This window comes from Crocuta crocuta, unplaced genomic scaffold, assembly GCF_008692635.1.
Source record: "Crocuta crocuta isolate KB4526 unplaced genomic scaffold, BGI_CrCroc_1.0 scaffold351, whole genome shotgun sequence".
Classification (NCBI taxonomy): domain Eukaryota; kingdom Metazoa; phylum Chordata; class Mammalia; order Carnivora; family Hyaenidae; genus Crocuta; species Crocuta crocuta.
In genome coordinates this window covers 1,325,216-1,396,829 of record NW_027530853.1, presented here as the reverse complement: position 1 = coordinate 1,396,829, position 71,614 = coordinate 1,325,216, and the positions used below count along the sequence as shown (strand labels likewise).

Below are 71,614 nucleotides of genomic sequence, written 5' to 3'. Positions count from 1 at the left end.
ACTTGTGTGTGGGTCGGTGTATAATCCCCAGAACTTAGTAGTAAGATCACTCTTTGTGAGTGGATCTATTGAAAGCGTCGATGAGAATGAGTTTAACATTAGCACAAGGTCCTAACTAAGTAAACCAGAGCAAACTCTCAGAGGTCTGTTGGAACCAACTCTCAAAGGTCAATTGTTAAATTTTCTGGAATTCTGTGAACTGGTTGTTAAGCACAGACAGTATTAAAAATTAAATTATCTTAACCTACAATTAAATAAATTTTATTACAAACAAAGGTAACAAACACTAAGAACTCATACTTCCTAATTATTTTACATTTTACTACTATCTATGCTCTTGGGGTTATTTACTTCTATTATATCCATAGAGTAGAAACTACTTAACAGTATCCTTACTGTCTCTTCCCCACTCAGGGTCTAGTGACATCATGTTGGTGGCTTGAATTTGGCCAACGTGGAAGTATTTTTACCATGGAAATCAGGAAATGTTACAAATCACCTCTTGATTTATTGTTTTGTTGATTGTCTAGACTTAAGACGGTGACAGAAGAAATGTTAATAATGAAGATTAAACTTGAAAGCCCGTTGCATCTACAAATGTCACATTGGGAACAGCACAAAAACTGAGGAAATATTCTTCCAGTATTTGACAACCATTATCTGGTTCAGCAAAGCAGTCACTCATATCACTGACGAACAAATGGAGTTCCAGTATGCTTTTCTTGTTTCACTTCCATCTTACTCGTTAATGTAAAAGAAAGTATCAGCCAACATCCATGTCACCATTCACCAATTCTTTCCTTAGGTTGGCTATGGGTACAAGCATTCAGCAAAAACCAATGAAAGCATTCTATGAGAATCAATTGGCTATATGGAATTTACAAGAAATAGTGTTACATATTACATTATTTGCAAATTGCATGCAATACATCATTTATGTCAGCAGAATTTTAACAAATTTATGTATATAGGTACACCATGTACATATCTTTTTGAGAGCTGGTACTGAACACTGACCAGCATATCACTTTGTACCTCCCAAACCAAAGCAGAGGAATGAGCATAAGAGGTCACTGGGTTCTAATCAGTGACATTGATAGTACTGGAGAAAGAAATGCCAGTGGAAGAACTTTACAAACCACAAGAGGATCTGCAAAGGGGAATTTCACTCTTTACCCAATCTTGCCCATGTGGGAGGACATGCGGAGACTGGGAGCAATAATATTTAGAGAAATGTTTTCTGCTGGAAGAACAATGGCTTCCTCAGATCTCACCATTGTCTACACCATGCTTTCTCAAACTTGGTGCTATTTTTGGACCAGATAATTCATAGTTGTGAAGGGCTGTCCTGTGCACTGCAAGATATTTAACAACCAACCCCTAACTCTACCCACTGGATGCCAGTAGCACCTCTCCAGCTGTAACAACCAAAAATGTCTGCAGGCCTTGGCCCTGGGGGTAAAATTGCCCATGGTTGAAAATCACTGGCTTTGATGAAGTACGCTTTAATTCCATTGAACTCAACAAATAGTTTTTATCACCTGCTATGTGAGAGGCTCTGTTCTGGGTGATTGGGATACATAAATGAGCAAAACCAACAAGGGGCACGCTCTTATAGAGCTGCCAGTCCACATGCCTTTGATGGCCCACTCAACTGGTTTTCTCCATCATACAGTGAGCTCCTTGAGAGCAGAAATTGTGTCTCAAGATCTTCTGCCTGTTTCAGCACAAAACCTGGCACCCAGGTTGTTGAATTGGAATGATCCCAATACCTCCTTTGGGTGACCACACTGCCTGCCTCTACAACACCACTCCTTGGTGCATTGAGGAGCTCCAGCCGCTCTGCGTTGTTGCAGCTCCCTAGCTTCCCTCTTTCTCTTCAAGATCTTTCTTAATGTGGTACCCTGGCTGTGTTAGTTTTCTGTTGGTATGTAACAACTTACTACAAACATGGCAACTTAAAACAACACCCATTTATTATCTCACGATTTCCACAGATCAGAAATCTAGGCATACCGCAACTGGATTATCTGCCCAGATTCTCATGAGTCTAAAATCAACATGTCAGTTGACTGCATTCTCATCCAGACCTCAGGGCTCTTCTTCCAAATTCATTCAGGATGATAGCAAAATTCAGTCTCTTGCTGGATGACTGGGAGTGTGGGGGGTCATGCTCAGCACCAAGAGCCTGAGCAAGAATCTCTCCTGTCCTTGTCACCTGGGCCACTCCATCTCTGAAACCAGCAGTGGAGAACTTATCACATGTCAGATCCCCCTCATACTTCGAATCTCTCTGACTTTGATCTCTTTCTTCAGTAAGGACCTCAGTTGTTTTGAGGACTTCTATGAGGAGGTCAAGCTCACTGAGGATAGTCTCCCTTCCTTTGCTACATGTGTCTACAACATAGCCTAATTATGGAAGCAATGTCCCATCCTATTCACAGGTACTTCCCACCTTGAGACAGAGGGGGTTACACAAGGTGGGGTCCTGGGGATTGTCTTAGAATTCTATCTGCCACATGTGGGCTCCCCACTCTGCCCAACCCCTCTTCAACTTCACTACCCCAGCCCTCTTGTGTTTTAGGTCTCAGCTTAGGTGACACTATTTGACGACAATAGTTCCCTTTTAATGCTATTTAAATAGCATTAGTTCCTTTTTAATGCCATTTTAATGTTATTTCTAAAAGCTGTGTGCCACACTTTACATTCAGTATTATATTTGCTTTTCACAACAGCCATATGAGATAGGTATTATTTTTATTCTTGGCACTTAGAGTTCCCTCTGCCTAATAATCTTCCAGATAATCTTCATGTTTATTCCTTCACTCCCTCCTGGTCTCCACTCAAATGTCACCTCCTCAGAGAAGCCTTCCCTGATGGCCCTGTCTAAAAACAGTTCATAGTAGAATACCAATTAATGAATGCAGAAGGGATGATGGGATGAGAAAATCACCACATGGCAACAATCATATAAGTAATTGATACAGGCAGGAATCATCTGTGTATGCTAAAACTAGTGAGTAACAGCTTAATGAGGATCAGGATAATTACATAGGCTCAAAATACTTATTAATTATAAAGGAAAATATAGTGATTTTATGATGGAGAAAGCTGGCAGCCCTTACCTTGACTAAAGGATTAGAGTTAATAACACTAGTAATGGCACAAAGCTACCTCATGTACCTCCTAACATGATGTGCTGAGGAGGACACATTACTTCTGTGGTTTTCCTATTTTACCAGATTTGCCAAAATTGAGGAATCACACTGCAAAATAACTAGGCTTTATTCTTCAAAGATGTCAAGGCAAAGAAAGCTGAGCAGGTATCCCTGATTAAAGGAGATTAAAGAGACATGGCAAGTAAGTGAGAGACATGAGATCTGGGATTGGGTCCTGGACCAGAAAAGAGAAGAGTTGTTTTGTTTTGTTTTGTTTTGTTTTGTGTTGCTTAGTATAAGGGACAATATTGGTATAAATGTTAAAATTTTAATAAAGTCTACAGAATAGATAACAGTATTAAGTTATTTTCCTGATTTTGGTAATTGTACTGTGGCTGTATAAAAAAAAATTCTTGCTCTTAGAAATTATACATTGAAGTATTTAGGGGTAAAAGGGCATCATAGAGGCAACCTACTGTTCTGATTAGTTCTGAAAGTAAATTACAAAATAATGATGAAGCAAATGTGGGTAAAATGTTAACCGCTAGGGGACCTGAGTGAAAGGTATACTGGAGCTCCCTATGCTCTTCTTGTAACTTTTCTGTATATTTTAAATTGTTTCTAAATAAAATTTACCAAAAGAAAAGAAAATATAGTAAGAATAGCTCACTGCCCCACCCTTCATGCCTTACTCTGCTTTACTCTTCTGTGTGGCCATTATCACCCTTGGTTAGAGCATGTACTATATCTAACTTTGACAACATCATGTAAAGTAGGTACTGTTGTTATTCTTTGACTTTATAACCTCCTCTGCCTGGAATGCCCTCTTTCCCAGGTCTCTGTAGGTCACTCCCACCTCCTTCTGCCCTCCATTCAGATGTTATTGGTGACATCAACAATGTTAATCTCTTCCTTCAATAGAGTATAAATCCCATGAGAGCAGGAACTTTGTTTTGTGGCTGATCCTCATTTCCTTCTACATAGTAGTTATTCAACAAATATGTGTTCAATGGAACACTCGATTTTAAAATATTTTTAAATGTTTATTTATTTTTGAGAGGAGGGGTGGAGAGAGAGTGCATGGGAAGGGCAGAGGATCTGAAGAAGGCTCTGCACTGACAGCAGTGAGCCTGATTCTAGGTTAGAATCTATGATGATCTGAGCTGAAGTGAGACACTCAACTGACTGAGTCACCCACGTGCCCTGAAATATTTCCATTTTAAAGAAGAGACTTAAAAATATTGTAAGTTGGATCCAGGCTTTGGATTCAGGCAAAATGGTTCTAGAGTTACTATTAACCACTCTGCCTTAGTGGCTCCATTGTTCCAGGAAGCACCTTAGCCTCTGTTACTCCCTTACTCTTGAGTGGGGGCTGGACCTTGTAACTCACTTCTAATGGATAAAATATGACTAAAGCAATGGTATACCTCTTCCATAATTAGGTCTGTTGCAAAAAGTCTGTGACTTCTATCTTTCTGGTACTTTCCTTGCTTTCTTGCTTATTTGCTGCCATAAATCATATTTGTTGTCAGATGATCTATAAAAAGGCCCATGTGGCTAGGAACCAAATAAAGACCTCTAACCAATAGGCAATCTTGCCAACAAACACATAAATATTCACTTTGGAAGTGGATCCTCCCCACTTGGGCCTTCTGATGCAGCAGTAGCCCCAGCAGATGCTTGAATTGCAGCCTGTGAGAGACCCTGAAGCAGAGGAACAGCTGAGCCAAGTTTCTGACCGACAGAAGCTGTGAGTCATTAAGTGTTTTTTTTTATTTTTTTAAATGTTTTATTTATTTCTAGGAGAGACAGCGTGAACAGGGGAGGGTCAGAGAGAGAGGGAGTCACAGACTGAAACAGGCTCCAGGCTCTGAGCTGGCAGTCAGCACAGAGCCCGACGCGGGGCTCGAACCCATGAACCATGAGATCATGACCTAAGCGAAAGTCAGACGCTTAACCGACTAAGCCACCCAGGCGCCCCACATTAAGTGTTGTTTTAAGCCACTATGTTTTGGAGTAATTTGTTATACAGCAATAGAAAACTAATACTACAACCCTCTGTATCTCCACAGCTATGTTCTACTATTACAGAAACATCTTATGTGATACTTATCTGTATTTTCCACCCTCCCATCACTCATCCTATAAGCTCTCTGTGTGCATGGAATGGGGCTAGTTTATCATTTTATTTGTGCTTCATAGCAGGTGACTGTTTCCTACTTGAAGCGCAATAAATGATTGTCAGCAATTATTGAGAAATCCCTCATTAGGAATAAATTGTAGTTGGGTTTATGCGTCAGCATATGAGTTTGGTCAGATCTAAGGACCCTCAAATGCTCTTGAATTTTCAAAACTCAGAAGTACAGCACACATTCACCAGGCTCCCCTTCCCCCAAGAGGCCCCACCTGTGTGGCCAGCTGGCTCCCTAGATGGTGTCTCTCTCAACTTCCTTAGCATCATAATTCTCAAAGCTGATGTTTGGAACACTAAACCACATGAGAGGACAAAGTGACCTGCCCATCCACCTATTCTGATTAATACACTTTTAAACCTCCAAAGAAAAACCATTTCTCCTCCTTCCTTTACACCAAACAAAGATTTAGCCATAAAATTCCAGCTTAGAGTAATCACATCCTGAATCAATGGCTTCTGTTCTGGGTTTTTGTTTTTTTTTTTTTTTTTAAAAGAGAGAGAGCCCTCTAACATGTTCATTTTAATTTTAAAAATGCTATTTTAAATGATAGGGAGCCTTTTAATTCTCTACTCTGGGTTATAAAAAAATAATAGATAGGCAGAAATGTGTTATTAAAGCTATTTTTCTTGGCGTTCTGGTAATTTAATAAACTGCTGAAGCTAAGCCTTGAGACTTTATGATGCAGCAAGAAGACGACTTGTCTGTTGATTAATAGTTTCTGATCATCCCCCACCCAACCCCCCTGCCTCCTGGGGTGATTCCTGAAGGACAACGGGTGATTTCTAAGGAGTGGAGATTTGGAGAAATGTTATGCAAAAATGTCTTGTTCAAGAAAATTTAATCTCCAGGAACATCCACACACCATTCTCTAGAATTTGGGGTGCTAGGGAGCTGGTTGAGGTAGGTCCCAGAAGGTAATGCTTAGGGTGGTCACTTCCATATCTGACAACTTCAGAGCATTTGACCAATGTCAAGGACACTACTGGGGAATGTCTGAGTGTGCTCAGGCTGCCATGACAAAATACCACAGACTGGGTGGCTTAAAGACAGATAATTATTTCTCACAGCTCTGGAAGCCTAGGGTCAAGGTGCTGACAAGGTGGGTTTCATTCTGAGGCCTCTTCTTTTGGGTGGTAGGCAGATGCCATCTTGCTATGGGCTCACATGACCCCTTTGTGTGCATGCGGAGAAACAGAGCAAGCTCTCTGGTGCCACTTCTAATATGGGCACTATTCCCATCATGAGAGCCTCACCCACATGACCTCATCTGACCCTAATTGCCTCCCAAAAGGCTTCCTTTCCAAATAGCATCATATTGGGAATCGGGCCTTCAACATATGAACTTGTGAGGGACACAAACATTCAGTCCATTACAAGACTATTATTAAGTTATTATTATTATTAGCTATTAATATTAACATTAACTGCTATTAATAATGGTTATTAAATATTGTTCAGTTATTAAGTCTTCATTACTTGGTTTCAAATGAACTCCCAATGATCCTGAACCTCTGCAAACCTCTCTTCTGTTTGGTCTGCTGTCTTTCTGTTAGGCTCTGTTGAGAAGGGGTACTAAAGGGAGTCCCAAGGCTGGAGGAGATAGATCAGGCTTGTTTGTTCTTATTTCACTCCGATACTGGTCAGCATAGCAATGCCAATATTTTCCAATAGCAACAGTTGTACCCAGGTTGCCATTTTTTCATCACTTGTCGAATCAGCCTCACTGTGCCTTCTTAGAACACCAACACCAGTAGACTGATATCTCCTCCTAAGAGGTCTGCATTCCTACCCCAAGGACCCCTTCTTCTGAATCTATACACCAACACCAGCTGAACAGTCCCTGGTTCCCAGGCCCAGATAGCTGAGTTTCAACTCCTCGTGCTCCTCCTCTGAGCTTTTAAGTTTTTTTTTAATTTATTAAAACATTTATTCAGTTTTGAGAGACAGAGAGAGACAGTGAATGAGCAGGGGAAGGGGAGATAGAAAGGGAGACAAAGAATCCAAAGCAGTCTCCAGGCTCTGAGCTGTTAGCACAGAGCCCAATGTGAAGCTTGAACTCACTGACTGCAAGATCATGACCTGAGTTGAAGCTGGACACTTAACCTGCTGAGCCACCCAGGCAATCCTGGGCTTCTAAGTTTTAATAATTCCATCCTCTTCTCTTTGGATGGTATCTGCTTTCTGCAGTTGCTACTTCTGTGTTATCCTTGAATTCCATTTCTTTTCTTTTCTTTTTTAGTTTTCCAATAGAGAATTAGTAATTATTTACTTACATTAAATTCTATTAAAATAACTGAAGTGGCTCTGTCTTCTGTCCGGGCCCTGACTAATAGTGGGGACTTGACCTCATTCATTTGACAGGAAGATGTAATCCTTTAAAATGTAGACTATTTTAGCATTTTCTAGGCCTGTTTCTCTCCTTGTAAAGGAAAGCAACTGGTAAATACATTTCCTGTATGAGACTAACCTCACTAAGTCAAGTTTCTCCTTCTCCTTTTGGGAACTGCTTAGTTGTATGACCGCGACAAGGGAATCTTCCTTGTTGGAAAGTTTTCTTTATTTATAGTCAGCTAACTCTGTGATGGCAGAGAATAGGATTGTCCAACTGTGTAACTCAGCACCTGGCCCAATGCCCAATGTACGAGGGAGGTAGTCAATAAAATCCTACTATGTGATGTATGAATGGATGGATGGATGGATGGATGGATGGATGGAAAGGGGACATTTATCTGATCTCAAAAACATTTAGTAGTGGGATGAAAAAATCCTTTTTGGAGAAATGGTGTTCCTTTTTAAGTATGTGAATTAGAATTAGGTTTGGCTATGTGGGAAAGAAATCTATCTAACAGTGGCTTTTTAAAAAAATTTCTTTATTTCTGAGAGAGAGAAAGAGAGAGAGAGAGAAAGAAAGAGAGTGAGAGAGAGAGAGAGAGTGTGAGCAGGGGAGGGTCAGAGCGAGAGGGAGACAAAGAATCTGAAACAGGCTCCAGGCTTTGAGCTGGCTGTCAGCACAGAGCCCGATGTGGGGCTCAAACCCATGAACTGTGAGATCATGACCTGAGCCGAAGTGAGATGCTTAATCGACTGAGCCACCCAGGCGCCCCTAACAGTGCTTTTAAAAGGAGTTCACTTTCTTCTCACAGAAGCAAAGTCTGGAGACAGACACTCCAGGGTTGGTCCAGCACTTCCACTATTATTACAGGCTCTCTTCCATCTTCTTGCTCTACCGACCAACTTCATACTGTAGCTTTGACCTCCAGAAATCACACAAAACACTTTGCCTACATCTCATTTGGTTAGAACTTGGTCACATATTTTGGATGGACGTGTGACAATCTGAAAAATGGAGTTCTATTACTAAGGAAGAAGGAGGAGATGCGTGGTAACTGGAAAGCCTGTTGTACAGAGGAACAAATAACACAAAACTGAGGATGCTTTCCTAAAGAAGGAAGGCTCGGAGAACCTGAAGTCCTGGAGGATGAGTTACAAGGCTGAGAGTTGATTGATCCCCTTGCTTCAGAGGACCCCTCCCTTCTGGGGCTGCTTCCCTCCCAAGTCTGCAGTTCACACCTCCCACTTCTTATGACAATGGCTTCACACTGGAAGATGACTTCGTTGTTGGAAAACTTAATAGTCATTAACCATATGATATAAGATCCAACAAAGGTCATTCACTCTGGGCTGTCTTCATATAAAAAGAGAAGTGAGAGGAAAGTGGGTAAGAACATTGAGTCACTTACTATGTGACCTTAAATAAAATACTTAATCATTTTGAACCTCAGTTTCTGCATATGTAAGACACATACTACAGTTACTATGAACATTACATCAGGTAATAAAGGTGATATATACAACAACGTGCCTGCTCCATTGCAAGTGCTCCATTGTTAATAGCTGTTATTATTTTATTAAGTATGTCTGAAACCCACAAAAACATGCTACTACTCAACTTTGTTGCTTAAACCCCACATGCACTATCATTAGTTTTGAGATTTGCAAATAAAGTATATTCTGGGATAGGAGACTGGGGGTTAGGACTTGAGAACATATCAGATGAGAATCAGATGCTAAAAGAGATCAGATGCTAAAAGAGGAACCAGAAATGCTAAAAGAGCAGACATCACTAACAGAGTGATCTAACACTCTGAACTGGGGTGGGCATCCTGCTATGTGCTCTCATATATCCCCATAATAACCTCATTACTTTTCACAGTAACTGTGATCTAATGTCTAAGCCTATGACACACAGGGGCAGGCACTGTGTCTGTCTTGCTCACTGCACGTCCATAAGAGTCTCAGTGACTATGTGCTAAATCAATGGAAAGGAGAGTTGGTTGGAAGGGACACAGAGAAGAGCAGTAGTTTCCAGCTCCTCCCCGGACCTCACTGTCCCAAACCAGGGCAAGCACTCAGGCTCCCTTTTCCCCATTCCCAACCATTTCTAGAATTCCCTGAAAGGTGAGCAGAGTCGGTGAGTGCAATGCATTGGAAAGGCATTGGGCATTGGCTGCAGCCTTCCATTAACTGTCTCTTTCTAATTAATTTTTTAGGGAAAAAATGAATTTCTTAGGGAAAATCTGATTCTCGGGCATCCTGGGATGGAAGCTTAGATAGTGGGCTCTGTGTCAGAATGCAGCTCAATATAATTCAACGAGCATTTTTGACACCCACTATGTGCCAGTCACCATGCTAGAGGATATTCTACATACAGTTTCTCTTTTCAATAAATGCTTCTTTTTATACATATGGGTTAAAAACTAACATAGTGCTAAGAAGATCATAAACAAGGCAGGGATTCCTGTACCTCCATCCCTCCCAAACCCATTCTACTTCTCATAGGCAACTGCTCCAATTCTGTTGGCTCTTTATTTTGGGATTTACCTCCACATTTGTAGATAATAATGTGTATTCTACTCTCTGGAATCATCCATTTTATCTTTTTAAATTTTTTTAATGTTTTCTTTCTTTCTGAGAGGGAGACACAGCGTGAGCAGGGGAGGGTCAGAGAGAGAGGGAGGTACAGAATCTGAAGCAGACTCCAGGCTCTGAGCTGGCTGTCAGCACAGAGCCCGATGCAGGGCTTGAACCCGCAAACCGTGAGATCATGACCTGAGCTGAAGTCAGACACTTAACTGACTGAGCCACCCAGGGGCCCCAATGTCTTATTTATTTCTGAGAGAGAATGAGAGAGAGAGAGAGAGAGAGAGAGAGAGAAAGAGAGAGAGAGACAGCATGAGCAGGGGAGAGTCAGAGAGAGAGGGAAACACAGAATCTGAAACAGACTCCAGGCTCTGAGCTGTCAGCACAGAGCCCAATGTGGGGCTCGAACCCACAAAACACGAGATCATGACCTGAGATGAAGTCGGATGCTTAACCGACTGATCCACCCAGGCGCCCCTTGGATTCATCCATTTTAGGTATTATGTACTGACTTCCTCTTATGGTAAGTGAGGATTTTAGCTTTATTCACGCCTCTCTTCTCACCTCCACTCTTTCACTACAGTTATAACACAATTTTTGGTAAAGTCTATATTTGAGCTTTTTATTATTATGACCACGTAAATATTGTCCACTGCCAAGTTAACAGTTGTTCCATTTTTCACTTGAATTTACAGCTAAGTCTTCCCATCCCCACCGATTGCTATAAAACAACTCTCAGTACAATTTTCTACACGGTCAATTCTGTCAGGATAATCTGGCATTTTCTTTTTCTCCAGCCCCTTGGGCCCACTGTGGACATACCTCCTTAGGTCTCCAGCATCCTGCTACTGTCTGGATGGGTGGTAGTGGCTTCCCAGGCTCTGCCACATGGTTCTGAGCTGAGACCTTCCTCTCTTATCACTACAGATGCCTCCTTAGCCTCCCTCCTGCTCATGTCCCATTGGATACTTGCTTCCTAGATTCTATGTCTTTTTCAGTTTATCTACTTAACAGAGCACATCCTCCTTTAATTTGTTGACAAAGGTGCAAAGAGGTAACATTGTTGAGATTTCGCATGTCTATTAACACCTCCATTCTACTTTTACAGATAAAAATTGAGTTTTAAAATTCTAGGTCACCCACNGCACTTTGGGGATGAGCACTGAGTGTTATGTGGAAACTAATTTGACAATAAACTATTTGTAAAAAAATAAAAATAAAAAAAATAAAATTCTAGGTCAAAGATCATTTCCAATCTAAGAAAGGGCAGCTTTGTCCTGGGATCACCATGTTACTGTTGAGAAATCTGATCCCGTTCTGATTCTTGCACATTTGTATGTGAGCGGGATTTTCTGAAATTAGACTCCTACCTTTATCCCTGATATTCTAAAATTTTAGTGATATGCCTGGGGGTTAGATCTCTAATTCATTTTGCTTAGCACTGGTCTGGACCATTATATCTGGGAAATTTTCTTGTGCTTTTCTGTTAATACTACCTTCCCCTTTATCTTCACTATTCTGCCTAGAACTCTTGTTAGCCAGAGATCTTGTGTCCTGGATTGATCCTCTCATTTTCTCATGCTTTATCTCCTATAATCCATCCCTGTGCCTTTTTTTAGTTCTCTTTTCCATGAGATCTCTCTGATGTTAGCTTCCAACTTTTTTCACTAAAAAACAACTATCACTGCTTTAATTTCAAAAGCACTTTCTTGTTCTGATTTTTAAAAATAAGTATACAGCACATTTTCTTATTTTTTAAATGTACTATCTTATCTCTCTGAGAATATTATGATCTGTCTCCTTTTTGGTTCCTTTTTACCTTTGTTTTGATCCATTTCTCTTTTTTTGTTGGAGATTGTCTATTTCTATTAAGACTTAGGTCTTTGTTTTTAGGAGCCTGGGTGGTTCAGTCAGTTAAGTGTCTGACTCCGGATTTTGGTTCAGGTCATGATCTCACGGTCATGAGATCAAGCCCTGTGTCAGGCTCTGTGCTGGGCATGGAGTCTTTAAAAAGTTGACTGGCAGCTCTTTGTGATGGGTATAATCATAGGATAATTTTCATTGCTTCCTTCAAGTGCCTTTGGGATAGTTCAGTTTCTCCAGAGGACGCCCCCGCTCAAACTCCTGCCTCTTGGTTAAAACTTAGACGCTGGCATTGGATGTGCATGTGTATTTTGCTTAATCCCCATTTTAAATCTGGATTCTCAGTTCCACGATCCTTATGCATGGTCTCCAAGTTTCCCCAGAGAAAATGTCTCTTGTCTGCTGTAGAACTGTCCATGGCCCCTCGCTTTGTGCGGACAGGATAGAACCTAGCGTCTGCATCATGTCCTCGTTTTCATCCCTCTCCAACCTGCCTTTCATGATGTCCAGTACCGAGCACCTACTGAGACCTTCAGGGTTCTGCAGAAAATTGTTTATTTCTTGTTGATCAGTTTCCTTCAGCGGCATCTCAGCATGATCTTCCCCTGTTCCACTGAGATATTTACCATTCCTCTAACCCATTTCTGCCCCTATATCTAGTGGATGGGATTGCTGACTTCTAGTCTCACTGAGGAGTTCATATAGGTTTTCTTGTTGATCTTGCTATTTGGGGGGCAATATCAAGAGAAGAGGGACAGAAACATCCTCACTCCACCTTTGTAAAACCACATGTCTGCATTAAATAGACATTAAATCTATATCAAGTCTACATTCTCTTTTAGTCTTCACCACTATTCACATAGCCATTAATAGAGCTGAGGTTTAGAGAGGTTAAGTTCTCTGACCAAGGTCAATGTTGGAAAGTGGCTTAGACCCCAGGTCAGGCCAAAGGCAAATCGATGCTTTTTCTCTTACTCTCTCTCATCTCCAAACACCTTGAGATAGAGAGAGAGTGGTAAACTATGGTCCAGCTGGGAGTTAATACCTGGAGATATAACGTCAAGAAGCCCTTCAGGAAAGAAAAGGGCTCCTGAATTTGTCAGAACTCCTTGGCAACTAATGTCTGTCAGAGCCCATGGAGAATCTAGACTGTTAGCCAAACAAACAAAAAAAGATATACTAATAGGGTCCAGCCTTGGGGAAAGGGGCTAAAGAACTCAGGGGGAATCCCAGACTCAGACCATGGAGCTAGAGAGAGGGCCTAAGTCCTAATAGAACTTAGAAGATAAATTGATTTCCAGGTTCCCAACAGGAAAGGCCAGTGAGGCTACTGGTGTCATACTGTAAGGGCAAGAGTCGTGGTCTTGTAAGCACAGGGCTAAGGCTACCCCCAGACATCGGTGACTTCCAGACCCCAACCGGTCATTGCTATCAGGATTGGGCTCAGCCAGGGTGGGGTTGAGCTTTGAGGTAACTAATAAGATTAGTAACAGAGCAACTTATAACTAACACTATTGGCCTCTTGTATGTGCATAGCTCATTTTTTGGACCCAAGAGTAGGTCCTGACATTAACTCTATTTAATTTCATCTTGTTAGAGTTTGCTAAAGGATGACCCCTGGGTTTCATTTCACAGACCATACCTGATCAGGGATGACCCCCTGGACCACCATAGGGAGAATGATTCTGTGGCTTTGTCCAGGCTGAGGGGAACTTCTGCTTAGTGATGCCACCTGCCATGGGTATAGGGAAGTTTAGTACATGTGCTATTGCTGATCGACACCATCTTCTCTTTCCAGAAGTGTGTCCTCCACACGTATGGTCAGTATGCTCTCAACACCCTTGTTCAAGTCACTGATTGAAGCTGATCAAGATAGATTGAAGGGAAGTGCCATCAGGTACAGTTTTGAGATTGGCCTGGAGCTTGGCACTGATGTACTGGATATAGTCCGCCATGTTTAGGATTGTTTTTGGAATTGATTTCCAGATCACATTTTCCCATCTTGTGTCTACGAGAGACTTTTCCTGTAAAATAGCCACCTGAGGAGGGTGCTCTTCTTTTCTGTCCACTCCTGAGATGCAAAAATTGGAATGCTGAGAAGTGAATGGGCCACTGAAGAGAAGATCCTTCAGTTTATGATCCCTGGGGTCCCATATTTAGACAGCAGCAGCACTTTGAGGACTCCAGCCTGTGGTTTCTTGTCATGTCCTGGGTAAACGCTGTGTCTCGTGCATGAGAGAAATGAGCAGTGAAGAGAACACAGAACATCACAAAAATAAATAGGCACACTCCATTTCAAGCAGCTCACACTTTTATCATAAAATACAAACTATCTAAAATTATGTGTCTTACTTCTATTTTACCAACAACAACAAAACAAAAATCACTCATGTCAGCTAAATATAGGTGCATATGTGGTTGAGCAGGTGTAGCGGGTGGTGTGTGTGAGGAGGGCTATGTGTATGGGAGAGTTGGTCAAAAGATGAGTCTGGTCTTGCTGTTTTCTGCCTGTGACCTGGTCAGAGCCTTGGCTTCCCAAACTTCATGCCATGCTGTTAATACAGAATCCAGAATTCCAGAGCCCTTAGCCCTGATCTAAAGGCTAAGATAGGAAGACAGAGAAGAGAAGACCATCTAAAAATTTATGCCATTCCCACTGGAGGAAAAATAGGGGCTGTTCATCAGGGACCCACCAGCCGTTGAGCCGAACCTGGAAGAGAAAGAAGACAGTTTCATCAGCTGTCATGATGAAACTCCTGATGTTAGCAGAGATATTAGGAAAAGTAATACATTAATTTTGTGGCTGTCAAGGGCTGGGTAGATCATGACAGGCTTGAAGGCTTAACGCGTTAGCATGATAAAAAAAAAAAAGCTTTGGCTCTGGGAAAATAAAATATTAAAATGATCCAATTGGAAGACAATAGAGTGCTTCTTTTGCCACTTCCTTAGGGCAAAGAGCCTCTGGCAGCCTGTAAGGGACTGCCTCTCTAGGGCCAGTGTTCCCCCAATCTCCAGGACCACACAGCAGGGAGCCTCTCTGGATCTGAGCACCTTACCTGCGGGCTGAAAGCCATTCTACCTGCCTTAGAGGACCAGGCGTGTCCTTCAGGAATTCCACAATATCACAGAACTCAGGGCCATGTCCCATTGGGAGATTCCAGAGTCTAGATCATCCCAGGGCCCCCTCTCCCCTTCATCAGCACCAAACGAAATCGGGCTTTTCGTTTCAACACCAGTGTGAGGAATAAGTGCTGAGATGTCACTGAGTGTCTGGACCTTCATTTAGACCCTCAGGGAAGGAAGAGCTGAGAGCATTTGAGTCTCACATTCCAAGTGCAGAGATACGCACCACTCCCGTTCGTACTTCAAAAGAGAGTTCAAAAGCCATTTCTTCAGTGACCTCTTCCCTGACCTCTCACACTTCTGGGATCTATAGCAATTTTTTCACCCATCTGCTAGGATACTTTGAATGAATGGGAACGGAGCTCAGTACAAATCGCAGCGGAACAAATGGCTAGATTTAGTCTAATCCAGGGATTCTCGGTCCCTTTTCAGCTGGGCAGATGCATATTACAGAAGATGTTCACGTTCGCCACACGCTCCCATGAATTAATGAAATGAGAAAAGGCAAGGGATAGGGGAGGTAAGAAGTAATGGGAACAAACCACCGCGTTAATTTGTAATGCCTCAGCTGGTATCGGTGTCTCTCGCTCGCTGTGTCATGGGCAAGCTAGGCTTTGGGTTAGTTTGATTCCCCTTCCATTAAATAAATTCTAGGAGAGCAGGGACCTTGTCCGGACTATTTGCCACTTCACGTGACCTGGCACAAGGGAGATGCCTCATGAACAATGACGCTGGCTGTAACCCCACCTGACCCCACCTCCTTTTCTCTCTTCCAAAAATCATGTTGGAAAAGAAATGATTGAAAGTGATATTACAGGGATACACTGGATTCCACTCTGATTTACAAAATAAAAGCCATACATAGTCCATACTTCAGCATTTAATAATTATTGGTAACAAACTACTCAGGACACACCTCATATCTGACTGCCACACCCCAGGCATCTGTGCCATTCAGGTTGGGAACTTCTGATGGGTTCAACTGCCAAGGGCATGGTTTGGACAGGACATCCTTTGGAGGGCCAGGAGGAGAGGTAATCCCCATGGACTACAGTTATCAAGGAGTGATTCCTAGAGGAAGAGGAGGAGCTTGAACTGTCTTGAGCACGGCCAACTGTCCTGGTTTGCCTGCAACAGTCTCTACACTGGCATTTCCAGGGTGATTATTATTCGTACTCCTTTTAGTTCTCAAACTTATTATTGTTTGGAAGATAAATTGCATGGTTATCCTACCCTGATGGGTGAACGTATGCAAACTGATTTGGCATAGGGAGGGGATGGCTTGGCTCCTCCTTTCCTAAGAGCCACCTGCTCCTTCCTCTCCCGCTTCATATAGTTTAGTCTCTTGGTTCGCTTCTTTGCTCCTGACCCTGCTTGTCTCCCAGACTACACTCTTCCCCGAGGATGTTGCATGCTTCCTGCCCAGGGCGACCTCTCCTAGACCTGTTCCACCCAGATCACTGGGAACCCCAGACACTACTGTCATGCTTGGCACTCCCTGCATCCCAGCACACGGTGCCCACATTGCTCTGTGATCCCTCCCTCTTCCCTCCAGGAAACACCTCTTCCTTGGCCTCCGGTACTCCACACTCACCTATTCCTTCACTCACCTCACTAACATTCCCTCTTAAGAGTCTCTGCTGGGTGCTCCACATCTCCCCAAACTCCCTACCCATAGGAGGCCCAGGGCTCAGTCCTTGGGCCTCATCTCTTCTTGATGCACACATACTCCCTGGGCAATCTCATCCCACCCTGTATCTTTAAATATCATCTATATGCTAATGACTCCTGAATTTATATTGCCAGCCCCAGCCTCTCCCCTGAGCCCCAGACTCACATATCGACCTTCCTGTCAACAGCCCCACTCATATGTCTAACGGGCATCTCAAATTTTGCATATCCAAAGCCAAACCGCATCAATAGACCGTCTTTAAGAGTCATCTTGACCTTAGTATTTTGGCATTTCCACTTGTTCAAATCAAAAGCCGAAGAATCATCCTTGGCTTCTCTCTTTCCCTCCTTCCACATCCTGCCATCATCAAGTCCTGTGAATTCGACCAAAAAAATAAATACTCCAGATCTTTGCACTTATCTCCTTCCCACAGTCTCTGCCCTGGTCTACACCGCCAGCACCTCTGACTCCAACAGCTGTCAGGGCTCCTATCCTGCTCCCCTACACCAGCTCTTGGCCCGTGGTCCAGTTCCGTCCATTGGCCAACATCCCCCTCTTTAGATGGAGAATTAGAACATGTCCTCCAAAGGTTAAAAGCGTTAATGGCTTCCCACTGCTCTTAAAGCCCCTCACCAGGCTCACCAGGCCCTATCTAGTTTGGCCCTGCTTCTTCTCAGATTTCAATCCCACCCACTCCGTCTCCGACTCACCATGCTCCAGGAACATTTCCTACCTCATGGCCACTGAGCTTTGTATTCTTTCTGCCCATAGTGCTCATCACCCGTATATATTCTCTCATTTCATTTAGATCTCTCTGCTCAGGAGACATCCCTTCATGCTCTCCCTCCTAACCTCTGGCCCCTGACATGTGTGCTGCTTGTTTATTTCAGAATTGTTTCCTCTTTCCTCTGGAATGAGAGAAGGAAAATCTTTGCTTTGTTCCATCCAGGAGCCGCTGCCTAGGAGAGTGCCAGGCACACACAAGGTCCTCAATAAACATCTTTTGAATGACCAAATCACCCCTTTGTCAGGGGACGGGGGGGAGACCTGGGCCTACACCCACCTTGCCTCACTTTTCCCATCTCACTTTCCTGAGCATGAATATCAGTTGAAGATTTGGTGGGTGGGAATGAGCGGCGGTGTGTTATTAAAACAACAAACATTAATTTATGGCTGACCAGCAGGTAAAATGTGTGTGGAATTATCAGCTAAAAGGTTGAGTCTGTGTTGGCTGCTTGCTGTTAAGTCCTTATCCTCTGCCGTTTGGGGCATTTCGGTGGAAACGTGTGAGGAACTCTGATAAGCAATGGAAGCCCCTTCAGCAGGCCTGTTAACAAAGTCAATGGGATGTTGGAGAGAGAGAGATTAGCCGGGGAAGGAGCTCAGGGTGCAGGAAGTGGGGGTAGAATGCTGTAAGAAGATCACCTGGCCATGTCCTGTTGTAAACCAAGCAAACGGGTAAAGGCAGATGTGTCATGCTCTACTACCTGCCACCTGCTGCAGACAGTGTGCCCGTCATCCACTACCGCTCTGCAGCTACGTGTCTGCAACCAGACTGCGGGGCCCAGCCCCCAAAAGGGCCCACAAAAGGGGCCTGGCAGGCCTCAGACCAGCCTCCCCTCCACACCAGGCCCGTCCATGACACGCATAGCCCCCCACGTAGCACAGGGCCCCTCCCTCCCTTCAGCCCATGGAACACGGGCACCAACAACACACCAGCGAGGCCCAGAGCACTCGCCTCCTCTCCCTGGCAGCTCTCTGGGTTCCAGGTGGACTTCCAGTGTGGGCTGAGGACTCACCCGTACGCCTGGGGGACAAGGTACTGCGGCCCATCTCCTGCCATGGGGGAAGGGTCTCGAGGGTTGGTGGACAGCTTGGGAGGTGTCCTCTGAGGGTACGGATAGTTGGGCTGCACAAAGGGGATGTAGCTCAGCAGTGGGGTGTAGGAAGAGCGGAAGATCTGCTGTCCCATCTGCTGTGGATTGTACGGTGTCACCTGCAGGTCAGAGATGAGAGAGGGGTGGGGTCCTGCAGAGCCCACTGCTTCCAAACCTCATAGTTCCTAGCTCTAACCCCAACTCTAATCCCAGATGCATCTCCCCCGCAGCCCCTTGCCCCTCAGTCACTGTGGGTATACAGAAGGCAATGGGAAAGTCACAGGGCTAAGCTTCTGTGTCTGACTGGCATGGTACTCAATTTATCTGAGCCTCAGTCTCTTCATCTGTAGAATGGGCAAACACTCCCCTCACTATGTGGGGATTGAGTCCATTGATATAAGTAAAGAGACTGGCACATAATAAATAGTAGGTAAATTTTATTTCCATTCTCTGCCCTGCCTCGCTACCTGTTCCTCTGTTAATAACCATCCCCAAAAGCCCTTGCCTTTTACTTTTACTATGTCAAAAAAAAAAAAAGCTGTTGAGATTTATTTATTTATTCCTCCTTGGCTTCTATGTCAGGATCTCAACAGATTCCAAGTGCAAAGCAGTCCTGCCCAGTGGAAATGTCCGTGACAGGTGATGGGGACGCCCTGTATCTGCACCGCCCCGTACGCTGGCCCCATGGGGCTATTGACTGACTACTTGAAATGTGGCTGCTGTGAATGAGAAACTGAATTTTAAACTTTACTTAATTTTAATTGATTTAAGTTTAAATAGCCACATGTGGCTAGTGGTTACAGTTCTGCACAGCGTGAATCTAGGAGAAAGGGCACAAAAAGACGAAGGGATTCAGATCAAACTCTGGAGAGAATTGGGAGCTCAGTGGGGTTTCGGACGTACTGGCTGCGACTCCCACCAAGAACCAGGGGTCCCACTCTCTTACCCCCCACAAGCCAGGGACCCTATGTGCCTTATCTACTGATATTTTCTCAGCCTTACGACAGTGCCTGGAACACAGTAACTGCTCAATAAACCTATGTTAAATGAATGAGCACAAGAAAGAAAGAGAGAAGAAGAGGAGAGAGGAAAATAGAGGCCACTAAGTGTCTGCTTGAATACCTAAAATGATGGGAAGCTCATTACACATTAAGCACTGTGTTCTGCTACTGACAGCTCCAAATGTCAGAAAACCCTCTCTTGTATGGAGCTGACAGCCACCCTCCTGTGTGCTGAAGGGAGGTTCAGTCAAAACTGGGGAGACTTCTGGGTTTCCTCTTTGAAAGCAAGAGTCTGGGGTCCAAACTGCTTGGGGATTCAGCACACTGACAGCCCTCTCTCCAACACTGCACATCCTTATCCAATTAAAAAAAAAAACAAACACAAAAACTCAGAAAGGCTAGGGCTTATTGAGTGCTTAGGGCAAGCCCGGTCCCTCATACAGATTCTCCCACTCAAACTCCAAACAGCCCTGAGGCAGGACCATTACTATCCCCACTTTAGGGATGAAGCAAGAGGGTTCAGAGACGACTTTGCTCAGTAAAGTGCTTCAAGGTGTCCGAGTTGCCGGGGCAAGCCCCAAGGCATACCGCTACACTGCACTTCTGTGGGTGCTCCTTCTGGAAGCCTGAGTCCCTGTCCCGGCCCTCCCCAAGCCTCCCCCAGAGGATACATGGGACCAGGTGATGCTGGACGTGGGCCCCAAAACCCCAAGATGATGAACTAAAAGTCAGAAAGAGCCAAGAGCTCACAGAGAGAATCCAAGAGCTCTCAGGACAGACGCCTGCAAGAAAATGGCAGAAAATCCACCTGCTTTTCCTGGGGGGAGGGGGCGGCTGGAGCCCCGGACCTGGGAGGGGACTGACACGAGAGAGGAGATGGGCGTCCTACGGCTTATACAAGCTTTCTTCAGAGAGGGGCCCTAACTACATGTAACGACTAAACCCCATGAAACGGCCGTGTATGCCTCTCTGCAAGCAGCTCCCAGATACACTTTGCTGACAAAAGCAATGATAAAACAGTGTGCCCAGAAAGCCGCATTTGTACAGAATGTCTGTATAAATAGATGCCACTGGAAAGATGCTTAAGGACTCAGCAATAGTGGATATGAGATTTTTTAAAATTTTGTACCATGTTCTTATATTACTTTTTCACATGCACACCCAGAAGGTCGTGTCTGTGTGTGCTCTCTGGAGCTAGGTGGACGGTATCACTGTGGGGTGGGGGTGAGTGATTGAGATTCTGGAAGCCAGACGGTCTCTTTTCTCTACTCTTCAGGATACAGAGCGCCTCCTGACAGAGAAGCAGTTCTGGCCCGCCTGATAAAGTAGCCTCTACCTGTGGGCCCTTCTCTATGCTCTGGAACATTCCAACATACTTCAGGCCAGGGGTACAGTTTGCAGAGAAAGGGTGGGGCTCCCTGGGTGTGGGGGGAGGGGGGGAAGAGAGCAGAGAAGTGTAAGTCTGAGTGTGGGGCCTGTCCACCTGTGTGTGAGGGGCCAAGACCAGCCTGGGGATGAAGAGCAGTATCAGCTTCTCTCCTCCCTCCTCTGTTTCTGCCCCAAGACTCTCAGTCTCTCTGAACACACTTGTGTGTGCAGCTTGGGGGCATGCACATAACTATATCCTCATGTGTGTCTCCTCTGTGTGTGTGCATTTGTCTCTGCTGCTTTATCCTGATACTGTGTGTTTGTGTATCTGTGTACAAGAGCCAGTAAACCATGGCCATTGGCAGCATGGACACTGAAGCTGAGCTGCCCAAGGTCAAACTCTCATTTTGCCATCGTGTGATTTTTTTTTTAACTTTTTAATGTTTATTTATTTTTGAGAGAGAGAGAGAGAGAGAATGAGCATGGGAGGGGCAGAGACAGAGATGGAGACACAGAATCTGAAGTGGGATCCAGGCTTCAAGCTGTCAGCACAAAGCCTAAAGCGAGACTCGAACTCACAAGCCGTGAGATCATGACCTGAGCTGAAGTCCGACACCTAACCAACTGAGCCACCCAGAGACCCCTGCCATTATGATTTTTCAAGCAGATATCTGCTACCTATGGAAGTGGGGGTGGCAGATTTAGCAAACAAACAAAAAAGATATCCAGTTAAATCTGAGTTTCAGATAAACAGCAAATAATTTTTTAATATCGGGTGGCCCATGATATTTGGAGCTAACTTATACTAAAACTTTATCTACCAGTATCTGAAATTTAAGTTCAACTGGGTGTCTTGTATTTTAACTGACACAGGGAGGGACATGAAAGGATGTGACCCCCCAGCCCCAGTGATGCCGGGCAAACCCACGTGACTTTCTTTGGCCAGTGGAGAGCAGGTGCACATTGCCACGTGCGAGCTCCAAGCTGAGGCTCTCTGAGGCATTACGTGTTTCCGCTCACCCCTCTGTCACCCACCACGGCAGGAGCCAAAGCTACCATGCCTTCAACGTGGTCCCAAACAGGCTTGAACCCAACCCCAGCCCGGCTCAACCAACCTGTAGGCCTATCAGGGAAAAATAAGTATTTATTGTTGAAAGCCTCTGAGGTACTGAGGCCGTTTGTTGCCCTAGGAAACGCTAACTAATATGTTAACTTTATGACCTTGGGCACGTTATTTAATCTCTCTGTGCCTCAGTGTCCTCATCTTTAACCTATTTCATAGGATGGTTGTGAAGTTCATGCAGGTAAAGCCCTTGTCTTTTTCTCTCCTTTTTAAAAAGTTTATTTATTTCTGAGAGAGAGCTAGCATACTTGTGTGAGCCGGCAGGGGGAGGGGGGTAGACAGAGAAGGGCCCGGGGGATCCCAAGCGGGCTCCGTGCTGACAGCAGAGCCCGATGCAGGGCTCAAACTCAAGAACCGTGAGATCATGACCTGAGCCAAAGTCTGATGGTCAACTGACTGAGCCACCCAGCGCCCTGTCCTTAGTCTATGCTGATTAAGCCTGTCGACAAGGGCTGGCACACAGTAAGGGCTCTGCAAGTGCCAGCCCTTACCACCTAGGGACGCTGGTTCATCTCCACATGCCTGCTGGCCTCTGTGTCTGTTCTCTGGGGCTAAGGGCGGGCCGGGAAGTGTGGCTAGTAAGCAGCTGGATAAAGACGAGGCAGCAGATGTCCTTCTGACCCGAAGGCCCTCATGGAGCTGGGGCAGAGGTGGGGAGGTTGTCTACTCACCTGTCGGGAGTAACAGCCCAGCTGGGGGTGCAGGGCCTGTTGGTAGGGCATCCTGGCTGTGCGCTGCGGATACACGCCCTGTGGAGAGAAGGGAGGGGCTTGGCATCGTGGGACAAAGTGCTCCCGGCCAGTGGGCGGCAGCCACTCAGCCCAGCTACCAGCTCTACCAGCTCACACCAGCCTGCTCAAGGCCGTCCCACCACCCTGCTGGCCAGACCCACCCGCCAGTTAGTTGCTTGTCCAGCCATCAGGCCGAGCAAGCGCAACTCACCCCACATGGGGAGCCCCTTGTTGAGCAGGATTCATGGCCCTTTGGGTGAGTATTTAAGGTAAGACCTTGAGGAACCTGATGGCCTCTTGAATCCCAGATGTACCCCTTGTTGACTATGTGACCTTGGGAAAATCACTTCACATCTCTGAGCCTCTTTTCCCTGGTCTATCAAATTATGTGTGTTTGAATCTCTAAAGCCTGTGAAAGTAGCCAGATTACCTTTGTTGCTATTATACCCTTTGTCCTTTCCCCAAAGCCCATCCCTGTCCCCAGGACATGAGTTATCGACGTACATCTGTGTGTATGTGTGTGTCGGCTTGCATCTGTGTTTATTTAAACATATCAACATGTGTGCTCCCATTTGTGTCTGCAGCTGTGTGTTTCGGGTGCATTAGTCTGGGCCTCTGCTGCTGTGTGTCTGTGTGCCTACACAGTCTGTACCTTATGATGAAGATTGGCATGAAGATAAGTGAGTTAGTGAATCTTAAGGGCTTAGAACAGTGCCCAGCACATAGTATGTACTCTGCAAATGTTAGGTCTTTTCAGCATTTCTCACTGTTCCCCCACCCCTTGGAGAAGCTGTCTGGCAGTTCAGCCAAATGGAAAGTGGAATCTTTATTCAGAACTCTGTCTGAGGTGGCCTCAGGCATCCATGTGTACACACACACACACACACACACACACCCTGCTTCTGTGGGTGGAGTCAGATCATGGCCTCTCCAATCTCAGACTGCCTCTACCTGCCAATTCAGAGTCATCTCCTCAGATGCCCCTCAGAGCACCCCTCAGGGCAGTATGTCTTTCCAGAAGATTCCAAACCCTGAGATGTTGTCCTCATTCTGGGCTCAGCTTGTGCCAACGTACCAAAGTGTTGGTGGCTGACATTGTACCCTTGATGACTTCCTCAGAGCCTGTGAGCTCTTCATCAAAGTCTCCAGAATCCCTCACATGGGGTCCTGTCTTCCAGGTCCCCCAGGGTACACAACCTCTCAGAACCTCTCCTTGCTCTCTGCTCCCAACGAACTGACACAGACCGTGGTCACGCCCCTCCTGCCTCCACCAGCACCTTCACTTGCAACTGAGACCCTGCAGCCAGGGGAACCCCCCTCACCACCATGACCACAGCCTCGTCTCTGCGACCCTGGCCGTGGCCTCACCCTGGACAGAGAAGACGGGGCTTCCCCGGCTGTTCCAGCCCACAGCCAGCTCCGAGGCCAGATTCTGCATGTCCCTCTCCCTCCCCGTCAGCCCGGGCTCTGCTATACACAGTCAGCTGGCGCAGATCACCATCCTCTCCACACCGGCCTGGGCTGAGCTACCCCAGCCAGCACTGGAAGACAAACAGCCGCCTGTCCCTGCTCCATCGTGGATGGATTTTCAGGAGACAGGGCCACATGCGTCATCACTATGAGCAACACTCTCTGACTTTAAGGACATCGCTAGTTGTTCAACTTGCCATTCTGTAAAATGGCAAGCAAGGGTAAGTAAACATTCATTCTTCTTTGCTTGAGGTCACGGCCTCTTTCCACTTTCCCTCCTTAACTGGGAGCAGAGTTCCTTTATGCCAAGCAGCCCAGGCCCCCCCTGGAGTTCCTTGGTGCTGCGGACTTAGTCTTCCTCAGGTCTGCATCGCTCCGCAGTGGAGTTCTGAGCAAATTGGCTTTGGGACCTCATCTTTATTCCTAACACCAGGCAGGAAAAGAGACTAGGAAAGACTGCTCCCTGTGTCTCCTCAAGGTCTGTGGAGCTCCCTGACTCTGTTGGCTAAAAAGATTGGGGCTGAATAATAAAAACCAACGCCTGTCGCATACTTTAGATTTTTCAAAGCCCTTTCTCACTCATGAACTCAATTAACCTAACAACCGAGTCAAGTATATATATGCCGCTGCTGTTGCTGCTGCTAATTATTATGAGCCCATTTTACGAGTGAGGAAACCAGGGCTCAGAGCGTTTAGCTAACTTTAACTTGCTCAAGGCCACACAGCTCAAAGGCAGTGGATTCCTTTAAACCCAAGTGTGTCAATTCCAAAACCTGCCTTCTTTTTATGAAATCGGGCCTTGATGAGCTGACTTGAAGCTGGGTGGCATTATGAAATCATGAGGAGCTGGGAGAAGGTAAGTTGCACTGTTCTCAACCACTACCTGGGAGGGCCAGCTTCTCCAGCCGGACCCAGGGAGGCGTGGAAGCAGCCCTGCACCACAAACACCAGCATCTCTGAAAACAAAGGATCTCTGTGCTCAGATACGTTCGAATCTCACTCCCTCCCAGAAAGCCAAGTCAGAAGCAGTTGACATAACAAGGAGCTGTTATCCCCTCTTTATAAAGCAAGCCATCACGAATCAGCTTTATATGCTGAGCTGGGAGTGCACTTAGAATGAATTGGTTTCCACTACATAAAGGTATGCAACTACTTCTCTCTCGGAGGTGGGTGCACCCAGTGCTGCTCTTTGATTTGTTCCTGACATGTGCTCGACTGTGAGCTTCTCTGTCATCTTCGAATGCCCTTGCCCGGCCAATGCTCGGCCTCTAGTTGGTGTAGAGCAAAGGTTTTTGAATTACTTAAATGAATGAGTAAACACATAAATAAAAATGAACACGTCGGTGAGTCCGTGAATAAATGCCTGAAGAGCGAACAAGCAAGGGCGTTGCTTGCAAGGGTGAAGAGTACTGGAGAAGGGGCTGGTGAGTGGAGAAGGGCATGAACGGGGCACTTCTCTCAAGGCTGATGTGAGGACAATACCGATATGGGACCCAAGTGTGCGGCTTTCTGTCCTGCAGGAGGAGAGGGTGGGCACTTGTCCTCTTTAGCAAACGAACAAACAAAAAGGCTTGAAAGCAAAATATCAGAGAGAAAGAGAGCTTAGCTTCTGTTTAAGATTCTGAAGCTAAGTCTGGTGGTCCAGCCCAGAGAGGCTTTATATGGGGTGGAGAAGATCCGCCTTCTGCACAGGGAACATCTAAGCCATAAGGCTTGCCGCTCTGCTGTAAAAGAGGAAATGACACAGGGAGCCAAGAAGAAGGGGAAGGGGAAGGGTCACAGAAATAGGACAAGATGATTTTCAGGTGTATTGTCTTGTCTATTTGCTCACTCCATGCTGTGCTGGGCCAGGCTGGGGCAGCGGATTCCCGAGGGTCTGGCTGTTATAAGTTGGCATGTCCTTCTGGTATACACATATGCCATTCTGGAGAGGAGCTGGGGCAGGGGCCAGAAGACTAAGTAATCCTAGACACTGAGCGCCTTTCCTGGAGAAGCTGAGCACTACCTAAAGGGACTATTTAAGCTACTGAATTGAACTAAAGTTTAAACCAGAGTGGACATTGATTTGATTTTTTTCCTCCTTCTGCCCAGTGAGCGGCAGCTCTTAAGGGAAATTGACTTAAATAGACAAACTAAAGAAACTACATTTTCCTGCATAAGTAAGTTCTGTGAGTAAAATTTCTAATCCTGCTACACATGTTTCTGGTCAGTAATTCCCTTCAGGCTATTAGGCTATGAACCCAAGGCTGAGAATGTGTGTGCAAGGCCAACTTTGCTGGTATAAGCTAAGACCACTCAGATGTCATTGAAATAAGGCAACCATATAATTTGGCGTCCACACCAGGGCACTTGAGAGTGAAAGGGGGTGCTTTTAATACTTATGCTGAGACAAAAGTCCTGAACTGGGACTGTCCTGAGTACTGTATGAGACACAGGCCATTCAGGTAACAAGGAAGCCATAGCAGGTGGGTGGGAAGCAGGGACCATGCCATCATCCTATGCTGGGAGCTTAAGCACCTAACTGGCCAAAACTAGCAAAGCAGACCGGAATACACAGCACAGAGTGAATTGGAATTCAGACAATGGGAAATTTAGAAGAGTGTGTGTATGTGTGTGTGTGTGTATATGTGTGTGCGCGCGCATGTGTGCACACACCACGTAGTTGGCCTGATGTGGCCACAATGTAGAGAATAACAAGTCTAAAGCCTCTTTGTGAATCAGGCTCCCTGCAAGCCACAGCTTCTCCATGGCTAGGAGCCGGACAGCCAGACCCACTCACTCACCTGATACTGTGGAAAGGTGGAGTGATTTGTGAACACAGGTGGAGGCGGATAGTTGAGGTTGAGCCACAGTGGCTGGTTCAGGGTTGCTGAGGTCCAGGCTGTGGCAAAGCGTGGGGTGAAAACATTCCCTGGGTACTTGAAGTTGTTCTTGTCGGCCACCGTCACAGGTGGGTTAACTGCGAGTCACAGGAGAGGTAGAGTGTGTCAGTGATTGAAGAAGGAGGAGGCCAGGACACCCTCTGCACCATGACTACCCCGGGATTCATGTTCTCAGACGTCAGGTCTTTTGAGCTCCAAGACTTGGGTTCTTCAAAGTTTGGGTGACTTTCCAACTATAGGAAAACATCGTTAGCATACACCTGGCCAATTTGGAAGAGGTGAGAATCCCAGCATGGTCTGGCTTAGAGCGCTTTCTCCATCATTCACTGGTAAAGGAGGTGGTTTAGCAAGAGAAAACAATAAGCCAGGTTGCTACGGCTATATTTCACCTAGGTACAAAACCAAATTCTTTCAAGTGCTTTACAAAAACCCAGTTTTATACCAACAATTGCTATGTCGTTGGAATTCATTCTTACCAAATTATTAAAGCAGTCCCCTGGGGACATGTACTTGGCCACACTGAGAACCTTTTATAGGTTGTTGTATCTATATTGGAATCACTTTTTTAAATTTTTTTTTAAATTTATTTCTAGGAGAGAGAGAGAGAGACAGCGTGAGCAGGGGAGGGTCAGAGAGAGAGGGAGTGACAGACTCTGAAACAGGCTCCAGGCTCTGAGCTGGCAGTCAGCACAGAGCCCGACGCGGGGCTCAAACCCACGAACTGCGAGATCATGACCTAAGCGAAAGTCAGACGCTTAACCGACTAAGCCACCCAGGTGCCCCTTGGAATCACTTTTTTAAAATCTCAAACATTATTTAATTAATATGGTATGACCCCAAGTTAGTCTGAAAGAATGAGATTTGGTTGAGTTGTTCTAGGATATGAATCCTAGATTCTCTCTCTCTGTAACTTGTCCTGTGGGTTTATTACAGAGTCAGAGATGGGACCTCAGTTTCCTCTTATGTGCATCTTTTTTGGGAAAGGAGGTTTGACTGAAACAGTTGTAAGGAGAGAAAGCAGGAACGTGAATAATCTTGATGTGGAAATAATTGGAAGTGTTGGTTTTTCTTGGGCTTGAGCAACTTGAAGGGATGTGAGGTGCACTGGCTCAGGGCTGTATTCAAATTGGCCACTAATGACGCCCATGGGACCCAGAAAGCCACCTGCATTTCCCTAGTAATTGTATTCCAGATGAGGGACATAGGAGAAAGTCCTTTCCCCCATTTTATGAGTTTAAAAACGGACACCCAGAGAAAGACAGTGACTCAAAGGCAGCCACTTGTTGGCAAAGTTTCTGGATTCCCTTCCTCTACCGATGCCCCCCTGGGCAGGCTCAGCTTACATTTCAGCTCCAGCCCGTCGACCTCCACTTTGCTGCGAAGCTTCAGCTGCCCACCAGAGTTTTTGGTGGCCCCAAAAAACTCATACAGCAGGTTCTTCTCAGCCGGCCATCCAGACTTCTTGGCGGGCAGGGCCATGGACATGGAGCCTATCGGGTCACTGCAACCCTCCTCACCACAGGTGTCCTTCCGGTTCTGGGGCCACTGACTGAGAAAGAGGCTCTCTCGACTCTTGGTCGGCTCCTTGGCGCCAGGGTTCCATTCTACAGCAGGAGGGAAACTGAGTCAATGGCTCTGGAAGGCCAAGTGCTGGATGCAGGGAGCATATCTTTTCTTGTGGGCAAAGTGACGGGTCCTCCTTAGCACACGCCTGGGACTCAAACCACTCTGGAGCCTCTCTCCCAGCCCAACCCAGTCCCGGTCTCCTCCCTGAAGTCTTCGTGGACCATGGCTCATTCCAGTCTTCTCCTCTCATGCAGGCATACATGGATCCATCCACTCTCCATTCACACCTTCCTCCCTTCTATCCGTCCATTCTCCCTTCCAATTACCTTTCTTTTCTTCTCTTATTTTCTTCCTTCCCCCTTCCTCCCTTTTTTTTTCCTTTCTATTTTTTTTTTCTTTCCTTACTCTCTCTTTTTTCCCCTCCCTTCTCCCTATCCATCCACAGTGCCAAGCTTGGAATACAAAGCCACCTTCAGGGGACCCCTGGCTTAGTGGGGGAGACACACGTTCATGCAGAGCACGTGGTCTGCACCTAGGGCCAGCCCCTCACCATGGACTCTGCCCCTGCTGTGCTGCTCATGGGCAATGCAGCCCGCTCGTCCGTGCTGGGCCCTGACCTGAGTCCTGAGGACACTGTGATGAGTCAGAGCCAGACTCAGCCCTGCAGGAGCTCACAACAAGGAGGGAGAGAGAGACAGACCCAGAAATAGCTCCAGGACAAGACAGATGGGGACCGGGAGGTGACAGAGGGACACAGTGGGAGAAGAGGGTGGCTGAGACAGCTTCTATCCGAGGTGGTCAGAGGGTTTCCAGAAGGAAGTCGGCCTTTGGTGAGGCCTCACATGCAGTCTGGGGAGGCAGCACTGCAGGAGAGGGCGTCATAGAGACACGGTGAGTCCCTGCGAGGGGTGGGGCGAGGTTCAGGTCTCCCTCCAAGTAGACCCAGTGGATCACCTGCGTGAGGATGCTGCCTGGACCACGGTGGAACCCTCCATGCCCGTATTTTCTTTTGAGCAAAGGGACTCATTCTTCAAACAAAATTAACTATGGTTAAAACTCTATATATGTGGGTTTGTTTGTTTTTTAAGACATCGTCTGGCTGAAGTAGTGCTCCTCACTCCTTCCCCAGCCTGGAAGCTTTGCTGGTCTCCATGGAGCTTGGCTGGGAAATGGCCCTGGACACACAGCATGGACCTCAGATCGTTCCGTAGCAGCTGCATCGGAGGACCTGTGCCCCGTGTCACCTGTTGAGAGTGGGTCTGATCCTACCAGCTCTTGCCTCCACCACAGCCCAGTGGCCTTGTGGCTGAGTCTGGACAGAACCGGGCCTGCACTTCTAGCGCCATCCCAACCAAGGAAAGAGTGCTACAGCCTGAGACAATTTAGGAGAAAATGACATTTTTAGCAAAACATGTCCCTAGAGTCTCTTCCAAGAGTTTCTCTGGTTGCCAAGTTTAGCCCCCAGCCAGTGTGCTGAAATAACAGTACCCACTAATAATAGCCCTTTCCCCAGAGACCCACACACCTGCAGTCTCTCACACACCTCCCATCGCCTTGAACATGCCTGCCACTCACTCAACTCCAAACCTCCCTCTTCCAACATCTGTGTGGACAGACAGACAGACAGACACACACACACACACATACACACACGCGCGCACACACACACACACACTCCTGCCCGTCATTCCTCTGCCTCACTCACACATACACAACTATGCACACAAGACAGACACACACACACACACCCTCAAATGCACCCATACCCACATTTTTTCTAACAAGCACACTCACCTGTAAAATTCCCTTTGGCACACCTATGCCCATACATCTGCACACACAGACACACACAGGTAGCGGGGAGAGTAGGTGGGAGAGGAATGCCTCCAACCCAGCAGCCCCATCTGTCAGAGAGCTATCCGTGCATCCTTTCTGGTGAAGGAGGTGGCAGGAAAGCCCCATCCTCCAGGCAGGGTTCCGCCCTCACACGCAGAGCTCGTGGCTCCCAGAGATCCTTCCCAGGACCCAGAGTCCAGCTTGCTGTCTCCAGCTCTGATTTCTCAGCCTTCCAATAATGCTCCAGAACACAGAACACACACTAATCTTCTTAAGAAGATGGATTTGTGCCTTCCCAACACAGGGATATCAGCTATCCATCCATGCTCACAGCCTGGGGGTAATTTTTGTTTTGGTTGACAGGAGTAAGGTCAACTCTCCTAGTGACTGCTGGCTGTGGGCAAATGCAACTGCCATCAGTCTGCCTTGGAAAAGTCCAGTCTGGGTGGCTGGATCAGAAGGGGCACAAGATGCAGAACCTGGGAGTGGGATCAGGGGAACTTGGGAGGTGACTAGGCTTTGGAGGAAAGAGGTGGAATCCTTAATTAGCAGGAGGATTTGCACTTTTCTAAGGCTCAGGAGTCCCAGGGAACACGGCCAGAGCCAACAGTCTGAACTAAACCTGGAAGGTTTGCACATTCACTCCCAGGGCCCAGAGCGAGGACCAGTCCTCATGGTCAGAACAGGTGCCTCTATCGGAAGCCAGATGACCCCGCCTGCTAATAAAATTTCTCTCCTTTCTGGCTTAAAGTCCCCATGCTGCAGTTACACCTGGGGTAGATGCTTCCTTCAATGTACTGTGAGTACCTTGATTCAAAAGTTGAGCCAGTTACCAAATGTGCTTCTATCCCCCCTTAAAGTGCACTGGGGTCAAGGCCACCATGTTTGCTTATACAAGTTGTGCCCTGTACACAAGCCTCCAGCAAAGGGGGCCTGTGGGTGCTAAAAACAGGCTGCACTTGGGGGCTGCACCCACCAGAGACCACTGCACTTTACACTGCACACAGATGCTGTCTGCACCCGCCGCGATGCGCATTGGCTTTCTGGTAAGTCCCTCCCTGCAGGCTCATCCACTGGCTCTGCTCCCAGGCCCACTCACCCATCAAGAAACGCCCCTCCACGGCAGAGTCAGCCTCGGGCTTGGAGCAGATCTTGGCAAACACTGGGAGCTGCCTCTTCAGAGCAGGGAGCTCAGGGAGCTTGTCAGGGGGTGCAGACAGAGGTGGTGGTGGCAGCAGTAGGAATGGGCCCAGCCCCATGGGCTCCCCAGGTCCTGAGCCACTGAACATGCTGTTTTGCAAGAAGTCCTTGATGACCCTTGTCTCCTCCAGCACCATCTTGTTGTCAGGAGCCTTGGATGTTTCCATGGACTTGAATGGGAACTGAGCCAGGAGCTTGCTGATCTCTGAGTTGGAGGCACCCAGGCTATGGCCCCCATCTTCTGTCCCTTTGACACTCTTGACCTTAGCAGCACGCAGAATTCCTGTGACAGTAGACATGACAGAATCACAGTCTGGCTGGCTGCTGATAAGGGACATGGCCACCTTCGGCTCCAGAAGCGTATCACCAGCAATGACGGAGGCTCCTGGGTACTCACTGCTGTCTGCCACTGGAGGAGGTATGACGAGGCAGGGAGCCAGCTGCCTCGGTCCCTCGGGAGAGGTGCCGGGGGCCTCCAGCTCCTCTGAGCTCCCTGTGACTAGGATGAGGTGTTCTTTGGTCAGGCTCAAGAACTCCTGCTCCACCAACAGGGAGATCTCATCTTTATCATAGCTGAGCTCCAGAGCTCTGCAAACAGGTCAGAAAGACAGGCAGCTTTAGTGCCAGCTCACTAGGGGTGGCTCCGCAGCAGGGCAGGGCCCAGGGCCCAGGGGAAGGGGATGGAGAAAACACGTCTCCAGTTCAAAGAAACCTACTGCTTTCTCAAGAGAGAAAATGGACAAGCAGTGGGTTCCGAAGAGGTTTCTACGCCATGCCAGCATCGAGAGCACAGTTCTGGGAATCGGGACACCTGGGTCCTCTCCAGATACTCTGTCTTGCTGAGTGAGCCCCGCTGGGACCCTGGGTAGGTTGCTTAGCATCTTGACACCCTGTCTCCTCATCTGATTAACAGGAATATCATAGACGTACAAAGTGCTGTGGACAATGTCTGGCCCAGGGTTAAGGGTGTCACGAGGATGTCTACACCTGTGTCAGCTTGGCTGGGCTCTGGATCCTGGAGTCCATACTGTGGCCCTGTGGATACCCATGTCCCCTCTCATTGGCATGGCCCTCTGGTCAGGTCACAGCCTCTGGACTGAGCCCAACTTCCTGTGGGTAGCTGCAGTTGCTTGGTTCATGCACTGATTAATAAGCACCTCCTGGTACCTACACACTGGCCTCTATTGGCACCTCACACCCTGGGCCTCAACTGGACCCTTGATGGCCAACACCAGCCTGATGAGGCCTAACGGCCCCATTACTCTAGACTCCTGTTTGCTGGTTCTCTCTAGATGTGGGAGAGGATGGCAGTCCTGTTGGCCTGGCCCAGCCTGCCTCACTGGCATCTTTGGCAAGGGGGCACCTTCCTTCCTGGCACTGCCAGAAGGATGGGACTACCTAGCTTAAACCAATCTGCTATCCATATTTGGTGGGCTCCCATAGGAAGTGGATAAGGTGCTCTAGAAAGAGCATTCTGGAAACTCCCCAGTGCTGTCTCCTGGGAAAGGGTGGTGAAGACAATGAAGAAGGCATGGTGAGGGGGGTGTTGGGGATGAAAGCACCTCATGAATGGAGCTGTGCCATTGGGAGGCCTGGAGCACACCCCTACAGGACGACAGTTCATCCCGAGGGCTCAGTGAGTCCCACAAACAGGGCTATGAATGCTCCCAGCAGGGATGTGGCTTCCTGGTAATGCTCTTTGCATATGAGCACGTGCACACTCACCTATGTGCAAGAACAAATGCAGGCACATGTGGGTGTGTTTGCTGCATGCACACATGCAGGCACACAATGGCTCACACGATACCACACACAGAACCAGGGGCAAAGTCACTGCATTTGACAGCATGGGCTACAGTCCCAGAGGCTTCCTGCTATGCCAGGCATCACCCCCTTAGCTGCTAGGTCCTGATGAGGCTCAGGGGGTCATAGCAAGGTTGCTGCGTGGTCAAGGGACATAGGAAACATGGGGAAGAGCTAAAGATATGGGAGCGTGTCACCATTCTAACAACAGAGACAGCCGGACCTCCTGATCACCAGTGGCACACGCAGCCTCAGCAGACTTAGAAGCAGAGAGAGGTGCCAGGAAAAAGCAGACTCCAGCCAAATGGACCTGGGTCTCAATAGGGCACTACTCATGACAGAGCCTGGAACCTCTGGACCTCCCCTATAGCATGGGCGTGAAACCTGTAGCAGGCTAATGGCACAGGTGTGAGAACGTGGTGAGGTACCCTGTGATGGTTGCAGTGGGCGGGTCCTGGGAGGTGGCGTGGCTGCAGGGAGGAGGGGCCGTCTTCCACTCAGGCTTTCCTGTCTTTCCATGCTCTTTCCCCCTCCTCTCTGCCCTCTCCCACTCTCTTCCTTTCCTCCGTCCCATGTCTAGACTTTGTCTATAAATAGGTCCCACTCTCACTGCTGTGTCCCTGGAAACAATCAGAATAAAAGAGGCTACCAATCTAGGTTTTAGACCCCCTTCTTCCTCTTCATCATCCTCCTCAAAGGGAACAGGTGAGTCTCGAGTCACAGACACCAGACATTTAAAGAACCACTTTTCGACTCTCCCCTCTACAAAGCAAGCTATATGCCAATAGATTTCCTAGAAAAACCTACTACAATTATATCAATTTTAAAACGTTGTGATAATGGTATTGTGGTTTATGCTTAAACAACAAAAAAAGTCCTTATCTCTTAGAGATAAATATGAAATGTTTACAGATAAAATTACATTTAAGACCCCCCTTTAAACTTAATCCAGCGAGGTTGGAGGGGAAGATGGTGGGCTCATAGATGAAACAAGATGGGTTGGTCAGTTGGCTCAGTTGTAGTGATGGCCAAAACAAGATGCTTTGGTCATCACTAAAACTGGGTGACTGACAGGTACATGGGTTCGTCACATGCTATTTGCTCTACTTTTGGCTGTTTTTTCTTTTTGATACAAGTGTTACATATAGATACACATATAAATAGTCTCACCACTCACTTGAGACCAATTCCAAGGAGATGTCAGAGCAGATTCTAAAAGACTCTCAGGACCTTGGGGTCTCTGTATCAAAACCCACCCACACACAGATGGTCCCTTCTCAGCACCTGAAAAGACATTCTTACATCCTCCCAACTTGGAATACAGGCGGAAACTGAGTATGAAGCCCTATTCTTACTCCTCTGGATACATCACAGTGGTCACGGGCCTCTTAGGAAGCTGGTATCCCCAGAAGGGACAGCACAGTGCCAAGAATGGAGGGCCCACTCTGGCTGTGGGCCCTCCATGAACCCTCGAAAGGCTGTCCCAGGGCACTGAGCCTTCCCGTGGGCCAGCCTCCACAAACCCCTATTTCCCTTACATCTATCATAAATCCATTACATAAAGCCAAGCATCCACATACATGCTTGAATGTAATCCTCTCCACATTCCTGGGCAATAGACAGCATCGTCCCCACTTTATGGATGCGAAAAATTGAACCTGAAAGAGGCCAAGGACCTTGTCACCTAGAAAAGGTGGGCATGCCAGTGGGTCCAGCTGCCTTTGCTACCTTCCCGCTCCACCTGGCTTCCTTTCCAGGGATAGTTATCCAGCAAGGACCCCCGGCTCCATGGCTGGGCTTCATTCCCCAATCTGAGTGCCATCAGGGCTCTTGCTGGTTTCATTCCATCACTCCAGCCTGTGAAGGATCATCGTGGTGAATCCTGGGTCTGTCATCCGTGGCATTAGCTGTCCCTGACAGCTCCATGCCAGCTGCATGTCTGATGAGCACATCTTCTGGGTCTTTCGCCAATTTATGGATAGAAACGTTGAAGGAAACAAGCCTGGGGCCGAGCCTCGGAGACACAGACAGAGACCCTCCCTACAGCCTGACAGTAATCCTGGCTCAACACTTTGGGGGAATAAATCAATCCAGTCACTATCAGCCCATCTCAACTTCTCCAAGACAGCCTTTATCAAGCACCTCGCTGCAATCAAGATTCATCACACTGTTACAAGTCCCTGATCAAGGGTCTTCCTACCTGCCCCCTCCGCTCCCAAGAAAACAAGATTCGTTTGTTCTTGTTTGTTCTAGAAAACTGCATGCCTGCAGAGTTAGGACATTCTCAGAACAACTCAGATCAATCCATTTCTCTGATTAAACCCTCATGTGGATTCTCATTACACAAAGGATAAAATTTAAACTCCTTTCTGACCTTCAGGGCAGTATACAAATTGGCCTGGTCACCCCTTCTGACTTTGACTCCTTTATCCAGCCACTCTGGCCTTATAAATATTCCTTGAAACGCCAAGCTTATTCCAGCCCCAGGGCCTTTGCATTTCCTATGGAATGCTAGAGCATCCCCTGACTGCTTCTGCTCATCACTCAGGCCTCAGTTCATGTTTCCTACTCCCAAAGTAGCCTTTCCTCCCCATTTTTAAGTGTCCCCCTCTCCCACCTTATTCCATTCTCTGCTCCATCAATCTGTTTATTTTCTTCATGGTATTAAGCACCTTCACACAGCATCTTTTTTAGATATTTACTTCCCATAACAACAGAACTTCCCTGAGGGCAGGAATTGTATCTTGTTCAGCACACAGCCCTAGGGTCTAGAGCAGTGCCTGTCATATGACTCCAGTTTATTGACAATTTGTTGAATCAATGAATGAACTAGCTCATGAACTTGTCTTGACCCTCATCCATCTCTTGGAGCTCTTGACATCAAGAGCTCTGCTGCCAAAGACTGCCCAGCTCCTTCCACTGGTTGAAAACTCTCTCACTTTGGTTCCATTTTCTAGCCCCCATGTCTGGCCTGGCGCCCCTCTAAGCTGGTCAGATGACACTAACCACAGGCTCAGCCCCATCCCAAGAACTCCCTACCTCTGCATGGCAGTCCCACAGCAGACCCCACACAGAGCCCACCTGATCTTCGTAACCACCGTGGGGCTCCCAGAAAGATTTCTCTTTCTCCCCACGACTTTGCTGGGTTCACTGTCAAGTCTGCTCCCCTGCATTTCCTGGAATCTATCTTTGCTTCTCTCTTCCTAAGAAGTTTTGCCGATCCTGGCACCTCTCCCATGCTATTTGCTTTCTCCTTCAAGTTGGTAAAAACCATAAAATCTGCCACAGACTGTATCACAGTGAATCACTCAGGGAGGCCAACCCAGCTCCTGGGCACTGACAAAGGAAGAAGTCAGGACTGGTGCCGTGGCCCTGGTGGCTACCGCTACCTCTGCGTTGCCCACCTCCAGAAGTGACAGGTGTCTGAGTGCAGTGCATCATGTCTGCATTCGCAGCGTACAGAGTCGTATAAAAATAAAGGCTATTGACTGGTTGGCACCCCTTCCCAGAATAATGACTAAGCAAGTACACAGTTAGCTCCCGACAGCGGTTCTGTGTACATGATAACACAGAGCAAAGATGAAAACTGCTATTCAGCTGAGCCAGACAACAGAAAAATGCAAGCGGAAAATTGTTAGTGCTATAAGAGGACACCAAAACAAATATTTTCTTCCCACCATGGCATTTCAGAACGACGACAAACACGGTACCCAAGCCCGGTGCCCAGGCAACATGGCGGACTGTGACTGAAGCAAGTTAAGGGCTCTGGGTCTGCCGCAGACCTGAGCCTGAGTGACAGTCCCTCTGCAGACTGACTTCATTGACTGCGGGAGAGGTTCTGACTTCTCTACCTGTCTGCATGGCTGCAGCAGCAGAGTGTAGTGGCCAAGAGCTCAGTCCCTGGAAAGAGAAATGGGACCCAAACCCTCACTGGTTAATGGGGGCCATACCTTAAGCAAGCTGGCTGACACATCTAAGCCTCAGGTCCCAGGCTTGCAAACACTTATGGAGAGCTAGCTAACCAGCCAGGCACTGTTGTAGATATTTTCCATGTAAAAGACTCATTTTAATCCCCACAACAGCTCCAGTGGGGTAGCATGGTAGACTGATTACAGTAATACCCCACATTTTATCATGCCTTCCTGCATCCAGGCCCTTTGGTGGTGCCCACCCATCTGGATTCAGTAAGAAGCAGAAACACCTAGGAATAAATTTCACCAAGAAGGTGAAAGACCTATACTCAGAAAATTATAAGACACTGATGAAGGGAATAGCAGATGACACAAATAAATGGAGAGGTACACCACGCTAAGGGATTAGAAGGCAATATTGTTAAAATGTCTATACTACCCAAAGCAATCCACAGATTCAGTGCAATCCCTATCAAAATGCTATCACATAACTAGAACAAATAATCCTAAAATTCATATGAAGTCACAAAAGAACCCGAATAGCCAGAGCAATCTCTATAAAATAGAACAAAGCTGGAGGTATCACGCTCCCAGATTTCAAACTATACTACAAAGCTATAATAATCAAAAGTGTAGGGTACTGGCACAAAAATAGACACAGAGAGCAGTGGAACCAAATGGAGAGCCCAGAAATAAACACATTCCTATATGGTCAATTAATCTGTAGAAAAGAGGCAAGAATGTATGGTGGAGAAAAGACAGTCTTAATAAATGGTGCTGGGAAAGCTGGACAGCTACATTCGAAAGAATGAAACTAGACCACTTCTTATACTATCTACAAAAATAAATTCAAGATGATCAAAGACCGACATGTAAGACTTGAATCCATAAAACTTCTAAAAGAAAACAGACAGTAAACTCTTGGATAACAGTCTTAGCAATATTTTCTTGGTTGTCTCCTCAAACAAGGGCAACAAAAACAAAATAAACAATTGGGATTACATCAAACTAAAAAGCTTTTGTACAGTGAAGGAAACCAACAAAACAAAAAGGCAACCTACTGAATGGGAGAAGATATTTGCAAGTGATATACCTGATAAGGGGCTATTATCCAAAATATATTAAAAACTCATATAGTTTAACGCCAAACAAAACAAAACAAAAAACCCCACAAATAATCTGAGTAAAAATGGGCAGAGAACGTAAATAGACATTTTTCCAAAGAAGAATACTGATGGTCAATAGACACATGAAAAGATATTCAATATCACTTATCATCAAATGCAAAGCAAAACCACAATGAGATATCACCTCACACTTGTCAGAATAGATAGCATTGAACAGACAAAAAAATTGGTGAGGGTGTGGGGGCAAGGGGGCCGTCACACACTGTTGCTGGGAATGCAAATTGGTGCAGTCACTATGGAAAACAGTATGGAGGTTCCTCAAGTAATATAAATAAAAATACCATCCAGTCCAGCAATTCTACTTCTGGGTACTTACCCGAAGAAAGTGAAAACACTGATTTGGAATGATATATGCGCCTCTATGTTCATTGCAGCATTATTTACAATAGCCAGATTATGGAAGCACTTTAAGTGTGTACCAAGAGGTAAATAAGGAAGCTGTAGTACACACACACACACACACACACACACACACACAGAGGCATGAATATTACTCAGCCATAAAAAAGAATGAAATCTTGCCATTTGTGACAACATGGATGGACCTAAAGGGTATTATGCTAAGTAAAATAAGGCAGACAGAGAATGACAAATACTGTAGGATTTCACTTATATGTGAAATCTGAAAAACAAAGCAAATGAACAAAAACAAAACAAAACAAAAACAGACTCATAAATATAGAGAACTGGTTTTCAGAGTGGGTGGGGGAGGAAGGAATGGGTGAAATACGTGAAGGGAATTAAGAAGTACAAATTTCAGTTATAAATATATAAGTCACAGGGATGATAAGTGCAGCGTAGGGAATGGAGTCAATAATACTGTACTGTAATAACTTTGCATGGTGACAGATGGTGACAAGACTTATGGTAATCATTCCACAATGTATATAAATGTTGGATCACTATGCTGTACACCTGAAACTAATATAGTATCGTGTGTCAACTCTATTTCAGTAGAAGTAGGATAAAAATTAAAAACAACATATCTTCTATACAGAAAAGAAAAAGGAATAAGCAGAGAGCGCTAGGACATTAGGGGTTAACCTCGTTTGTCTCAGGACTTAGCAACTTCTGTGTGAACAAGCATAGGAGAGCCTGCTGGATGATGACACGGCCCATGGAGGGAAGCCCAAGGTCCTCAGCCACCGGTCGGCCACACCCAGCTGACTGCAGATGTGGGAGCCACGTGCGGTCAGGGCCAGTCCCTTGCAGAAGAACCATGCGGCTGAACCCAGGCCACATTGCTGAACCACAGAAAAGAGAGCTAAGTACAGAGCTGTGCCCAGAGCCACTGAGCTTTGCGGCAGTTTGTTATATGTCAAAGGCTAACTGACACGGGGAGATACAATTTTCCCAGATTTTAAAATGAAGAAGCATGGGGCGCCTGAGTGGCTCAGTCTGTTACACGTCTGACTTCGGCTCAGGTCATGATCTCGCGGTTCGTGGGTTCGAGCCCCGCGTAGGGTTCTGTGCTGGCAGTTCAGAGCCTGGAGCCTGTTACAGATTCTGTGTCTCCCTCTCTCTCTGCCTCTCCCCCGCTCAGACTCTGTCTCTCTCTGTTTCAAAAATAAATAAACTAAAAAAAAAGAAATTAAAGTGAAGAAGTACAGAGACAGAGAAGTTCAGTAATTTTCTCAAGGTCATAGAATTAAGAAGTAACACGGTGGATGCACTGAGGCCATCGCGCTCCGATGGCCATGCTTGTCACCACCAGGCCATACTGCTCTGAAAACCAAGAGGGAGATGCTGTGGGGGTGAGAATTCTAGGGACACGTACCCAGGTTAGGAGAGAGGAAAGGGCCTTGTTGAGAAAGTGTCATTTAAGCTGAGGGAGAAAAGACACAAGTATGTATTCAGGCAAATAATGCAAGGAAGAGCTTTCCAGACACAGGGAACCATACGCGCGAAGACCACAAGTTAGGAAAGGGCTTGGTGCATTGGGTAGGATAGATGCTTAAGTGTGTGAGGCTCATTAAGGGCGGGGTCCCATGAGGTGGAATCAGAGATAAATGAAGGAGGGGGCACCTGCCAGGTCTTGGAGTGATACTAAGGGACTTGATTCTAAAGGCAAGGGAAGCCACTGGGGACATTTCAGCAGAGAGGCGCTGGGCTCTGGTTTCCCCAAACCAGAGGTATTTCTCCCAGGGATCACCCAGAGGAGTCATAGGAGGGGACTGGGGCCTGAGCCAGGGTCTATGCTGTGTCTTCTAGGTGCCAGGTGTTATACTCGCCACTTGTCCCCACAACAGCGATGAAGGATAGCTAGCATCTCCATTCCCGATTTAGAAAGAGGAAACAGGCTCAGGAATCTGAAAGGTAAATTCAAGTTCACCCAAGAGCATAAGTGTTGGAACAGGATGGGATCCCATGTCCATGTGGGTCCAAGCCTCTAGCTGCAGTCACCACCTCACACTGCCCAGAACAGTGCAAGTGGTAGACTGAGCAGGGCCTTCAAGCTCAAACCCCAGCTCTGTCCTTTCTGCAATTCACTTCCCTTCTCTGATCTCGGGTATGGGAGGCCGGGGGCCTCCAGGAAGCCAGCCAGGAACTAGGACGATGAGGTGACAGAAGGCAGAACTTGGTGGGCAGGTGAGAGGCTACGAGTGGTAGTGGGGAAGAGATACCAAAGGATGAGGAGGGGCCTTCATCACAGAGGCAGAGGCTCTGGCGTCTAGCCTGGCCCTGTCCCTAGTGGGCACACACCCGTGCTTGACCGAGGGTGGTGGAGGTTTCTGGGTCTTCCTGTGATGAGGAGCAGAGACCCATTTTCTGTTGCCCTGGTGTATTCGTCACAGCACCCAGGATGCCCCACCCCACGTGGAGGGAAGGGACACGGCCATCTCCGCCAAAGCTGCCTGTGTCTTCTTCCGTCTTCCCTCTCCTCCTAGTGTGGGATTCACTGCATCGCCCTGGGGCTCCCTCCCCATGCACATGCCACAGCCATGCACACACACAGAGCAGGGCCACAGACACACACCACACCCACGCACACACACATAGCAGAGCAACACACGCACACACCACAGCCTTGCACACACACACCAATCCATGTGTACACACAGACATAGCAGTCATGTACACAAATAAAATATAGCCATGTACACATACCCATGTGCACACACCCATGCATATAGTCATGCTACAACCATGCACACACAACGACCCCGCACACACATGCAAAGACATATACCACATCCATGCACACTTGTGCAAACACACCTCACTCATGCACACTTCCCACACACACCACAGCCATACACGTATACACTCAACACCCACACGCACACACACACACACACACACACACACAGACTGTCACAGCCTTGGGGAAAACTGCAGAAAGGAAAGGCATGAAAAGGAGGGTGGATTCCACCCATCACAAACCCGGGCCCTGGGCTCTGAGTGGTTTTGGTTTGGGGCGGAGGGTCACTTGAAAGAAGCTGCAGATTTGCCGTCTCAGGGCCTGTGCACCTGGGTGCCAAAGGATCCCTGGAAACCCACTGAGTTCTGTCTGTCTGGGGAGAGCGGGGGGCTGGGGTGGGGGCCTTCAGAAAGCTGGCCTCCGCCCCTCCTCTGCTCTCTGGGCTGTGGACTGTGGGAAGATTAAGTGAGAAGGTGAATGTGAAGCACTTGGTAAACTGTAACCAGCGCTATGCAAATGTTAGCAGCTCAAACGGACGGAGAGAGAGCCGGTGGTGCGGGAGAGCCAGCCAGGATGCAGGCAGGGAGCCCTACTGACCCCGAGCCGCCCAAGGCCCCAGCTGGTGGGGCTGCAGAGTGGCGGAAGTCGCTGAAGCCTTGTCATCCGCACCGTGGGGATGGCGATGCCACCTGGGGTTAGAGGAGGTAACCCTGTGAGATCCTTCAGCTGCCCCAATGCCAAGCCTGGACTTCACATCCTTCTCATTACTTCGCAAAGGCCTTCGTGTCGACTAGAGCCCATTTCTTACGACATCCTTGGCATGTACTCACAGCTCACTCCATAAAGCTCAGGCTCCTTCCTTCACTCGCTTCTTTGGAACACCTCCTTCTCAAAGCTATATCCCTTTTAAATCTGAGGATCTGTCATCTTTGACGCCCAAAGTACCTGAGAACTTTCATACATATGCACAGGAGTCACAGGAGGCAACTATTCCCATGCAGATCGCTGGGCCCTCGTGGGGAGGTGGCAGTTCAGTGGGTCCAGAACGAAAGGCCCAGGCATCTGCATTCTGAGCAGGTATCCCTCCTTCCTTCCTCTACCATCTGCCTCTGCTCCCTTGGTTTTCATGCAAATGAGGTGGGAATTTCCTTGAGACGCCACCCAGCTCCTTCCTGCCTATCCCTCAGGGCAGGTGGGACAGAGGCGGCTAGAAGGCAGCGTGTCCCTGGAGGGGACAGGAGAAGCTGAGAACCTGGAAGAAAGCAGGCAGGGCTGCAGCTGGCCTGGGACTGGAAGGGTTTGGGGTGGGGGCACTCAGGGAGCTGGAGATTGAGACGGGAGAGGCTGGGGAATGACTACAGCAGTAACCGAGCTTCGGCTACGGCTGCTGTGGAGCTACAGAGTGATTCATATTGTTCAAATTATCTTTAAAACTTTTCATTTGAATCTGTTTAATAAGAGAAGGCTTACCCTAAGGAAGAGGTATTTTTTTTAATGTGACTTGGGAGCTGAATTGGAAAGAACGTTGCAACAAAGATATTAAAAAGGGGATTAAAACAAACCACTGGTGGCCCATCTCTGCGGGCTCCCACAACCTGCGACACAGTTCCTGAAACCATAAAATTAAATTAAAAAGGGGGACACGGGACATGGGACGTTAATCATGATTCATCTTCCCTCTGCTGCTCATGGCTCCTGGTGCAAAACAGACACGGAAGGGCTATCCTGATGGGCTCCTGGTGTCCAGGAAGGAGCTCAGGTCTTGAAGCCTCAGGGGCTTTCTATCTCTGCTTTGCCCACTCCTAGCATAGCAGGACGACTCTGGGCAAGTTGCCTGGACTCTGAGACTCAGCTTCCTCATCTGTGAAACGGGAGTAATATTGACCATCTACCGGGAAGGGTTGCTAAGACAATGAGATACACAGAAAATTAAAATATAGAGCCTGGCATATATGAGTTGTTCAAGAAAACATTAGTTCCTCTCTCTGCAGCGTAAGGTAGTGGAGGGAAAGACCCTGCAGTGCCTTGCCTTATTGATATTCTGTCCTTGGGTCACTCAATGCTTCCTCTGATGACTGTGACCCATTGCTTGGATCCTGGCCACCTCTGGGCTTCACGCTTCTTGCAGTGGCATTTTTATGGTTCATCCATCATTCACTTCCTCATTCATTCATACACACTGCAGAGCAGCCACCAAGTGCCAGGAACATAGCTGGGCACTGGGAAGACAAAGATGAGTAAGACACAGTCCTTACCCTTAAGGAGCCATGGTCAAGTGGGGGAGGAAGAATTGTTGCCACAAAGCAGCGTACAATATGTGCCTATGATCAGAAATCTCATGCCAGTACCACACCGACACATCCCATCGGGATGTTGTGGTATCCTCCCCTTTGGCCAATGGTCAACACAAGAGCTGACCCTGAACCAACTTTTCCATTCCATCACCCTCATATAAAAGCCACATGGTCCTTAGAGCTAAGGAAGCATTGGTATCTCCTGATGATCACTCCTGCTTTCCCTTATTAGATGATATAAGTTATAGAAACCAACTGCTACGTTCCTACTATTTGTTCTGGCTGCCAAGAATCCCAAAGCAAAGTGCTAGCCTCAGTTGAACAATTTCCATTAGTGGAGGTTTTCTAGTCTATGTCTCCTCTCGCCATACCTTTCTTGATTACTTAATGCCTGTTATTTTATCCTTGATCAGAAGAATAATGGTGATGATGATGATGGAAAATAACTTGGGAGCTCTTATCTTATGCCAGGTGCTGTGTAAGCTTTGCATGCGCTCCTTCATTAACCTCCAAAATAATCTTTTAAGGTGGTTGGTCACCAAGGCATTTTCCATTTTTCAGAATGAGGAAAACGGGGCACAGAAAGTGTGAGCAACTTGGTTACGGCCAGGAAGTGTGCAGGGATTCTAACCCACTTGTTGCCTTATTTTGTTTTCTGAGCCACCTTTAAACTCTGAGGAAAAAGAGAAGGCATAACACATTATTTGAATTAAAAGGAAGAACATGGAAGGGGGTGGAAGAAAACAAAATGTTGAACGGGTGAGCGGTGGAAAATTCAGAGGATGACATACTTATTCTAGGTTTTTAAGGACGGATAGGATTTCAACAGACAGAGATATGGAAGGAAGGCATTCCTGGTAGTGGAATGATCTGGGCAAGAGCAAGAAGATGTGTGGCTCATTTTGGTTTACAGAGAGTTTGGAGAAGAACAGCAGGACATGCATCTGGACTTGCAGGCAAGGCCAACACAAAGATCCTTGAAGACCAGGTCAAGGGGTTCAGAAGACAATGAGGGGAGTCTGGAAGATTCCTAAGCAGCACTGTTAATATGCTTCAGGAATATGGGGGGGGGGGCAGGGATGACATCCAGGAAGGAAAGGAAGCAAGATAAGAAGCAGACACAGCAAGATAAGATGTTCTGAAAATGGCGGAAGAGAGACCAGCAGGGAGGCAAGGAGTCAAAGACCGTCATGAAGATGACTAGAGGAGGGAAGGGTTGGGCCTTGAACCTCTGTCTGTCGTTTCGTGCACTAATTCCTTTGACAACCAAGATGAGGGGGGTGTCCGCGTGACTAGGGTCATAGCAGTGGCTGAGGCCCAGGCCCAGGAAGCTTAAGGGAGGGAGATTCTTAAGTGTCCAGGAGAAAAGGATTCTAACCTGGGGCCCAGGGAGTCTTTGACCCTTGCAAAATATGAAGGATATAAAGATATATTTTTTGAACATTTTTTAAATGTTTATTTATTTTTGAGAGAGAGAGAGAGAAGGGGAGGGGTAGACAGAGAGGGAGACACAATCTGAAGCAGGCTCCAAGCTCTGAGTTGTCAGCACAGAGCGCGACGTGGGGCTCGAACCCACGAACTGTGAGGTCATGACCTGAACCAAAGTCGGACGCTTCACCGACTGAGCCACCCAGGTGCCCCTTTAAAAAAAAAATTTTTTTTCAATGTTTATTTATTTTTGAGAGAGACAGACAGAACGTGAGCAGGGGAGGGGCAGAGACAGAGAGGGAGTATTTCTGCTTTTTAAATATTTAAACAGATTCCTTTCTTGTATGTAGACTTCTCTTCCTTCTTGGGTCTGGCTCAGAGTGACACCCATGAAGGCCTGACTCTGGACACCGAGTTCTGTCTGACTTGGGGAGGTGGGAAGTTTCTGGAGTCCTCCTGAGGGCCTGAAAGCAGCCAGAGAAGTGAACCACACCCAGCAAGTTCCAGGCCACCTCTCTGCTCTCCTCCACCCATTCCCCCACAGGATATGCCCTACCCAGGGAGCTTCCTATCCTTCCCTGCGCCTGCAGGATGCTTTCTGTAGGCTGCTCCCTCTTTCTTCTCAGCTCAGGAGACACTACCATGGAGCCCCTTGCAGTGACAATCCTGCCATCCTCTGCCCCCTGGGGGCTGTCTCTCCATCCTTCATCACACTCACAGTGCAGGGGTCTTGACCTTTCTTCCAGCTCACCTCCCACAGCCTCCTCCAGGAAGTTTTCCCCAAGCCATGTGCTTCCCCGCCACTGGTACTTCATCAGCACATTAACTGTAATTCGTTGTGATCTATGTTCCTCAAGACACCGAAGGTCTGTGAAGTTCAGTCCCCATCTTTCCCACCACTGTATTTGCTTTCACACTTTATCAGGCATGCAGTAAGTGCACAATAAATGCAATTGAATGTCCTTGCTGTCAGAAGAATCTGGGTCCCTCGCAGCCACCAGAGTGGGAGCTGTTTGAGAGCAGGGCTCCTGTCCTACTTATCTCTATTCCCGTGGGACTCAGCACCAGGCCTGGCACTGAGAAGGCGGCTGTGAGTGTTTGCTGAATAAGTCTGCAAACGAAGGAATGAACAAATGCTACTTCTGAGTCAGGGCAATGGAGTCACAGCAAATTCAAAACTCCACTGCGAGGCTGTGAAGTTTCAGTAACGAGGGGAATGAGTGAATAAGTAATCCTAGAATATGAGTCAGTAGTGGCTTGCCACGATTCTCTGAGCCCAAGTTTCAGTCTAATTAAAAGATAACTGAGTAAGATTCTGGAGTTTAATGAACACTAGACAGAGTTTACTGATTTCTGGCCGAAACCCTGTGTCTCCTGTTTCTTCCCCACCTTAGTAAATGGCACACCATCCAACCAGTGGCTCAGGCCGAGAACCGCAGGTTAGCCTGGTCATCTCTGTTTGAGTGTCCCCAAACCACCAGCGTGTCTGGTGGCTTCTTAGAACACACACTGACTTGCCTGCTTTTTCCATCTCTGCTGCACTCACTCTGATCCAGCCACCACCGCCGTGGCGCCTCACCTCAACTACTGTGGCATCTTTCCAAGGTCTTCCTACCTCCTCTCTCAGGCCCACATACCCTCTCCACACAGCAGCTGGAGAGGTCTTTAAAAACAAGTGAATCCGCTTATGCTACGCCCCCTTCCTAAAATCCTCCAAGTGTGGGCCATTACATGGAGAATCAAATCCAAACTCACTACAGTGATCCCCCAAGCCACCTACGCCTCTGCTATCACCTTGTCCCATGTCCCATCATACACCTGCCCCTCTCCGTGCTCACCCCCACATCGACTCTTCTTTGTAGCTGCTCTCCGCTCTCCCATCTGCCTGGATGCCCTTTCCTGGGTTCCACCTGACTGGCTCCTTCTTTGGATCCAGGCTTTAGATCACATGACCATCTCTCCTCGGAGAGCCCTTCTCCGACTGCTATCAGAGGGTGTTTTCCCTTGACTTGGTTTTATTTCCATCAGAGCGCTCTTCGCTATCTGAAATTATTGTATGTGTTCATTTTTATGTGTTTGCTTTTCTCCCCCTAGAACACCAGTCCTTTTCACATGCTGAAACTACCATAGTCTTTAATTTTTTGTTTTCTGTTTCTGTCCCTACTTGAATGTAAGCTGCAGGAAGGAGAGCCCTATCCAGTTCCTGGCTCTGTCCTGCTAGCACAACAAACAATATTTGTTGAATTAGTAATTGAATGAATGAGTGAACGAACTTTAAATGTGTCCACAGAATGAAGCTGGCTCTTAGAGAAAAGTAAATGTGGCATTAATCACCATTACCACAAATACAGAATAGAAACAGGGAAGATCCAATCTGCACAAACTGGATCATACCTGGATTACTGTACTTGGTTCTGGCCCCCGCACTACCACGAGGACAGGCAGTGCAGGCAGGAAACTGACCAAGTTGGCACGCGAGGAGAAACTTAGAAGACCAGAGATAATCAGCTATAGAAACAAGAAATCCTAGGAGGAATAGTGTTGCCATCTTTCAATATCTAAAGAGCTATTGAAGGAAAGAGGGGATTGATTTAGTTTACAGCCCTAAAGGTAGAATCCAGATCTATAGGTATTAGTTTGATAGAGACAGATTTGGTATAGAAGAAAATGGTCTTTTGACAGCCAGCTTTCATAGCAAGGGAAGGGGCTACCTTACAAAATGGTGAGCTTTCCATCTAAGAAAGCGTACCCGTGGTTAACCAGTTGGCAAGGACATTGAGGAAGAGATTCAAACAGCAGAAGATGGCCTCCAATATCCCTTTCAACCTTGAGTTGTCTGGAGTTTTATGACATATAGGGATTGAGTCAAGAAAAACAATTCTGGCTAACAAGATTTCTAGAACTTCCTTCTCCAGCCATCCTGATGGCAGAAAAGTATCACCAAAACCAGGTCTACAAATTAAGCAGCAGGAGCATTAGCTGAGAGGTATCTCATGGGCTTGTCACCATCTCAGAAACACACGGTACAGCTCACTGAACTTGAAATCTGTTGTCTATGAGTGACCATTCAGAACACCCGGCTGCCAAATATTGTAATGGTCCAAAAAGATGCTTCCTTTTCCAGGGGAACACAGCCCACACTATCTATCGCACAGTAGCTAAGAATGAACCTGGGTTTGCTTTCTGAAACTCCACCGTTTCCTAACTGTAGGGCCTTGGGCAGAGAAATGAAACCCTCCAACATGTGACCTCATCTATAAAAAGGATTTCATCTAAAAAGTGGGGAGGGAGGAATTGACACAAGAATGGAGCAAACATGATAATTAATGAGGCTTTGTGACAGACAGACACACAGACATTCACCATGCTGTTCTATTTTATGCGTGGGAATAGCTGCAAAATAAAAAGTGAAAAGAGGGGGAGTTTGAAATAGTACCAACCTCATGTAATAATTGCAGGGCTTAAAGAAATCATCATCATCATTATTATTAGAAGGAATTTTTACAAATCCTAGTTATTACCATTATTACTGGGAATGTTTAAATATCCCATTTAATCATCCCAACAGCCCTCTGAAACAGCGGTAATCATCTCCATTTGGCAGATGAGGAAACTAAAGCCCGTATAAGTTAAACAAATCCCACAGCTGGTACAGGGCTGCAACGCGAGCTGAAACCCAGTATCCGACTCCACCATCACAGCTGCCTTGATGTCAAGAATAGCTCCTCGTGTTCTACTTGGTAGAGATCTACGCGGTTATGACATCGCTTATTCATCTAAGGCAGTGGTTTCCCAGCTCGGTTCTCAGCAGAGCCTGTTTTTGTTGTTGTTTTTTTTCCCCAAATGCAGCTTTTACTCAGGACTCCAGGAAGCAAATTCCAACAAAGCCAAACAGCCCTGGCTGAAGTGGGGATGGGGGCCCAGCAACCAGGCCTCTTGATTCGAGGGTGGTCCCTGAAGCACCCTACGGTCTATGAGCATAGTGTGAAAACCCCACATTGGAGCCTGCAACAGCAACAAACCCCCTAAACTCTGAGAATTACATTTAAGGACAGCCTCCTTTGCATAATGCAACTTTGGGTTTCCTGTCTCCACCACATGTGATCCTCATTATCGACTCTTGAGGTGGACAAGGCAGGGCATATCACCCTTAATTTGCAGATGAAAAAATCAAGGCCAAATGGAGTTTAGCAACTGGCCAAAGGTGCACCAGTTCACTTTTTAGCCAAGAGCAGACTGGAAGTAGAGTCTGTCTCCATTAACTCAGTGTGACCTGGCACAGAGGGTGCCATCTACTGGAAATTGCCACTGACCTTTGGTCCACAAAGTGGACAATCAGCTTCTTGGCCACTGAGAGCTAAGCACAGCCACAAGGGCCCCCTGCCAAGGCCCTGTCCCAGAGCAGATGGCATAGGCAGGGGAGAGGGGCTCAATGCCACTGGAGGGCTGGACGGCAGGATTTTGGCAGTAGACAGGCCATTCCCATCCCAGCCATGTCGTGCTGAGCACAGGGCACAGTACTTAATAATAGCTAAAGTGCCTTCCACCTTCACCTCCAGCCTAAAAGGGGACAGCAGGAAGGCACACCTGGGTAGTGGTTAGACTTCACCTTTCTTCCTAGCTCTTTCATAGAAATCCCTGAAACCAGACACATTTGATAATTGCCTAAATTATCCCCCACTCTGGCATCTCTGAGCTGAAGGGGAGCATGTGTTGGAACAGGCGACACTTAATTATCACTTAGTCTTTAATTAGCGCTTAATTATTAACACTTAATCCATCTGTAAAATGGGGACACTAATACCTGCCTCATAGGGACTCTGTCTGGGAGGATTAATTAATGTTTGCAGCCCACTTTGAAGACGCCAAACATTGAACAAGGGCTCAGCATTGGCATTAATGATCATGGTGGTTTCCTTGCTCTTCCTAATGAGCTGTCTTGTCTTCCTCTCCTTGCAAATATCCATCCCCAACGATATCTGCCTGACTCGGCCCTGGTGGAGAAACATTTAGCTCTGTGTTTCCCAGACACAGGATTTCCCATCCAGGAAAAGGGCTATTTACAGCCATCTTCCCGCACTTTAATTTTCTATTATGTCCTCTGAATATGTCAATGCCTTCCCAGTAAATATTTTGATGTGCGCTCTTGCGGCGGCTTCTGTGGAGGCTGAATGGGACAGCTGCTCCCTGTATTAGGGAATTCCAGATGTGGTTTTAAACCACTAGATTCTTCCGTGCCAATGCCAAGCCTTTGAGGGGTGAGAAGGGGAAAGTATTACCCTGTTGCTTCCAGGCAAAGCCACGGGCATCTAACCTTCAGCCCCGGCCAAGGTGGGTTTTCCTTGTGCAAAATGAAAAATGTCCCCTTAGAGGGCTGATACAGACACAACAGAAATACAGCCCTTGACTGGCCCTGCACCCAGGTAACTCCAGGACCCAGTCACCTCCCTTATAAAGCTTGGACAAAGGACCACAACAGATGGAGGAAAAGTATACAGCCTTTACGGTTTAACCAGACTGAACTATGGGCCAGAACATTCCCCGAGAAGGTCCCACCTCTGCTCCTCCCTCCTCCCTTGGCACCAGTCACATAGGGGGACACTCACTCTTCTTGGAAGCTGAGCCCGTTGTCTCTTGGAGTCCCAGCCATGGGGTCAGAGAGCTGGTCCTTTGAGGTCCCGGGCTGCAAAGCCTCAGGCAGGCCTTGAACTCTCTTCCAGATTTCGTGGCAAGTCTTGTCCAGGCTGTCTTGGGGTGTGTCCTGGTGGACCCAGATGTATCTGGGGAATGGGCCCAGGGCGGAGGGGCGCTTGGCCACCAGGCCAGAGGATGAAGGGAGCCCATTCCCACTGGCCATCCTCCTCCTCTCTTTCCGGAAGCTCCTTTGTCCACCCAGGGCTCGAAGACAGGGGGACCATCCACCACGGCCCCTCATTCACCGGAAGGGGAAACGTGGATGGGCAGAAGCAGGTCAGTTCTGTCTGGCTGGTCCTCCAGTAAGGTGACTATGTTCAGAGGTCTTCGACTTGTGTGTGAGTGGTGGCTGGAGGGCAATTTTGTTTTGGGGAGGGGAGCTTATTTCGATTTGTTTTGATTTGTTCTTTCCTGACTTTTGCCCCCCTCCCCCTTTCCCTTAGAAGAAAATATTTGAAAGTCAACAAAAACCAGTAGCTTAGTAACCGTGGAATCCCCCTGAGCTCAGGAACCAGGCGCCTGGGCGGGCAGAATGACATCTGGGAACAGTTGGAGGGGGAGGGCGGGCTCTCCCCACAGTCCCTGGCACACCCCCGTCGCGACGCGCCCGTGACACCTTGCGGAGCCTGCGGCTCAGCCCATTCTCGCCCGCTAAGCCGCGCGGATGGCTGGGCGAGGGCCCGGCACTGAGCACCTTGCTAGGAGCCGTGGGGGCGGGGGGCCGGCATCAGGTACTCAGTGGGGCCTTTCCAGGGAACCCCGCGCACCCCGAGAGCTCAACAGCCCGCCCAACCCCGCCTGGCTCGGCCCCCTGCCCGCCCCCAATCCCCTTTGCCAGAGCCGCTCAGCCGGCCGCCTTGGGCAGGAAGACCCCCGGGACTGCGGTCGCCCCGGCGCCCCCAGCAGACACCTGCCGCGCCCCCCGCGCTGGGCTGCGCTCAGCCTGGACCCGCCAGGGTCCCCACGCCTCAGCCGGGCGCTGTCTGGGTGGGCCGCACCGGACGCAGCAGTTCCGGCCTATTTGAGCGTCGGTGGCTCCCACACCCTCCCAGTCCAGCGCCAGAATTCCTCTGTTGGTTTCAAACGCAACGGCTCGGCTCGGTGCGCGGGCCGCCCCGGGTTCGGTGCCCAATGCCCCACGGCGGGGTGGGGGTGGGGGCCCGGAGGACCCCAGAGCCCTTGCTCCTTTTGGAGGTCTAGGGCGCCGCAACCCCGCCTGGCCCCACCACTCCGTGTGATAGCTTCGCGCCTGCCTGGGCCCCTGGCCCTGTATCGCCTGATTTTACCCCAACTGCCACTATGTTGGGGGCTTACCGTGTGCCAAGCGCTGAGCTTTCTGTGACATACTCAAACTAACAAGCTTGTGCCGCGGTTCAGGAAACCCAGTCTCTGGAGTCAGAAAGGGGTGTGTCCAAGGCCCTCTTTCTAGTGGTTTCAAACACAGCCCCCCCCCCCGCCCCCCGCCCCCCAGCCTCCGGGTCTGATCCTGTAAGTTCAGGCTTTGATATCAACCAGTCCCCTCCCGTTCTGGGGGTGGAGGGTGGGCACGTAGGAATGGAGTCAGAGGCTCAGGTGAGGAAAGAAGGGCTAAGTTAGCAGTTTGCCGCCCACTGGGCTCCCAACGCTCACTGGATGGGCTTTCTAGAACTCAGAGCTGACACAGCTCCTTGCCCAGGCTCTCTGACCCCACGAATCATTGTTCCTCCAGGGTTTCACCCAGTCAAGGGAGAGCCAGATGACTGGAAAGAAGACAAGATGAGAACAGGCCAGAGCTGGGTTGAACCCGGCCGGTGCCACCACCTAGCTGTGTCACCCCAGCCAATTTTTTAACGTCTCCCATGCTCCGTCCGTCCTTCATTCCCCAGCACTGACTGAGCACCTCCAGGTGAGTGGACCGGCCAGGAAGTGTGCAGGTGAACAAAGCAGCCTGGGGGTCCCTGATCTCCTGGAGCCTATATGCCAGCGCAGGAAGACAGGTCACAAACTAGCATAACAAATAAATAAGCACTGGTTACAGATGAAATAAAGGCTCTGATGGAAACTGAACCAACAAAAGGAGGCAAGGGAAGGGGAATAGAGGCAGAATTACATGGATGTCCAGGTAGGCCTCTTTGGGGAGCTAAGGTTGACATTGGAGATGAGATAGAAGGAAGAGAAGGAATCCTCTTTCTGTAAAATGGTGTTGATACATTACTATGGAAACCACATTTCTGACACATAGTAGGTACTCAGTAAATATGTACCAGATGAATTAATGGTATACCCTATGTAAAGCACCTGGTGATTCAGCAGGCCCTACACACATTCCTGCTCTTTGGAGAAGACCCGAGTTCCTGGAGATGTTGACTCTCAATTTTGAAATCCGAGCTTCATTCCCCTTTGATTTTCATTATAAAATTGAAGATGTGCTCCTTTGGGGAAAATTCTGAGGATCTAGACTGAATAAAATTATAGTTAAGAATGTAGAAAACCTTTTAAGATAGTGTATTTAAAGGAAAAGTGATCATTTCTGATGAAATATTAATAGTTCTGAAAATGTCACTCAGTGTTTGTGCTGCTTAGCAGTTGGTTGGCTAACACTTATGCTTAGAGCAGTATGCCAACAGCCCAGCACTGCCCAGGCCACAGGATTCTGGAAAGTTAGCCAGCTCACTCACTCCTGTTCTTTCTCCCCTTCAGCAGGAGACTAGGCAACAGGGACTAAATTGGAAAGGATTGCAAAAAAAAATAAATAAATAAATAAATAAATAAATAAATAAATAAAATGCAGCAGAGACAGGGAATAAAGATAGCATGTTTCTTGGAGCATAGAATCTTTCTAGAAGATTCTGCAAAGGATGCCTGGGTGGCTCAGTCAGTTAAGCATCCAACTTCAGCTCAGGGCATGATCTCGCAGTTTGTGAGTCTGAGCCCAATGTAGGGCTCTGTGCTGACATCTCAGAGCCTAGAGCCTGCTTCAGATTCCGTGTCTCTTTCTCTCCCTCTGCCCCTCCCCCGCTTGTGCTAGCTCTTTCTCTCTCTCTGAGAAATAATAAATGAATAAACATAATAAAAATAGAAGATTCGGCGAAAAACATAAGTGCAATAATTAGAAATAGCATAAAACTATGTCCACTATGGTAGCCACTTGCCACATGTGGCTATTTTAAAATTCTATTTTAATGTAAATTAAGTTAAAATTGTAGCTCCTTAGTTCGATCAGCCACATTTCAAGTGCCATATGGGGCCTTGGGGCTACCATTTTGGACAGCACAGAGAACATATTCTTTGTCCTAAAACACATGGACTCTAGAACCAGACTATCTGGATTCAAATTCTGAGTTCATGTGTTCTGGCAATGGAGGCACTCTGTGCCTTGGTGTATTTGTTCTCTAGGGCTGCCATAACAGAGTATGACAGAATGGGTGGCTGAAACAATAGAAATTTATCTCTTCACAGTTCTGGAGGCTAGAAGTCCAAGATCAAGGTGTAGAGAGGGCTGGTTCCCTCTGAGGCCTCTCTCATGGGCTCACGGATGGCTGTCTTCTCCCTGTGTCTTCATATGGTCTTCCCTCTGTGCATGTCTATGTTGTCCCCTTCTTATAAGGACACCAGTCATATTGGAGTAGAGCCCACACTAATGATCTCATTTTACCTTTACCACTCTTTGAAGGTTCTATTTCCACTTACAGTCATATGGTATCTGAGGTACTGAGGGTTAGGACTTGAACATATGAATTTGCAGGGATACCATGTAGCTCACAACACTTGGTCTCATCTATAAAATGGGATGATAAAGAACACCTGCTTTGTAGAATTGTAGATATACCGTTACTAATAACTATTTAACACATGGAAAGTCCCTAGAATGCCTGGCACATAGGAGGCCCATAAAAGTGCTGTATGCTATTCGTTCCTTTGTTGATTACATTGAAATGTGTGCTACTGAAGTTTCTAAATAACAGCTTCTGTGCTATGTGTAGCGATGGAGGACTTTAGCTGTACTGGGAAAATTGCTCTGTGATGGAGGGACAGACTCAAATCATCAACTAAGCCTTCCTAGGCTTGGTTCATTTTTGAGCACCTGTCATGGGCCAAGATTGTGCAAGGCGCAGAGCTAGGAGATGAATAAGATCTCTTTCTAGCTTAGACATTGTTACAGGCAAGTGTAGGGAGCCAAGTGTTCCGTAAGTGCTTGGTACACAGCAGATGTGGGGAAAACTGAGCTTATTCCAGTCTCGTTCAATATAGGTAGCTGTGTTTCTCCAGTACGTATAGATCTATGGGCCCAGCACAGGAAATGGTGTCCATCTCCATTGGACACTTCACTTCAAACTCTGGAAAAGGGCAGGGACCAGGCCTCTCTTCAGCACCTTGAACAGTGGGTTCAATTTGTTTGGGCAAATTCTTCAATTGCCTTTTACCGCCTTTATTATCCTGAGCAGGTGGTTTAACCTCTATATATCTCAGTTTGCTCATCTGTGAAACAGGAATAATACAATACTGACCTCATAGAGTTGCTTTGTGACAGCTGAGATAATAATGCAGGTACACAGCTTAGAACAGGTACCCAGTGAATATTAAGCTATCATTATTTAGGATTCAGAGATTCTTGCTTTTCTGTTTATAAGCAGGAAAGCCTCAGGAAGCAGCAAATCTCCCTCCCAAGTCTCTGGCCCAAACCTTTCCTCGCCCAGCTTCCGTCACTGACACTAACACAGCCAGGATGGCCAGGATCCAGGTTGGGCATGGCCTGTGCTCTGTGAAGACCTTCATAGGTGCGAAACCAGCTTCCTCCTATAGGCCCTATCCCTCATCTAACATATGTATATATATTTTTTTTTTAATTTTTTTAATGTTTTATTTATTTTTGGGACAGAGAGAGACAGAGCCTGAGAAGGGGAGGAGCAGAGAAACAGGGAGATACAGAATCCAAAGCAGGCTCCAGGCTCTGAGCTGTCTGCACAGAGCCAGACATGGGGCTGGAACCCATGAACTTGAGATGGTGACCTGAGCCGAAGTCGGAGGCTTAACTGACTGAGCCACCCAGGTTCCCCTCATCTAAAATATTTTAAACACACCCACCTCTCACCACAAATATAACTTTTTGGCTGTAAAATAAATTTGAAAGGCTTTTTGCCATTTTGCTTTTGAAAATTTTTGGCCATGAGTAGTTTATTTCATTTATGGCCGGCTGTGATTTCTTACCCATCTCGGTGCCCACCTGGGAAATCTTGCACAGTGAGAGAAGTCCAACCTCAAATTGTTATCAAATGAAATGAAATTTTTATGACTACTGAATTCAACAGTTAATGAAGTTGACATAATGTTACATTTTGCATTTAATTAAATATTTACTGATGTTAATGTTGTAGTTTTCTACTTGGTATTGTGGAGCTAATAAAAACATTTTTAGGCTTCAAATTTTCTTGTAGGCTCTAAAAACCCACAGAGAAATCCCCTGTGTTACCAGGCCAATGATGCCGTAATGGGTCAAGCTGCCCAGAGCAGAACCCACGCATGGGGAGCTCCCAGGGAAATCTGAAGGACAAACCATCAGAACTGGAGCAAGAGGAAGGTGTAGCCACGTGTCACAGGAATAGGTGTCCCCTGGATATTGTCCCAGCCACTGAACCCAGCCACAGAGCAGCCAGTCATTTCTAGGACTTTGAAAAGGACACCAGAATGCTCTAGAAGCAATGCTATGACCCTGTGACTTCTCTCTCTCGGCAACATCATCAGTAATTCTCACCATTGTCCAGGGGATATCAGCCCTTATTCTTGCCTCCCTTCCTTGCCCACAAGTGAGGAGACTGTTGAGAGCTTAGGCTGTGGTAGCCAACACACTTGAATTTGAATTCTTGCTTTGCTACTTCCTGTGGAGTGGCTTTACACGTGCTTAACTTCTCTGGCATTTTATCTTTCATCTGCAACATGGTGGTTAAAAGAACAGAAGGTTCAGAGAGGGAGAGGTTCAAATAGGAAAACGCAAAGTTTCTCGGCACAGTGCCAGGCTCACAGTGTGCCCACAATAACAGATACTGATTAATGTTATTATCAGCTATTAAAGTAAAAACAGTAGCTTACGGGATCTCCATTTAAAGTCAGGGACAAGGAAGGCCATAGTTGATGGAGGCAAAGAATACACCTTGGCAGTGGGGGCAAAGTAAGGTAGCAAAAAAGTCAGAATGCATTTGACCTTTCACTTTCTGTTCTGGCTTTCCCACCAGCCTCATCGTGACGGGTGCTCCAGGAATTCTGGAAAGGCTTTATGTGGGATCCTTCTCAACTAGAAGCTTGGTGTTCTGCCCTTCCTTTCATAACTTCCGGGCCAGGATACTGGTCACCAATATGCATTCATTTAAGATTTATACTAGTTGAGTGCTGAGATGATTTGAGGCAGCTTTCAGATTAAAAAGTAAAAATTACAGCATTGAAGAATAAAGCAAGAACTGACTCTGTCTAAAGAACCCAGAAAGAGTTGCTACTCTCAGGCACCTGAATTGGTCAGAACACACGGAGGTAATAAGGTAATAAAACTGAGTATCCTTATTTGTCAGCTAAAGCAAAAATGGAAACACGTCGGAAGGCAGAGTTTTTATTTTCTGACAGCAGAAAATACACATCTTCATCTGTGGAGACAAAATGTTTCCTGGAAATAACCCCAAGCATGAATTTATCATGAGTCCTTGTATAAAGGACACTGAGTGACATAGTGGGCAATATATTCAATTCTGTTTTCATAAAGACAGAAATGCCATTAAGTTGGTCAGTTTCTCACATCAGGGTTCTCTGAAGACATAGAGCATAACATTAAATCATAACTCAGAGAAGGCATTTCTTTGAGGAACTCAGATAATGAAGTCTGGGGGAGACACCTTTGGGTCCATTCCACAAACATTACTGAGCACCTAGTCAAGCATCCATCCATCCATCCATCCATCCATCCATCCATCCAGAAAAGCTCTACTAAATGCCTACCGTGTACCAAGCACTCTAAGTGGCACTGGTGAAGATTGCTTGCAAGAGCTGACACCTGGACCAAGTTCTGAAGGACAAACAGGAGGGCGCCAGCCACAGCAGGAGGAGCAGAGCATTCCAGGCAGAGGGAGCAGCCTGCACAAAGGCCCAAGGCGATGGAGAGAGAGAAAGCATGCTCATCTCAGGAGCATAAGGGCCTACAAATGGCTAGAGCATGGGTGGGTGGGTGCGGGGAGCGGGGAGACGGGCTGGATGAGCAGGCAGGGGCAGGTAATGGAGGCCCCTGTTTGGACAATCTAGCAGGGAGCTAGGACTTCACTCTGTAGGTCATGGGGAAATGTCCTGGGAAGGTGTGGGAGCTGTGAATCAGGGTAGTGGTTTTGAAATCACTGGTGGCAAAGAGGAAGCTGTGCTGAATGGGGCAAGAGCAGAGCTGGGGCATTTGTGATGTGGCTATTGTAAGAAACTGGAAAGAAAGACCAGGAGAGCCCTCACTGGGACCTGGGAGATATTAAGAAGGAAGAATTTAGATGATTTGGGGGCTGCCTGGATGGAGGGGTTGAGAGGGCCCGGGATGAGGTCCTGGGTTTTGGGCTCAGGAGCCCGTGGACATGGAGGCACTGAGCAGAGAGGGGGGTGTGTGTGATGACAGGTTAGAGGCAGGGGGAGTGGAGACGCGAGCAGGCTAGGGCACAGTGTCCTGCAGGACATCCACAAGGGGAGGATGACAGACACACTGCAGGTACTAGGGACTCAGACCTTCAGGAGGAGGTTTCTGCCAGAGGCAACTCCCAGCCCAGCAGGGAGCAAGGGGGACAGTGAGAAATTGGACAATTACAGAGCCTAGAGAGTGCAGAAGGGAGATCTCCTGCCCCTCCTGCCCTTCTGCCTGCATCCTGAACTACAGAAGCCTCACTCTGTCTCCCAGACAGGCCGCCTTTCACCTGTCTCTCTCCCTAAACTGAGCCAGGAGCCCCCCTCCTTTCCATCACAGGCTGTATCTCTCCCAGAGTAATTAACCCGTGCTTTGTTGTTTAACTCCCTCTTCAATAAACTATCAACCCCCTGAGGGCAGGGACTACTGGCCTTGCCTTATTCTTCTTTGTATTTGTTACCGCAGCACCTAGCAGGGAACCTGGGGTGCAGATTGATGTGTCAGACAAGAGCAAATGAATGAATGAATGAGGAGTAAGCCAATGACTACAGAAAAAAGCACGGAGGGGTGTGTAACGATACTGCCAGCTGCTGTGACATGCTCCCAGTATTTCAGTGACTTAATACTGTTAGAGATCATTTCTCAGGGGCACCTGGGTGGCTCAGTGGGTTGAGCACCTGACGTCAGCTCAGGTCATGACCTCGCAGTTTGTGAGTTTGAGCCCCATGTCGGGCTCTGTGCTAACAGCTCAGAGCCTGGAACCTGCTTGGGATTCTGTGTCTCCCTCTCTCTGCCCTCTCCCCGGCTCACACTCTCTCTCTCTCAAAAATAAAATAACCATTAGAAATTTTTTTTTTTTAAAGATAATTTCTCAGATAAGGGTGTGTTTCTGGTGTCCCTGTTTGGTGGTGATTTTCCTCCACACAGTGATTTGGGATCCAAGCTTCTTCCAGCTTGTGACTCTGCCATCCCCAAGGGATCCACATACTCTGTACCATCCAGCAGATGGAGAAGGAAGGATGAGAAAGTTTTATGGGGTTAGCCTTGCAGTGGCTCACACCACTTCTGCTTACATTCCTTTGGCTGGAACCTTGTTTCATGACTTCACCCAACTACAAAGGGGACTGGAAAATGTAGCCACTTCTCAGTGACACTTCAGCACTATTGACATTGTTGACTGAGTAATTTCTGGGGGAGGGGGAGAGCCTCCCTGGGCATTGTAGGATGTTTCGCAGCATCCCTGGCCTCTACCCCCTAGATGCTAGTAGTACCCTCCAGTTGTGACAGCCAAAGCAGGTTGCAGACATTGTTAAATGTCCCCTGGGAGGCAATATTGCCCCTGATTGAGAACCATTGCTGTAGGTCATGGAACAGGAAGCATGAATTTTTGAGATCCAGCTAGCTGGCCATGCTGCAAGAGGCACCCAGCAGTGGGAGTGGGGGGCGGGGGGTGTTAGGAAAGGCTCCCTGGGAGAGGGGACACTTGAGCTGAGTGACGGTTAAGACCATTTACTCCACACAGTGAGAGAGGAATGGTACTGCAGTCAGAAGAAACAGCGTGAGTAAAGGCACGGAGGCATGATAGCATATAGCTGATGACAGCCTAGAATTGCCCTTGTCCTGTGCATTATGGCCTCTGACAAACTGAGGAGAATTCTCTCCTCTCATGCCACTGATGTGCGTGCTGTCCCTTGCCTTGTATCACAAACAGATTTTTCTACAAGAAATGTCAGAATGTGGTGGCCCCAGCATTTGGTGGCCCTGGAGGAAGGGCTGACTATGGGCCCTTCTCACGTCTCCCTCCTGGATTCTATGGCCCACAGCCTCATCACACTTTGTTCTAGGCTTTTTCTTCCTCAACCCTTGCTGTCACCTTTCCTTGGAAGCAGATCACTGTCATCTCCACAGTGACAGCCTTGCTCTGGGGAAATACCAGCTTCTGTCTGATCATGCTCATGATTTCAAATCCCCACCCTCCACTCAGGCCCCAGGCTTTTCCTTTGAGCCCTTGCCTTTGTTGTCCTTCTCTTCAGTCTTGCTTGCCCCTCAGCCTCCATTTCTGCCCTCACTGTAAATAGTGTATCTGCCCCACCTCCTACCCCTGGACTTCAGAAAGCTCCTTCATTTTCTTCTTAGGTCAGAATGAAAATTTCAGGGCATCAAGTCTACAGCCCCTATTTGAATAGGGCTGAATTCTCCGGCGCATCAGGTCTTGTTTTCTTTCTAAAACGAACTCTGATCTTATCTAGATATTAGGCTTATCTTGGCGAGTCACTATACTGCATTGGGCTTTTTTGCAACCTGATATTGTGGAGTCGTCTTGACCCGTGGCTGCCTACCGCTCTGGGGAGAACGGAAGGGGCATATAGGAAGCCAGCCCCCAGGAGCTGGGCTGAGGGCCACACTTGTCTAGGCAGAGGGCTGTTATCACCTTTTGGACTGCTGCCTCTCCCTTGCCCTGCAAATGTTCCCAAGGCTCCCATCTCTGTCTGCGCCCACATCACTTCAAGCAAAGACTACTGCGGTAAGCTCCTAGCGCACTCCCCTTTTCTGCCATGAACTTCCCATCTCTTCCCTACAAAGTCAGGGTACATGCCAGGCTGTGCCCCTTGGCTTCTACTTCCTAGAAATAAAAGTCCACCTTTCCAGAGTATCTCCTGCTAAAGCAGTCACGCTATACACAGCCTTAACAAATCTCTCTTTAAATATATATTCTGACCATCATGCATTTGCTTTCTCTCCTCCCTCCATCCAAAAAGTCCTCTCCTCCTGTTATGGGCTGAATTGTGTCTCCTTCCCTAAATTCCTATGTTGAAGTCCTAAGCCCCAGGACCTCAGAATGAGGCTATATTTGGAGACCGGGTTTAAAGAGGTAATCAAGTTAAAATGAGATTAAGGTGGGCCCTAAGCCAATGACTGGTGTCCTTCTAAGAAGAGGCCAATTGGACACAGACACATATGGAGGGGAGACAATGTGAAGACATAGGGAGAAGGCCCTCTACAAGTCACGGAGGGAGGACTCAGAAGGATCCAACTTTGTGGACACCTTGAACTCAGACTTCTAGCCTCTAGAATTGTGAGAAAATAAATTTCTGTTGTTTAAGTCACACAGTGTGTGTGGCAACCCTAGCAAACTAATATACCTCTTATTTCCTACTGCGTAAGACCAAAATCCAAACTTCTCACCATCCCCTATGATTCTACATAATCTGGGTCCTGTGCTCCCACCTCCTCCCTCATCTCCTGGGTGTCCCCTCTTCCTCACCTTCATACAGGCCCTCACCCTGTCTCCCCTGTCCCTATCCCTTTTCAGGGGCCTTGCTCATGACCCCGGTACCAAAAACCCCTTTCCACCTCTTTGCATGGCTGTGTTGCTTAATTTAGATCCCACTTTCAAGGTCACCACCTCAGAGAGGTCTTCCCAGACCTCCTATTTGAGTTAATATTCTCCCCATATTCTTTCTCATGGCATCATGAACTTTTCCTTCATTGCATCCTTAATTTGTAACGTTGTATGTGTTTATTTACCGCCTATCTTCATCAAGCCAGGAACTGTTCACATGGGTGTATATTCATTATCTAGTACAGTGTCCAGCATGTAATCATGCTCAATAAATATTTGTTGAGTAAATCTTCACCTTGCCAAAGTCTCTATCCAGCCCTCAGGGTCCAGCCAAAATCCTACTTCCCTCCTTAAATGAGCCTTTCGATTCTCCAAGTCCAAGACCCGCTTACTCTTGACATGTCTCTGAAACATGTCCCTTGTGTCATAGTGATCACCACTGCCGTGTGTGTGGGGATCCCCCCTGTGCCCCACATCCTCCCCAGCTGGACTACACACTGTGCGTGTCTGCATTGTCCACAGCAGAGGCTGGCACAGGGCCCAGAGCCCAGGAGGCCTCGGTAAAAATGTATATGGACCCAAATAGATCAGAGAGAGGGACAAATGGTGGAGGAAGTAACTGTCCCATTTACAGGGATGAAAAGTGCGCCCCTGCCCTCCACAGCCCCCAGAGAGAAGGATGACAAATATTCCTTTTGCTAGGGAAGGTTTGGGGGCAAACCTCAGCTGTGGGCTGCAGCCACAGAGCAAAATTCTGGGTCTGAGAAGCGGGTAGGGAGAGTCCACTGGCCTGGAGCCCTAGAAGTATAGAGCAGCCCAGACTCTCCTCTGCCCAGCTGTGGGCTGCCGGGGAGGGCTGGGTATCTGCCAGCTCTTCGAACCCCGCGGGCAGGAGAGGGGGAAGGCCCAAGCTTAGAAGCCAGGAGCCCACCCCAGGGGAGGCCCCAGCCAGTAGCCCCCCAAGGCCGCCACCTACTCACCGCAGAGCCAGTCCCTCCCTCCTCCCCAGCGCTGGTGGGAAGGCCGAGGCCAGTCGTGGCTGGCTGAGCCCTCTCTTTCAGGGGCTGGGCTTGGACAATGGGAAGCGAAAAGCCCCCTCCCCGGCGCCCCGGGGACATAAAGCAGGCCTTTCACTGTGGAGTTCTGGCTGCTTCGGTTGGTTCTTGGCACCCAGCGAGGCGGCGTCCGGGAGGGGCGAGAAAGCAAGTGTGTTGGGGGTGGGGATGGGCCGGCGATTCGGAGGAAGCTCGCCGGCCCAGGCCACCGGGCAGGCTCCCCAGCTGTGGGATGAGCTCATACAGGGAAACCGGAACAACTTGGGGTGGGGGAGGGGGATGGGCATCAAGGAAGCTGGGAGATCGTGGCTACGGGGAGCAAGTTTTTCGTGGGGAGCGAGGACAAGGATCCACTCCTCCGACCCTGCCCATCACCCTCCCCATCTGAGATCGGCAACCTAAGAGCCCTTTCCAGGCTCTTTCCCAGAAATTCCCAAGCCCCGCCGACCGGAGGCCACTGCCCCCTGGGCTCGCAGACACCCGGGCTCGGGCTTGGCGGAACCCCCTAAGCCCGGAGCGCAGCCTCTCCCGATGCCTTAGGCAAAGGGGGTGGGGTGCTCCAAGACTGTTGTCTTTCCGCCGGGCGCGCCAGCGGGGGCTTTCCCCACCCCCCGCTTTGCCCCTCCCGGTCCCTTCCAGCCTCTCCCCCAAGCCCCCCGGGCAGCATCTCTTCCTTCTCGCCCAGAGTTTGGCGTAGACAGCGAAGGAGCCATCGTGACTGACGGAGGAGCCTAGGGAAGGCGAGACAGGAACCGCGACCGAGTGGGGGTGGGGACCGACGCTGAGCCCTAGGGGGCAGGCGGCAGCGGCGACAGGGGAGAGGTGGGGGAGCAGCTCTCGCCACCGGGAGAAACTCACCGGGCTTGGGGCCGTGGCTGGGAAGGACGGGGGAGAAGAAGCTGGGTCTGGCTATTTAATTTTGAGGATAAATTGTACAAGTAACTCTCTCACCGCCCTTCCACCAACCTCACCTGCCCCAGGCACCCCCCCCATTCCCTCCCCCACCTCAGCGCACACACGCACTCCTCCCTCCAGCCTGATTTTGTCTTGGGGCAGGGGTAGGACCGCACCGAGCCAAAGGAACGGGTCGCCACCCCCTCCCCTCCAATTCTTAACCCTGGGTGTGCGCACGCACACCCTTCTCCTGGGATGGGGTAGGGGGCTACTGCGAACAGGGCTCCTAAACATCGTCCTCCGCCCCAGATTGTAAGTTCAAAGCCACCACCCATGATTAGCTCGTAAGAGCCGTGACTTGGGAAACCGCGTCCTTCTTCGGTTACCTTTCCCCAGACAGTATTCCAATTTCCAAACGTGGAAGAGGCTGGTGTGTGAGTGCGTGTGTCCATATCACTGTGTGTATGTGCGCGCGTGTGTGTATGGGGGGGTGTATTAATGGGTAATCTTATAAATGGAAACGAGAGGACTGAACTTAAAAGAAACTGGTCAATTGTAAAACAAACAGGAATAAACAACCCTTTAGATGTAATTTGTGGTTTATCTGGAGGTGGAGGTGGCGCTGAAGAGGAACCCCCACCCTCCAATATTTTTTTCCTTTGCTGCGCCTCCACCCCCAGCATTTGGAGCCGCGGAGAAGCGGCTCCGGAGTGATTAATCCGGGGATAATTCACCCCCCCGCCCCCCGGCGCGAACCCCGCGAAGCGGGATTGGAGCGAGTCATTTCCGAGAGCGCAGCGCGCCTCTCCCCGGCCGGGCGGACACTTGGTTCATTCCAGCCGCAGAAGCTCAGGGCTCCCGCGTACCGGGATTTTTTTCCGNACCCTCGGCCGCGTCCTCACCTCCACCCTCACCCTCGTCGCTACCCCCACAACCCCAGCCGCAACTTGGCCGGATCCGGCGTGGGGGCCCAGGAGACAGACATCCCCGCCAGGGGTTGAGGGGCACCCGGACCGTGGCTTCAGTTGCTCCAGCCTCCCAGCCCCCAAGGTGCCAGGCTTTTCCCCGATAAACTTTCCTGGAGCCCTCTCCCCACTGCCGCCTCCCGATTCCGGTTGGCACAGCGGTCATGGGGGCTGGAGAGGAATGGCGTACCCCCTCCCCGTTTCCGCGTTTGCGGGGTCTGCCCTTCCTGCCCCCGCCCATTTTCTGGTGAATGAAGCCCGCGCCCCAGCCCGAGCCGCCTCGAGACTGCGGCCACCACCTCCTCCCCAAGTGTCCCCCTCCCCCGGCGCTCGGGGCAAGAAGGGGGATCAGGTGGGCGCGCGCGCAGGGTCTGGGTCCCGCGCACGGCTTGCGGGAAGACTCAGTTCGGGGGCTGGAGGGTGCTGAGCCACCGGGAGGCGGGGGCGGCGGTTGTGCCCGGGGGGCGGGGGAGAGAGTGTCGCCGCCAGGTTCCGCGCCGCCACATTTCCCTCGGTTCCCACTCCGCGCCAAAGTGCCCTTTCCCGCGCCCTGCTGCAGCCGAGCGCCGGGGCTGCGGCTGCGGCGGCGCGGGCGGCGGGACCTGCTCCCTGCGACCGAGTCAGGGNTTCAGGGGTGTCTGGCTGCAGCTTGCGTGTTGGGGAAGGCACGCGGACCTTCGGGAGAACCCCGTCTTCTGTGGGGATCACTGGCCCCGACTGGTGCCCTTCCACTTTATCTCCTGCACCCCTCTGACGCTCAGCTCTAACCACAGCCTAGAAAGTTCCGCGTGCCCGGGTGGGGACGGGTCCAACGGGCGATGCCTGGCGCCGCATTTTCATTTAGCCCAGAGGCTGACACTCACCGGGGGAGAAAACCCGTAACACCTGCTGCCTAGGCCTGGACTCGAAGCACCTCCGGCCTGGATCCGTGCTGTTCTTGTTATTGATTGATTGATTGATTGATTGATTGCTTTTTTGTTTTAAACCACCGATTGAACCTCTGAAGGCTTGGCCTCCGCCACTCCAGCATCTTAGTCCTCCCTTCTCGGAAAGTGCGCCCCTTCCCTGGCGAGCTTTCTGCCCCGTTCTGGGCTCCAGTATCCAGTGATCCCGTCCCTGCAGACAGTCACCACCTCCTTAGCCGGGAAGGTTAGGGTTGCTGGTCTGGGAAGGCGCCCCAAGCTAGCCTCAGCTTTCCCATCCCGACTTGACAGGACTTTCTGGGTTCTCCTAAGAGTCATAGCTGCAGACACCCAGAGAGGGGCGCCCGCGGCGCGCTCGCCTAGGAGCTCCGGCCTCGCGCACACCCACACCCACAGGGTGGCTGCGCTGTTCGCGGCGCCGCTGGTCACCCAGACTTGCCACATGGGCGGCGGGGGAACCGCTGCTACGGACTGTCAGGCCTCTCCGACGTTTGTCCAGGTGTGGCGCGTGCTCTGGCTTAGCACACTTGGATTGCTCCTGATGTGATCGAATTGTTTTTCTGGCTAGATTTGTCCCTGCCCCTTGGGCATGTCATACCCCTGGGGGAAAAAAAGGGCCGACTCACCAGAGCTTGCACACTGCTGGGCGGTGCTGGAATCCTGCCTTGTAGAGATCCGTTGGCTTCCAGCTCTGTGGTCAGTAGAGCAGAGGTGGTGGTGGTGGTGGTGGTGAATGGCGTGGGGGAGGGAGCACTCGCTCTCTGGCAGCCCGTTCTGACTTCCAGTGCTTCCAGTGCATTTCTTTTTAAACCTTTCCTGCATTTAGATGTGCTTTTTGGCCTTGCAAGCAGCAGAGATTTGGAAATGGACTTGGTGACAGATGATCGCAGAGTTTGGCACTTCAGAGGGGGAAGCACATTCATTTTTGTGTTCTCTTCACTCTGCTGACTTTATAAGATGCTCAGGACTGAGCTGTCTCCCTTCCTTGGACCAGGGAGGACTGAATAAAATGAATATAAGCATTTGAAAAGGGGGAGCCTCCTCACCCACCTTTCTTTAGACCCTTAACCCCTTCCACGTGAGCCCTGCCTCACAGTAACCCCCCTACTCCCCGGCCTCCATAGAAATCTCTCATCAGTTACCACCTCTCTTAACTGTGGATCTGTCTGTCTCCCTTCTTCTCTTTCCCCTTGGCCTGTGAACAGCTTAATCTTTAATAGAAACCAAGCTAAACAGACTTCTCTCCCCTAGTGACCTTTTGTCTACCATCCCATCTTTTTGCCTTTATGAGTGTTTTCAAAGGGGTCTTCGATTCACTTTCCTTGCTACCTCTCACTCGCTGCAGGCTGCCTTCTGTCCCTAGGATTGGAACTCTCTAGGAAAGATCACCGGTGACCATTCTGACCATCAAATCCACCCTGCTTACTCTAGGTTTATCTTCCGTTACCTCTCTGTGACTTTGAACACCTTGGGTTACTCCTTTTAAAATTTCTCTTCCTTGGGCTTCTGGGCTACTGTGCTTTACTGATTTCTCTCCTACCTCTTGCTGTTCCTTCCCAGTCTCTTGTAGAAACACTTCTTCCCCTCCTGTAAGCATCTCCTGCAGTGTTCCTTTCCTTGTGCCTTTCCTCATTTCCTTTCACCACTTTGTGGGTGAGCTCATCCGGGCCCATCCCTTCCACCACCACGCTGAAGCTTCCAGACAGATGCCTCCTGCCAAGACACCTCTGATACATCTATTGACTTTCAGTCCATCGAAACTCTGGGTCTAGACAGCCCATGTATCTGGCTGACTCTTGGATAACTTCACCTAGATGTTCCCCTTCCAAAGCCAACTCATTACTTCCTTTCCTGGGCCTCCATTATTCCCTGCGGAGGCTGATGGCACCTGTAGCCTACCACTTACCCAGCCCAGAAGCCTTAACGTCATCTTCAATGCCTTCCCTACCAGGTGGCCATCTAGTGCAGTCTCTTAATTGCTCTTAACTTGGCTACTCTCTGGATTCAGAGGCTCTGAGCATTGACAAGGCTGTTGTGCTTCCCATATGCTTGATAAGTAATTCAAAATAAAAGCAATCTTGAACTGGAAGTATATGGAATTTTGACAAACTTCTGATTTTTCCCAAGCTGACCACTTCATTGCTTAAAAAAAAAAAAAATCGAATGCCAAATTATTTAAAAAAAAAATCTCCCTCCTTTGCTTGTTCCCTAAGTGCTTGTTTCCAGGGGTTTCTTGCAGACTGGAGCACTGACCATACACAGTGTGTGATTATAGTACTAATTGAATTGTATTCAAAATATTTATTTATTTGTCTCCTGTATTTAAGTATGAGCTTCCTGAAGGCAGGGACAGTACTTTATTTCTCTTGGTATCACCAGCACTCAGCTCAGGACCTAGCACAGAATTAGTGCCTGATAGATGGTTGGTAAATCAGTGGATGGTTTAAAAAAATTTTTTTTTCTTGGACAGTTTTTTAAGGACTGATGAGGCTAAATCAAGAGTTTTAGGGGGCAAGACAACCAGAGATGACAAAAATGCCTGGTCCCCTGTTGCTGTCCCTCTAGAACAAAATATCACAGATTGGGAAGATCTTTCCTTAGATTTCAGAACGGATGCAACAAGCCTTTAGCTATAACTGTCCCCACACCCCCAAGGAAAGGTCTTGAGCCACTCAGTCACCAGAGTATGGATTTGAATTTCCATTTGCAATTGATCTGTGAGTTTATGGTTTTGAAGAAAGAAGCTGAACATAGTAGATGATGTTGGCCATATCTCCTTCTGGCGAGAATGTGGCTTTGTTAAAGGTGAGCCTGGAATCGTGTGCAAGGGGACTGGGGAACCAGATTTGTGGGCTCTTAGATTGCAAGGTTTGGGTTTGTCCAGAGGAGTCCAGAAGGTGGCTTTGGCAGTATCACCTTGACTCACGCGTACGGCCTGCCTCTGCTTCATCATCGTTTTGAGGCCAGCAGGAGTAAGGTAATCTGATTGCCCAGCAGAGCCAGATGTTCCTTGTGGAAGAACTGGTTGATCTTCAGACCTCTCTAAGGCTCACGTTCCCCACTTAGAAAAGGGGCAAGTCATTCCTGCATTGTGGGAAGGGCTAGAAATCTGAGCTGCACCAGATGCAGTGCATCACCTAGCTCATCCAGTGTGCCCATTGAGTGGAAGCCGGGGCTGGAGCGGTAACCTGAGGACAAAGGACTCAGCTGAGAAGCCTGTGAGCCCTCACTGTGGCCTGCACCTCCCCCCACCACAGGGACCCCCTAGGTATCCAGGGGGGTAACACTAATAGCTGGTGGTCACTGAGTTCTCATCATGTGCCGGTACCGCCTCAAGCACTTGCTTGTATGAACTCAACCATCACAGCAACATGGTAAGGCCGGCAATATTATTAATCCCATTTTGTACATGAAGAAATAGGTTCAGAGAGGATATGTAACTTAACCACATAACAAGTCAATGGCCAAGCCAGGGCTTGAAGCCAGTTTGCCCAACCCTGAATCTCTTACTCACAACCACACTATTCTCCAGCTTCTAAGGGGGCCCAGCTGCCGCTCTGCCCCCCGGGGATCCTTCTGCCTAGGCTGCCTGCCTTCACTCTGCTCTTGCCCCTGGGCTGCCCCCACCCCGAGTTATGCTGTGCTGCTGTTGGCACTCAAGGCCTGGACCCCAGACTTTCAACCCCTCACATGGCCATGGTCCATCCATCTCCACCATAGCTCCCGTGACTGCAAAGGCATCACTTTGGTCTACTAGTCCAAAACACCCATCTTGATTGAACTCTCCCATGAGCTCTCACAATAGCCAAGCTCCCCTGTTGTAAAACTTATCAGGATATACTGGAATGTCTTGTTTAGTGGGGTGATATCTGTTTGTATTCCCTGAAGGTCTATGAATCCAGGCAGGGCAGTGTAGACCAGACTACAGATACTCAGTAAACACCTGTTAAGAGGATCAGAAGCAGGTTCTCTGGAATCCAAGGCTTCCTGACCTTCCGACTGCCTTCTTGTACATTCCCAAGGCAAGAGATTTAGGGGAGTGGGAAGGGGTGAAGGTGCATCCCCAAGTGGGAGGCAGCCCAGGCCCTCTGCATCTTACTGATAGTAGCTGCGCTTGCACTTCAGCGAGTCCAGATAAGTGGTCTTAGACATTACTATTCAATTCAAATAACAATCCAGGCACTTTATCAGATTTGAAGTGACAAAGGCTCACAAATTAAGCAGTTTGGCCAAGGTTATAGAGCCGATAGGTAAAGGAGGCAGGATCAACCCTAGGGCTACCTGACTCCAGGGGCCATTCTCTCAATTCCTGGAAAGCATTATCACAGTTCTGGACACATCGGACAGGTCGTTAGTATTCAGTACGTGTTGGATGCTGCCACAGCCACCACTACCGGCGCTGCTGCTGCTACTGTCTACTGGCTTTGTGCACCAGCCTCTTAGAATTGCGAGGGAAAGGGTTCTAACACGGTGCCCCTCAGAGGTGCTGCTATGTGCATCTGCAAGAGTCTTCCCTCCCTGTTCCCCATGCTGAAAGTACACCCAGAAGAACCTGGCCCACTCCCCTAACCCATCAACCCCTGTCACTCTTCTTCCTGGAGGGGTAATGGGGGAGGATCCCGTAGCTCCTCCTAGAGGTTGGACAATGTTACTGATACTGTCCTGGGGCTTTGCTCTTTGAGACCCCTATGGCCTCCAAACCCCTACTCTCTGCTGCATAGATTTTCTGCAACAGGGGAACATTTGGATGAACCTGAAAATGGAGGACATGGTCTTAAGATTCACTGTCTTTGAACAGTCCAAGACTCTCCCTTGGACCCACAGAAAGCAAAGGGTGGCCTATGCAATGTGGGGTTTTCTCAACCCAAAAATGATGCTGTGGTTCTTAGAGTTCTTTCCTGGATCTTGTAAGTTAAGAGAGACAAAAGAGACTCATATTTATTTCCTTTCTGGACTCTTTTTTTAAAAAGTTTATTTATTTATTTCAAGAGAGAGTTCACGCATGCCTTTGGGGGAGGGGCAGATAGAGAAGGAAAGAGAGAATCCCAAGCAGTCTCCACACCCACTGTGGGGCTCGAATTCATGAACCATGAGATCATAGCCTGAGCTGAAGTCAGATGCTTAACCAACTAAGCCACCCAGGTGCCCTATTTCCTTTCTGAACTCTGAGAGCTCAGTTCCGTGGACTATCTTTCCATACCTTTCTTTTAAAGATGAGATTCTGTATTTTTTTTACTTCTCTCCTACTCAGATACCCACTCAACTGTTAGATGTGTGGGGGAGGGTGATGCTCTTTAGCTTTCTCATGTAGCTTCATGTAACACAAAGAATGGTCATGCCTCTATATAGGATCACAAATGAGAGCTTTGGTAAAG

At 48.2% G+C, this 71,614-nt stretch overlaps 1 protein-coding gene and 1 long non-coding RNA gene across 2 annotated transcripts; one reads left to right on the top strand and one right to left on the bottom strand.

Moving 5' to 3' along the window:
- Positions 1 to 14,442: 14,442 nt before the first annotated feature.
- Positions 14,443 to 52,244, bottom strand: CUNH1orf94 (chromosome unknown C1orf94 homolog). The gene is made up of 7 exons (XM_077769467.1): positions 51,357 to 52,244; positions 31,885 to 32,573; positions 28,727 to 28,987; positions 27,285 to 27,460; positions 22,972 to 23,049; positions 18,731 to 18,927; positions 14,443 to 14,846 (listed from the first exon to the last, which is right to left on the bottom strand). Exons 1-7 carry the CDS (start codon positions 51,683 to 51,685, stop codon positions 14,771 to 14,773), a joined length of 1,806 nt encoding a protein of 601 aa, XP_077625593.1. The 5' UTR covers positions 51,686 to 52,244; the 3' UTR covers positions 14,443 to 14,770.
- LOC144235881 (uncharacterized) lies at positions 51,962 to 57,961 on the top strand. The gene is made up of 3 exons (XR_013336340.1): positions 51,962 to 52,175; positions 53,153 to 53,329; positions 57,654 to 57,961. It is a non-coding gene; the product is annotated as an uncharacterized LOC144235881 (long non-coding RNA).
- Positions 57,962 to 71,614: the final 13,653 nt, after the last annotated feature.

What these genes read in the sequence shown, in the direction of transcription:
- CUNH1orf94 (XM_077769467.1), bottom strand. Translation starts at nt 51,685, where the DNA reads ATGAGGGGCCGTGGTGGATGGTCCCCCTGTCTTCGAGCCCTGGGTGGA. An exon ending in CGACGGGCTGGAGCTGAAAT is followed by an intron (nt 27,461 to 28,726) that starts GTAAGCTGAGCC and finishes TGTGACTCGCAG; the next exon opens with TTAACCCACCTGTGACGGTG. An exon ending in CCACCTTTCCACAGTATCAG is followed by an intron (nt 23,050 to 27,284) that starts GTGAGTGAGTGG and finishes TTCTCTCCACAG; the next exon opens with GGCGTGTATCCGCAGCGCAC.